Raw genomic sequence first — 72089 nt, forward strand, 5'->3', positions numbered from 1 at the left:
TCTTAGAATGTTTTTTTAGCCATAAGGCCACCAACTAGTTTTTTCCTTCATAAGGCCACTAGATTAAAAAAGATGTTCTATTTTGGATATTAAAAACCAATATATTTACATAACTGCCACTGGAGTACAAAATCAACATTTATTCTCTCTCTCTCCTCTCCAGCGAGGCCTCCGGTCAACTCCGGCGGGTCTCCGGCCGACCTCCGGCGACCACAAAAGCTACTGTCACTGACATCAAAAGCTACTGTCGCCAGCAACAAAAGCTACTCTTGTGAGATTTCCGGCAATCTCCGGCGAGGTCAAAAAAGCTACTGTTGCTAACAACAAAAGCTACTATTACCAACAAAATCTACTATCACTAGCAACAAAAGCTACTCCGGTGAGATTTCCCGCGATGTCACAAAAGCTACTGTCACCAGTAACAAAAACTACTGTCACCAACAAAAGCTACACTCTCCAAAACCAAAAGCTACTATCACCAACACCAAAAGCTACGCTCATCAACAATAAACGCTACCGTCACCAACACCAGAAAGCTACACTCACCAGTAAGAAAATCTACTCTCGCATCACCAAAACTTACTCTCACCAAAACTCTGCAAGAACAAAGATACAATAAAATATTAGTATTTGAAATAAAAACTAAAAACAACAATGTATCGCTGCGCCGCAAACGTGGCACTCTTTATTAACTAGATAATGATAATGATAATAATAATAATAATAAGCAATCTAAAAAGCTACTGTCATAAATACAGAATGTTACTATAACATACATACAAAGTTACTTTGATCAGTAATAAAAGGCTACTAACACAGATACAGAAGGCTACTATAAAACATGTATAAAGCTACTGGACCATTAATAAAAAACAACTAACATAGGTATATAAAGCTACTATAACACGTACAAAACTACTGAACCAGTAATAAAAAACTACATAGGTACTGCAATTTCAAGCTACTGGACCATCAATCAATACGTGATGCAATTTCAAGCTATTGGACCATCAATCAATACGTTATGCAATTTCAAGCTACTGGACCATCAATCAATACGTTCTGCAATTTCAAGCATTTAACAACTTCTAACACCATAAACAACATCAAGTTCGTTCATAGCCCAGGGAGTTTCAACCATTTCAAAAACAGTAGCAATATATGATTCAAACCACAAATCTATAAGAAAATCAAAAAATTAGCACAACGAACCATAGAACAATCAATTCCGGTGAGCTATATTCCGGCGACGTTGTCCTCGCGCGCGGAGACGGTGAGAATCTACTCCGGCTTGTCTCCGTTTGGTTCGGCTTCGACTGAGAAAGGTGATGGAGATGGAATCGACAACAGCATAGGCTATGGCGTTGAGGAAGGGTGCTGCCGGAGCCGAGGCTGAGATCCATCTTGCATCTGAGATCAATTTCGTGCGTCCGAGAACTAGTCGCGAAACGGCTAGTCTGTCGGGATTCAGTTCCAGTCGCCGACGTGATGGTGGAGAGGAGTGTTTCGCCGGAGAGAGAGAGAGGCAGAGGAGAGAATCGGAGATCTGGTTCCAATCCGCGTCGTGCATCAGAGATCCAGTTCGTGCGTCGGAGATCCTGTCGTGAAACGGAGGAGAGAGAGAGAGCACCGTGCAGGAGGTTTGCCGGAATCGGAGGCGGAGACCAAGCCGTGAAGATTTGTGATCGACGAGGGAGAGAGGGGGAGCAGAGAGAGAGAAAATGTGACCGTGGAGAGAGAGAGCGATCACATATCGATAAAATTGGGTCTGTTAGGTAGGAAGGGTAAAATTGTCAAGAAAGAAATAGTTTAGGGATGCTGGTGGCCTTATTTGTACAATAAAATTTAGATGGCCTTATAACTAATTAAAGTTTCAAATTGACACTTGTATGTAATTTTCTATAGATGAAAATGGGTGTAAGGATGGTGGCAATCCAATGGTTCTTTTATAATTATATATAAATAATTAAAAATATATATTTATTCGGCGAATTCTTCCCATTTAATAAAAGAAATAAATATATATTTCTTCACGTCATCAATAATCTCTATCGGCTTTTATTAAAATTTATTTCTTCACGTCATCAATAATCTCTATAGGAATATAGGTCAAGCTTTTATGTTTATTCTGCCCTTTATTCTTTTATTAAATGTTAATATTTCTTTTATTATTATTTTTTAATTTTTTAATTTTTTTGAGATAATGGTAATTCAATTGATAATAGCGCATGCCAAGAAGGTCATTACATACCCACCGGCTGACACATAACAATGGTCAGAACAAGGACTCGTGGAGTAGTCATAGTGGTACATAGGATAGACCAACTATGTTTGAACTTATCGCTCACTTCAAAGTGAGTCTATAAGCTATGAAAAAAACATAGCGAATAGACAAGCCAAACTACACTCGTTAGGTTCCTAATACAAGGAAATTTATTATAATTAGACAAAAAACTAAAAACATAGTGTTGGACCAAGGGCCAAAGCCCTAGTCCAAGTTAAAGGCCCAGCAGCTCAAAAAGAAAAGCCGAAAACTCTAGGCCCAGCAGGACAGCTGTCCGAGCCCACACTCCAGCCTACCGTATATGATATGTGTAGCACCCTCCTCCATTGCAGCTAGTCGCACCGCTTTTCCCGTCGATCTACACCCTAAAACTCGCCGACCAGGTCCAGCAGACACCATTGCCGTGCAAACACTCCAGCCAACAAGCCGCTGCCGGATCCCACAGACTTCGCCGCCGCATAGCTCCTCAGAACCATACCGGCTCGGACCATCAGACCATCGCCGCCGCTAATCAATAGAGTCCATGCCGACACCAATCATCCCTGTACGACACACACCACTACGCATAGGCCATCGTACGAAGCTTAGAACCTAGCCATCCGACCGCACCTTGAGCGAAGGACTGCTATCTAGTACCACCCGAGCAACAGAGCATTCAAAACCTGTCCAGTAGCGAACCAGAGCTGCAAGGCGAACCCAGACCGATCATCGAGCCGCTGCCGTACGAGCAGAAGTTTGCCAAACCCTAGACCAAGAGGTTCCGGGTTTTATGGAGCTCCACAATTTCTTTTATTATTTAAAAGCTCTATGTCCAAAGAAAACGCCTTTTTGGGTGCCACATCTTTTAGACTTATTTTATCAATTAATATTATATCTTTTTAAAGTATTGGGCTCAGTGGGTACATGGCACATCTCTTTAATTTAAGTTGAAAATGATTGGTTGTGGGGGCATATATGCTATATTTAGACCAAAACTTTGTCTTCTAGATTATACATCATCACTGAATAACACTGTGAATAAAAAGCCAGTGAGCATGTCAGCCCCCAGTTGTCCTATGCTGGGTCCGCCAATACTCCGGTCAGGTGAATGGAGGACCGACGAACTCAGGTTTTCACGAGCGTTTGTTAACAGCAGAAATAGATAAAGTATATCACCATGGTCATCTATGATAATACCACAATGGAAGAATTGAATATAATTATCAATGGAAATGTTCGCGTTTAGAATGAAGATGAATGGGTTTTTACGAAGAGGCTTCGCACATGAAATAGGACTAATGAAGATCCTTTGTCGTAAAGTAATCCCCGTGAAGCTTTCAGGTAATCCAACTTAACCAAACTAACAACTCTAGTTTATAATAACGCTAGCCAAATCTCACAATAAGAGGTGAGATTAATTATACCTGATTGCTATCAAAGAATAGCTCCATGGATCTCATTATTAAACCTGTAAATTGACCGAATTTGGATCGGATCAACCTAAATCCAAACCCGTTTACTTAAAAAAAATTTGATCCAAACCCGCTCTGTTAACCCGGCGGATCATTGATACCCGATCAGCTAATCCGACCCGTTTATAATTTCAAATATTTTAAAATTTTAAATAGTAATATTAAATTTATATCATGATACCTCATAGAGATATTAATAAAATATTAAAACAACATGAAAAGTATCACCAAAAGTAGAATTACATTATCAAAATTCTTAATGCTTCTTGGAATCTTGGGTGATGGATTGTCCCTTAGATTTCTACAAAAAAATTGTATTAGAAATTCTTCATATTTTATATTTTATATTTTAAAAAAATAATTTTATATTAATAAAAAATAATATTTTATTATTACAAAAAACGGGCCGAATCATTAACGGATCGGATTGACCTAAATCCGTATTTGATCCGTTAAATAAACGGGTTAACAGATTCGGATAATTAACGGATCAACGGATCAAAATTTTCGATCCAAACCCGTCCAATAGCCACGGATCTGGAGCGGGTCCAGATCAAAATCCGGTCCATTTACAGGTCTACTCATTATCACTCTTTGCGGGCTGAAAAATTTGATAGACCTAACAAGAACATGATCACGCTCTATAGGAATAGATTCCTTTCACTAGTTATGGTGTTAACCTAAAGGAAAGCTAGAATGTGCAAATGTAAATTCATAAACCTAGTCTCACAAGGAGGCCTAGACTCATGGTGGATATGTGCAATTAATATGAAGGTAGTAACATGGTTGTTTGTTCGAGTGGTGAACCGAATTAAAGTAAATGCTTTCAAAGTAATCTAAGTTATAGTAATGGTTCGTAATAGCACCAATTTGTATACTTCTAACACAACTTCTTAATACAATAGAATCTATGACGTAAACTAAACAAACCAGTAGAAGCAATACAAGCTATACTACAATAAACTAACCACACAAATATAGAAACCAAGTTTCAAAACGTTACAATAGTAAAGTTTAATTCAGATTATATCTCTCCATTAATAAGCAAATAAGAAATAGTATTCTTGCTATAGATCAGATTAATGAAAGCAAACTCAGAATGAGGGGAAAACTCTATACCTAGGTATAGAGTTTGTAGGTATATTAGAAGATTAATGGAAATTCAGAATGAGGGGAAGACTTAAGTAAATTCAGACTGAGGAGAAGACTTCATACCTAGTGCAATAGAGTCCAAATGAAGCTTTGTTTCCTGAAGAAGATGAACAAGACTGAGATCTAGATTTAAAGAGAAGAATGAATTGATGAATATAGTTTTTGAGAAAAAAAATTGAAGCCATACCACGCTCTAATCCTGTGCTTCATTATTTTACAGAAAAAAATAATCCCGCTCTTCTCTTTCTCGCAAAATCAGCATCCCGCGTTTTCACAAATTCAGGATTCTGTTTTCAAAGAATAGAGGATGTGTACGTTGATACCTCGTTTTGGAAAAGATAGACTAAAATTGATTCCGTATTTAAGATGGAGTTTTCATTGAATTAGCAATTCAATGCACCGGACGCAATCTACGGCTGTTTCAAAACTTGAAATACAGAAAACAATTTTTGGAAACAATGCCAAATGCCCTCTAAGCTATTCAATTTTCTAGCGATGTCCCAAACTCCTTGATGTGAGAAAAAAGAAAGATATATAATTAGTATTTACCGTATTGATGAGTCGAAATTAATAGCAATTAATTCCACAATAAATAAATAAAATATATTAAAGAACGTATTAAATGGATACTTCTAATACATGCATAACCCTTTTTTCTTTTCTCATTTTTTCTCATTAATTTAATGAAGAGGGACATAGATGAAAATCTGATTAAAATGTGAGACAAAAAAAATATAGGGAGCATGCATTAAGTTATTAATTAGGGGAGTGTATATATACACTTTCTCCTAAATGAAACAAATTTATTGACACTACATTGCAGTAACCTTATTACTATATCACAAGAAAAAGACCATTTGAGATTTTGACTAAATAAGATTTTTTTTCTTTGAGCAAATTGGCCTGGTTAGAATCTTTCCCAACTTTTACAGATAAAAATTTTAATTCAAGTTTCACAAATAATTTTCCTAATTTCTCTATTTTTTTTTATCTTTTATTTATTTATTTATGTCTTAACTCTTAAGAGATTATCTGATACAAAATTGGGCCATATTTCATCCGGATGTATTCTTTACCTTTCAAGTGCTAAAACAAATCATTAACAAATTTTCCATTCCACGTCCCACGAAAATGAATCATCTTGTTTTGGCAAAATTTAATTAATATTGAAACTTTATCTAAGGAGACATCTTAATTACAAACGTTGGGTTGTCTTCCATGCACTAATATGGCAAAACAATGAGGGATATTTAATTGGGTGCTACTCAGCAGGGTTGATTTGACAAATATAGAAGAGCAATCAGAGCAACACTGTTATAAATACTTATTTAGGTTTCACTCATAGCGTCCCAATCCCATCTATATTATCTTGGATTTGGGTATTAATTCCCATTAGATTTTGCATATCATTATCTTTAGCCGCATGGATGTCTCCAGGTCGACGGAGGTATCTAATGCCTACGGCCAATCAAACCTAACAAACAAACGATTGTTGCGCCGCAAATTGACGGCTCTATCCCAACAAATCAGAGAGATGAAAGAGGTGACGGGAAGAAAAGCGACCCTCTTTTTTAAGACTGAGGACAACAAGTTCTTGCGTGTCAGTGGCGATCCCGACAACCCTATCTGTGAAGTCGAGGCATCCAATCAAGAGTTATTGGATTGGATGAAGCAAGCAAGAGAGGTCAAGAAGTTAGAGAAGCAGGTCGAAGCCGTTGGAAAGAAAAAACGTGAACAATTTGAGGAGCTGAAGAGTGATTTGGAGAAGCATTTTCTACAAATAGAGGAGGCTGCTTCTGATTCTGTCACCACCAGTAACAGTGAGTACTGTACTCGGCAAAGTAGAGATGGTAGCGCTACTGCTAGTGTTTCTTCTTCGGCTTGTTGTTCTGGATTAGGACGTCGACGTAAATGATGATCTAAACAAGGAAGAAGAAACAACCTTTATCTTCTTTGACCAAAAGAATAAAACAGAAATCTATGTCTGATTAATGCATGAGTATCTTTTTATTAATTTTTCGTTTTTGGGTAGCTCTATCATATTCTCATCTTCGTAATTTGAGACCCAAGAAGAGTCGCAAGATTTCTAGCTGTTGAACTTGCCCTGTGGAGTGATTTCTCTTTCCCCCTAGTTCTTTTATCATACAGCAGTCTCTTTAATTGATAATCTATTTCTGATTTTCTTCTCAATAATTATAGACATTGGGCTCCTTTTCAATAACAAAAGTGCAATTTTCTATGCATACAATTAGTGTATAATTTGTCTTACGGGATATCATGCGAACAGTAGAAGAAGATTAGATTGAGCCCTAAAATGGTGATTTATACGTCACTACTACACCAAGTGAATCAGACAACAGTCAAAAGCCTGTTGTCTGAATGAAAATGGAGATGTTGTAAACTGGCATGCCGTCTGATCCCCCCTATCAGACAACATTCTTTTTTAATTGTCTCTTTGGTCATTCACACAACATGTGTACCTAAATATGTGTTGTCTAAATTTACCAAATTTCGATTCATGATGGTAGTCTGTTGTCGGGTATGAACTCAGACAACAGCTTATTGTCGGGGTGTTAAGTGAAATTCACCGAGCACAACAATCTTTCCAAGCCTTTGTTGTCTGCTAAATATCTTCAACGGCAATATTGTATGAGACCTGATGTGTGAAGTAAACATCACACAAGCATTTTTGATTACCAAATGTTGTGTGAAATGCATTACAAATATCAATTTGCTCGATATGGTGTTGTCTCGGATGAACCTCAGACTACATCTTCAATTACCGTATGTTGTCTGAATATCTCTAAGATAACAATTATCTAGATTCCAATGTTGTCTGAAATTCAATTAATATGACAATATTAATTAAGCATGTGTTGTACCGGATGAATTTCAGACCACACATTTTATTTTTCTTGTTGTCTGAATTAACAGTTATATAACAAGTTTGATGATACTGATGTTGTCTAAATGTAATTTAAGATAACATTAATGTTGATGAATTTGTTGTCTTGAATGAACCTCAGACCACAATATTTTTTCCTTCTTGTTGTCGGTGTTCCTTTAAGATGACAAATTGCTGGATGCCATTGTTGTCTACACTAGCTTAAGATGACAAGTTGGTAGATGTCAATGTTGTCTAAATATCTTTGAGATGACAAGTTAGTAGATGTCTATGTTGTCTGAATGGCTTAAGATGACAAGTTGGTATATAAAGGTGTTGTCTGAATTCTCTTCAGATACGTAGCTTTATTTGGACCTTTCTTTTGTGTTGTGTGATAGTTTGCACTACAACAATTACATTCATATATATGTTGTTGGAATTGAGTTTGCACAATTGATATGGAAATAGGCAGATATGAAATTCAAAGTGTCATTTACTTCATCATTCTCATACATCATTCTCGTAAATCTCACATTATCAATTCAAAGTACAAGCATCAACTCATGTCCAACCAAATCCATAGAACAAAGTTTCAACTGAACTAAAAAAGAAGATATAGCTCCATAAGTACCAAGCACAATGCTTACATATATGTCTTCACCATAAACTTTGCCCACTCATTTCTGACCACATCAATATATTCCTGGGTATATGCTGCTTTGCCTCTTCTCTCCCACTGAAATAAATTGGTTTGTAGTTAGTAATGGACAAAATTGCAAAAAGAATCTATTGTTGTACGTCATTGAGCATTATGTATTCTGGACAACCTTGACAAAGTTTTGTAATCTGAGCATATATGCCACTTAGTAATTGACGTCATTGAGCAACCAACAGCAAATGCAGTTATTATATATATGACATATTCACCAAAACACATTCAAAACAACATCAACCAAAATTTAAGGGATTTTGGACTTTCCTGACATATCCAAGCAATCGACATTAACCAAAAAATTACATATACATGTCATTGTTCAACAAAAGACATGTAAAACAACAGCAACCAAAATTTCAAGCATTCTGGACAACCTTGACATAATCCAAGCAACCAACACCAACCAAAAGTCATATTCACCCAAACACATGAAACACAACAGCAACCAAAATTTCAGTAACTATATTCCAAGCAACCTCAACTAGTTTTAGTCTTGGTGAAAAAATCTAAGCTCTTATCTTCCACTATTTTCTTCATATATCTCATTACATAATATCCACAGTCTTTGTCCGTCTTTTGCTCCGGAATACCCTAAAAAAAGTATATTAAATACCAACAATGGGCAAAACTCATTCGTGAATAACCAACTTCTCGGAACAAAAATTATAAAAACTGTTTCATCATCGTACCGCACAGTTTTTCCAAGTAGTTGCCTTTCTGCCTTGCCTCTTGAGTTGAGCATTATGTATTTTGATGCCACTTTAAAATTAGCAGAAAATTTGTGTTAATATGCAGCTGAAACATCAGTTTAAATTAAGTCCATTACTACTAAAAACATCCACTTACTTATCAACAATATTCTTCCACTCTCCTGTGCAGAGTCTCCTCTTTAATGGATCCATGAAGTAGACAATGTCTTCTTCAGGACTGAGTACAGTCAGCATCCAATGACATCTTCAAAGCAGAAAAAAAAAAACTCACATTTCAAGACAATGGACATCAAATCACAATATATTCAGGACCGTATCAATTTCAGAATGCATGTATCCAATGTATGAAGATTACATACCCAGAGTTATATGGCACCAAAATAATCTGACCACGCTTTGTTCGTTTTAGCCTATCGGCGAGAGCACGGGAACGCTCAATTGGACTGCCACACCCAATGGCACCAACATCTGTATTGTCCATAAATCCAACCATATCTACCATTTTTGTTTTTTTTCAACACACAATATAGGTAGCTACAAATGAAAGAATGCAACATTAAACCATAAGTTTTAGGACACATATATGTAAATTCCAACTAATGCGAGTAGGTTACCGAATATAGATGCCTATGCAGCTACCCGATACTTCCTTCATGGTAACAAAGTTATTAATATCATGTTTGCAGATAAAAGTTTTGGATGGATGTCTGAAAATCTTTTCATCGAACTCGCAGATAATTGTTTGCGCATTTCTCATTCTTTTTTGGCCCAATTGCATACCGCAATAAGAGATGCAGGAGTAGTTGGTGGCAGTGATGCAGTGTCTATATCTTCCTCTTCATCATCATCTTCATCTGCATTTTTTCTCTTCTTCAATCCTTTACTCTTTGCTGCCGTCTGCTTGTGTAACAGAAAATGGTATCAGTAGGGACAAGTCATCAAAGCAAGAATTAACTTTAAGGTACATTTAAATGAAGTTATAAGTAGTATTTCTTACCTTAGACTCGCATTGAAAAATTATAAGGTTTTCAGGCCAGGCCACATAAGTCCCGATAGCATCTCGAACAGTCATTATTTCATCTTTGATCGGAAATGGAAGCTTAGCTTCATCCACTAGAGAAGTGACAATTGACACACGCCTTTTTCCCTTGCCCAATGGAACACCATGGATAAGCTGGCTATTGTTTTCACCATTGACTTCTGTAATTGTTGCAATTGCTACAACATTATCGATTGAACCTGTAGCCAATCGGCACTCTTTCCCAATTGTTTGTGCCTAAAAATGATAAAGTGTTATAATGAGACACTATATAAGATAGTTGATCAAATAATGTAACATGGCAGCATAACACATCATCTAACTTAACGATGTAATGGTTTAATGTAGAACACATTTACAATTACCTGAATTGAACCCTTCTGGATTTCCAGATCAACAACCACCTGACTATTTTTGACATCTTTCGCAGTAGCATTCAACTTCACTCCACTAATGGGATTCACATCTTTTACTGGCTCCTGAAGAGGAAGTTTTAATTCCAAAGATTCTTTTGATGGCTCCTGAAGATGTTCTAAATCCAAAGACTTCTTAACAGTGGTAGAAGTCAGTTTTTCAGTTCCCACAGCAGCCTTCTCTTGCAAATTTGAACAACTTCCTTGTCCAGAACCCACTTGCTTGTCAAGGGTGGAAACTTTGGGGGACTCAGTTTGCAAAGCACTCGCACAAACCTTCTCTTCTAACCTCCTAAATCTCTCCTCCCAAATTGCTCGTTCTTCTGCTAATATCTTCTCCCTTTCTTGTTTCATTATCTTCTGAACACTTAACCTAACAGTCTGTTCAACACTTTGCTTTCGACGTTTTGGGAGGTTAAAATATGTAGATTTCCTCACACTACCTCCCACTCCTCTTACTACTCCAGTATTTTCAGGATTTCCTAATGCTAAGGTTAACACATCATTTGCACCCGAAGTGCTTAACTCTCCCTCAACCTCCTTTTTCTTCAAAGCAGCCTGAAAATACAAGTGTTTGAGGGTGAGATATATATATATATATATATATATACACACACACACACACACACGAAAGTATTGATGGTGTAACATTACATTCAAATGGCTGATCTCAAACCAAATTGAAAAGACTTACAATTTTTTTGGCCTTCTCCTCTACCAAAGGATCTTTAAACCCACCATTCTTGTCCTGACGTGCCTTAATCCACATCGTTGCACGATCAAGTTTAGAGTCTCTCATACGTCCAGACTATATAAATTGATCAAGTCAATATTTATATCATTGTATAATAAATCAGTATGTACAAACCATGAAACATGCAACTGATTACTAACCAGTTCTTCCTCCAATCCAGCGTATCATTTACGTGACATCCGATGAGGATACTTATTTAAGGCCTTTTTTTTTTTTTTTTTTTTTTTTTTTTTTTTTTTTTCTGTTTCTCATGCAGTTCCTACATAACAAGGTCATGCTAGAGTACACATCCAGAGGGTTGCATTGTTGAGTCCTATATTGCTGAAGAAGCCGTGGAATTTTGCTCAGAACGTGCACTTTCTGAAGATACAGTTGGCATCCCATCAGTAGGCATATTTGATGTAACTTGCAGCAAACCCTTATCTGGTGCTAATATTGGCATATTTGAATGCTATAGGCCTAAAGTGAGCTTCTTCAGTAGGGTTTTGAATTTTAGGAATCAAACACATGTGCGTAAAATTTGAGTCAGGCTAGGCTTCACCTTTCTCCAAACACATTTTGATAGCAACACAAACATCTGTACCCATAATATGCCAATATTTTTGAAAGAAGAACGGAGACATACCATCAGATCCTGGGCTTTTTGAAGGGTGCATATGAAACAATGCATCTTTGATCTCATCTTCAGTGTATGGTTGAAGAAGGGCTTCATTCATCTCCGTAGTAACCTTTGGAGTAGTGGTCGAAATCACCTCATTAATGGCCTCCAAATTGGCATCGCTGCTAGTGAATACATTCTTGTAGTAATTCAATAATAGCCTCTGTACAATGACAGGGTCGGTTTGCCACTCACCTTGATTATCCTTCAAGCTCTTAATAGCATATGAAAGAAGGTTGAATTACGATCTCCATCCTGGAGCCACATAGCTCTACTACATTGTCTCCAATATTTTTCTTGCTGAGCCAGTTTGACATGGAGGATTCTTTGTTCCTCATATTGTTCAGGAGAATATGGTGTTTTCATTATGTCATTGAGCTTTTCTTTCACAACACGCAATTCAACCTTTTGCTTCTCAAACTCCACACTATGCCATTCAAATAACCTCTCACCAGTATATTGAATTTTTAGTCCCAACTGTTGAAGAGCATTATCAGTGAGAGACATGACCAATTTTGCTTGATGATGTCCATACATTGATCGTTGCCATGCCACATCTCCTCAAAATGAAAGCGTTTGGGTGCCCGTTCGGAGTTCTTTTTCTCTTCCCTCACCTCAACTAGAGGCGGACAGTGGTTTGAGTCAGAGGGATTCAAGGTAATAACCCTGCTGTATGGGAACCTCCTTCTCCATTAATTGCTCACATTGGAAACCCCGATCCAACCTTTCCTTAGTGAACATATTTGACCAAGTGAATCTACTTCCCACAAAACCCATGTCTATCAGACCACAATTGGCCATTGTTTGCCTAAACATCAGCATAGGAGCAGCAGCTCTAGGCACACCCCCAGACTTGTCTGCATTGCTTAAAATCTCGTTGAAATCTAGCTAACACCCCTGAGCAGCAAGGGTTTCAATTAGGTCCAAGTTTGACGTCGTTCTGTTCTAGCTGCGACCCCATATATGCCTGTAAATCTCCATATTGCAGGTGCACCCACATTTTTAGAAATATCAGCATCAATATGATTGGGTGAGCATGTGCGTAGACTAACATGTAAATCTGCATTCCAAAGTAAGGCAATACCTTGCGACCCATCTTCCTGAGGAAAACATAAGTTACCTTGGAAACCTAATCTGCCTTGGAGAGAATCAATGATGTCCTGCTGAGCAAGGGTCTCAGCAAGAAAGATCAAACTCGGCCTTTTGGCTCACACCAGATCAATGAGAGCATGCTGCATTTCACGATTAACCACACCTCTGCAATTCCACACTAGAATATTTCCATGTATCATGACTAGAGAAGATGATTTAGGTCGTCACAATGGTACGTATTACTGCAGCGCACACTGGCTGGCGACCAACGACGTTGGTCACTACTGATGACGGCGCTTAGGGTTTTCAATTTTTTTTTATCTTGTTCACCATTTCGCTCCACCTTTATGAACAATGGATATGAAAATAATAGAGTAAGACTAGATTCAACCTCAGTAAAGACTGTTGTATTGTAATTTATAGTTCTAATGTTGATGGTGACCCCATTTTGATTCTAATACAAAGGTTTTCTGCCCCATAAGTCATCATGGGTCAGTTTTACACCTCTATCGACAATAAACATTGTAGATTCCACCCCTCTTAATAGGGGTAATTTTAGCCGGGTTTTCAGAGATAGAAAACAGATACTATAAAGTGAAAAGAAAGGAGGTATACAGAGAAAACTGAATAGGGTAAAATTGAAAACTATGGAGAAAAACATTCAGTGGAGGTCTAAATAATACTTTAGGAGATATGAATAGATCACTCGAGTTATAATTAACCTAGGTATGGGGCTTTTGAAAAGGTCTTTTATCTTTACTTTTGGCTGATGTGCTTTTCATGTGGTGTGATTTCTCTCTTTCCTTCTAGTAGTTTATTTCTTTTACTAAATAGTTTAGTTTTCTCTTCAATAATTTTGTATTAATTACTTGAGTATCACATAACTCATTTCCAATATACGCAAAAAAAGAAAAAGGAATGGGCTTAGAGTCTAATGGCCAAATGATGACCCCTAGTTCAAGACTTTTCTTGTTTCGACTTGGGCCTATATGGTTACGAATCCGATTTGAGTTCCATCTAATTTTTGTAAAAAACTATGCATGTCTAGGATTCTGTCAATGTATTATGCTCAAATTTGTACCTAGTTTTTAACTCTCTCATGAGCTTCACCTAATAAGTGATGTAGCATTGCTTAAGTGAGGGAATAAGAAAAGCCTTCACCTATGGAGAAGTCTCTATAAGAACAATCTCAGAGACATGGAACAACAGTTTAGGAGAATGTAGAAGCACCACTTCTCCCACTATCACCATGAAGTGAGGGTGAAGAAACATGGACTAAGGGCTAACTCTAAGCCTAGTGATTGGAGGACAACAACGTTATTACGTATTTGTCTAATGTTTTTTTATTATTCTTTTATCAAATAGGCACTGACTTGAGTGTCAGAGTGCTTTTGTTATGCAGTTCCTCTTTAAGCTATTCAATTATATGTTCGTGCTTCTCAAGAATTCAATGGAAAGAAGCTTTTCTGTTGATGGATCCCTCTTTAGATATTTTGTGCATCAAAATAGCGTGTAACTGTCAGCCAAATAACTACCCTCAAATATAAGGGGTATAAATAATAGTTTAGGAATTTAAGAAAGATTGTCGAACTCACGAGAATTAGATTTTCTTTTACTAGTTAGGGTGTAAACCTAAGGAGAGCTCAAGAATATGCAAACTGTACAATCTCAAACCTAAATTTACAAGGAAATCTAGACTCATAGTGAGTATCACTACCAGAAAAAAAAAAAGTATTTTACAGCCCACAATGTGTGCCGTAAATGACCTTTTATGGCTCACAAATGTAGGCCGTAAATGGACATGTTGTAAAAGACAACTATAATTTACGGCGCGCATAAAGTGTGCTGTAAATGAGACACAACATGCATTGTAAATGAGTTAAAAGTGTGTCGTAAAAGAGGAGTGCATTTACCGCACACATACCATGTACGCCGTAAATGATGTTTCAGAAATTTAAAAAAAAAAAAATTCTGAAAGTTCACAATTTCTATATTTTTGTTAGTAAATAAACTTCATTTATATTATATATTTATTGTACATCAAATAAAATTTACTTACAAGCAAAGAAAAATCCATAGCAAGAAAAAACAAACCTACACCACTACTTTACATTCATTTCTCTCATCCACCCTACAAGATAAGCATCTACTACACCAGCTGAAAGACAGACTTATTTGAACCATCTTCTTGTGTCTGAGCTGCTTAACAACTCTTTATGATTATATGCAACACAAAATCAACATTCAAGTGTTCATCGCACAGCAAAATCATCCTAACCAGAGAACATCCTTAATACATAAAAAGCTACTAGCTTAGATAACCTGCCTTTTTATAAAAAAAAACATCCAAACTACTAAGCTATACAAATCCTAGTCAACTACTGTAAATTATAGCTCATTATCTCACCTATTTTCACCCCAAGTTTCTATAAACTTACATCCTTGATCTACCTATGTCTTCTTATGCATTCTAGTTTTTTTTTTTTTTTTTTTTTTTTTTTTTTTCAGGGTTGTAAATCAAGGTCTATAAGTTCAGAAACTCTAAACATGGATTGTTGTGCGATGCTAACACATGATGTATGAAACATCTATAAAAAGGCATAAATAATATAGAAATTCAAAGACCATGACAATAATAGAATGTCTTCACGAGAATTTGCTCTTCCAAGAAGACCGCAAGTGTTAACAAGCTGCACTCTAATTTACAAATTGGTCAAGTGTCTTGAACAGAAAGAGCAATTCAGGGATCCACGATCTAGACCATGAGAAATTCCCAAAGTCTTGCAAGCAGTATAGTAACCATAGCTAGCAATCACTAGTAATATAACCACTACACCCATTTTTCTGAATCTAAATATGAAGGATGCAATGAAGGGAAGGCATACCCATCACTATTATCAGTTTGTGCACTACCGAGTCTTTTGATGATTTCCATTCCACTGCACACTCTTCCACATATTGGGTGTTTTCCTGAATAGAAACAGAAGCTTTAGGTGATTTCAATAGTATTCTACATACTGATGCCTCATGCAAATTATTCTTAAAAACAAAAATGGGGCAAAGCCATTACAGGAAAACGTGCAATCACTATGTATCCAAGTTATACAATAAAGCACAAATGTCTATTAATCCAACTAACAAAACAAAGTCCAAACTTTATTTTAATAAAGCCACACTCATCATCCAGCGGAGGCATATGAAGAATGGGCAAAACGACTTCATCGTCGTGGTGGCGGTGCTTATTGCTGCATGAGTTTGAATCTTTTGAGAGGGAGGTAGGCCATGGTCACTTGAGCCTTCCGATTTAGTCTTCAAAGAGTTCTGGTGTGGGAAAAAGAGAAAAAGAAAAAGTGGGAAGTTCAATGATTTCATCCCGAAAATTTGGGCGCTTTATGAAACGTCATTTATTGCGCACTACTAGATAGGCCATAAAATACTCTAGACAAGACAATCACAACATGCAAAATATGCGTGCCTTCAAAGCAACATTTGCGGCGTATAATAAATGTTGGCCGTGAATGATTGTAAATTATTCTATGCATCGACGGTGTAAATGACCCAACACTTATAAGATGATCTCAACCTTTGATATTTATAATTAATATTTTTATTAATAACCTAAGAGTGTATTTAATATAATATGGAATGAAAGGAAATCAGCTGTCCCCAAATCCTCTATCCCAACTTTGTCTCACCAATAACATTTTGACACATAACCCTTACTATAACACCCCACTAACTCTGTTAAGTCTGTATTAAAAAAAAACTATTTTTCTTTTTCTTGGTTTTAGATCGATCGAGCCCAGAAGAAAGGAATCATCTAATTCAATGTCATTCCCACTTTATAATGATTTGTATGGATCAAGACGGATATGAAATGGGCTTATTCCCTTCCAAGTTCCTCTTCTTCTTTTATCAAAGGACTTTCCAGTTAGATTGAACCAAGGGGACTCATCTCCCTTGCTAGGTTTGGAGATCTACAAATCCCCAATCCAAATGGGACGTATTCCCAATTTTTCAATCTGCTACAAGGTCAGTTTTTTTTTTTGTTGGTCAAGATTTGTTAGATTAGTTGGGTTCCTTCAAATGTAAAGATAACAATGAATTCTTTTCTGGGTTTTTCCAATCGCTCAATCTGGGTTTAACATCATATGTTTGTCCTCCACTTTTGTAGTTCGCTAAAACCAGATAGTAATTGAAATCTTTATCTAGCCAATCTGCAATTTGGTTGTCAGATTTCTTAGTCGAATAAAAGCAGATTTTTACAACTGATGGGGAAGGGTTGGAGCATTGAAAATCTATCATGGGCTTGATGAGGACGAAAACAAGGGACCAAACTCTGTTTGGATTCCTTGGAAAGCGATGATTAAAGCCTCAAAATTTTCCTTTTCTATGAAGAACTAGATGAGAAGTTGGCAACAAAGAAATGCAGGAGTTTGCAAGACACAGTATTCCAAATATTGCTTTTAATTATATGTTATTTTTAATATAAAAATAATATACGTTAACAGTGTTAAGTTTCTGTTAGTGAAGAAACATGTGTCAAAATGTTAGTGGGGGACAGAGTTGGATAGAGGATTTGGGAACAGCTGATTTCCTTCCGAAATAAGATATTTTTTAACGCGCATATCAAAGTGCGCCGTTAATGATTGCCAATTACGGAGTGCATCTAATGTATTCCGTAAATTGTGCGTCGTGAAAGAGTAGTTTTCTGGTAGTGTATGTGCAAGATGAAGTAGTGATTTGATTTGATTTTTTAATATAGTTTTGAATTAAAAACAACTAGAGGCTCAAATGTAAACTAAGTCACTCTAAATTAAACTAGTGATCAAATGGATAAAAAGTTGATTACTTTGATGATTATTGGTTAGATGAGACACCTGTGATTATCCAGGATGTTCTCTATGAGGATGCTTGTACTAGTACTCGAGGTTTAGGTAATATGTCCCTCTCGCTATACAATTATCCATTCATTATTAATAATAATTCCGAGCGTGGGGCTGAGCCTCCTAATTAGGCTGGGTTCCAAACTCCGTTTCAAAAAAAATAAAATAAAAAAACTAAACTAAACTAGTGCTCAAATGGATAAAATGTAAGATTATCTACCCCTAGCTAACCTCCCTTCCAAGCATTGATATATTTCAATATGAATGATGCTAAATTAACTAACCAATTTCTCTCCTTGCATCCCTATCAAGTCTGACAAGAGACATGCTCCTTTTGTGATATCAAGCAACCCCTCTCTGGTGTAATATTTAACTACTTAAGTCATGCATTTCAATCTGGTTAGATATTTAGTGCATTACCATAAGTGCATAAAGTTTGGAGTTGAAGAAATCACATAAACCAACCAAGCTTATCTCTAAGTGATTGTAATTCACAACCCCTATATGCATACCTACTGTGCTTTCATGCTTTAACATTCAAAAGTTAGCAAGCTCTAAACATTATACCATGACATGGCAAATACACATACTCAAAGTAGTAAAGTTTAAGCATATGCATTCAACTCTTGAACTTGCATGTAGGCATGTTAGAGAAAATTGCATCACATCATAACATAGCATCAATCCATACAAGATTGGCTATAGCTTTCAACCCTAACCCCAACAAAATAATTACTCACTCATATTCATACAAATGAACACCAAATCTAATATACATCAAGGAAAATTAAGGATTTTAAGGAAAGAGTGAACTAGTTTAAGCTTGACAAATTAATGGCTAGCTCCTCTATGGTTTTTCTCATTCAATGCTCCTTGAATCTTCTTTGATGTTGGCATGGATGGATGTTGGACTTCTTGTTGATGATGAATGAAATGGAGATGAAGATATGGTACTCCTTTGAGTGGTAGTGATGGAGTAGTGGTGATGGTGAAAGATGGTAGCTGTGGGGGTAATGATGGAGGAGATGGAGCGGATTAGGTATTGAGTTTGGATTTTGGGAGGTGGAGATGGAGATTTTGTGGTGGAGACGAAGATTGAAATAAGATGTAATGGGGTGGTATGAGTGATGGTCTTGCTTGTAGGGAGAAAAGTGTTAGCCAAATAGCCACCCTCAAGTATAAGTGTAGGGATTATGAGTAGGGGATATCGTACCCAAGGGATTGGAAAACCCACTCTAGCTAAATAAAATCTAAAGGATGTTAGATGAATATGCAAATGTACAAATTACAAACAAGGGCTCACAAGTGAACAAAAGTTCATGGTGATTATATGCAAGATGGGGAAGTGTTTTGATTAATTTTAGTTTTGGAGATGATTTGATTCGGAAATAGCTAAATGAATACTTGAAATGTAAACTAGCCTAAGCTAAATTAGATGTAACAAAATGGATGAGAGTTAGGACTTAAGATTTTCACCTCTAGCCTTTCTTGCAAACAATGATGCTTCTATAATGAATGATGTCATTTTAATTAGCCAATTTCTCTCCTTGCATCCCTCTCGGTATGACAAGGGACATGCTTCTTTGATGATATCAAGCAACCCCTCTCGGGTGTAGTACATACGTAACTACTTAAGCCATGCATTTCAATCCGGTTAGGTATCTAATGCATTTACCTAAGTGCATAAAGCTTGGAGATGAAGAAATTATGCAAACCAACTAAGCTTATCTCTAAGTGATTCTAGTTCACAACCCTAACATGTACATATGATATGCTATCATGCTTCAAACAACCAAGGTTAATCAAGCCTTAATTATTTCTCATGTCATGGCAAATACTCATACCTAAATTGATTAAGTTTAAGCATAAACATTCAACTCTTGAACTAACATGTTAAGGTGCTAAGAAAAGTACATCAAACATAATATTCACATCAAAGTCATACAAAATTGGCTAGGGCTTTCAACCCTAGCCCCATGATTACACGCATTTATTTCCTCATGTCAATTAATATGTAATTAATCTATTTTTATTTATTTTGCAGAAAATAAGCGGAGTTGTGGAAATCATGGAAAAATGACTCGAAAATAGTGCAATTCGAAGTTTTTATCAAAATGACGAAATTACAGAAAATCTTAATTTAGCAATTAAGTTTAATTGATTACATATGCAATTAAGCTTAATTGGTTAATTAAGCTGTAGCAGCACTGCAGCATGCAAGGAAAGATGGGCTAATGCTTAATTATCCTCTTGACACATGGCAGAAATGATGCCATGCTTAATTGACCATTCCAAGCAGCCCATCACCCTTCCTTCACGTGCGTGGACAGCAATTAAGGCAATTAAACTTAATTGCTTCAGCCATTTAAATGCTGCCACGTGGCAGTCTCATCTTTTCCTCCTCTCACACGAACAGCCGCCCTAGGCTATACTAGAAAGTAAGCCCGCGCTTTGCTGCGGGAATCATTGATATATGATAGTTAAAGTTGTAATACAATTGATCTTTTAATGTTACGTAGTAGGCGTGGTAGTATGTTTATGTTAAACCCAAAGAGCAAAAGTAGGTTTCACTCCAAAATCAGTGGCAACTGTAACTACAATCCTGTGAGGTGTGAACATTGATACAGAACTATTACAGATCATTAATTGTGTTGATGTACTCTTGAAACATATAGAACTGCTTCCAATCTCTGTAGATCTTGTAGGAATTTTATGGTCATTGCAGAAGCTATCGAAAAATGTTGAAGCTGGTAATATATAGAAACATATAGAGAATTATTTGACTTGTTACCAAAAGTTTATAAAGTGAGGTGCCAAAGTTGGAAATTAGAGAGACAATTACCTGAGTTGCTGAAGTGCACCATCCACTTATTTATCCACTAAAAAATGCTTTAGGCTTGCTAATTCATAAGAAGCAACCAGCCATAGCCCCTGTAATCAAAACTCAAATACATTCACCTACTAAGAAGCAATCCAAAATATATGAAGTATAGAATAAAAAGACGCATCTTGCAAAGTTGCAGAATTGCATAATAAATTTGTACCATGCAAAATGGCTTTCTCGGCTGCTTTCTCAATCAACTGCAGCACCACAGAATCCAATTAGCCTCGAACAGATTGCAGGAATGCAGTAAGTAAGATATCAAGAAAATTGATCCGTTATCTACTAATGTGCATGCGGAAGACAGTTGCATCATTCCTGCATGAGACTTACTACTCTAATCAAATCTTACTACCTATTAATTTTCATCAAATCATGATTATTTCAATATAAGGTGTTAACTGCCTAGTATATACATGAAATCAAACCGAGTAAACAAACCAACTCAAATGGTAATGCAACTCACCAGGGGCGGAACTACTTTGAAGGCTTTATGGGCTGAAGCCTAGACAACATTTTAGACTAAAAACCCTTAAGTATATATACTTCAGCCCATACCAGCCCAAAGAAGAAAAAAAAAATTAGAGGTTTGATTCGCGTCATTGCGTGTATCCCAGCTCCCAGCCCACAGCAGCAGCAGCAGACAGCCTCTGAGTCTCACGCATCCAAAGACCAAAGTCCTCACTTTCTCTACTCTCTAATGTTTCGATGGAGGCATGGAGGTTATCCGGACTCCGGTTAGGCTAAATCGATTGAAACAACTCAAGTCTCAAACAAAGGTATGAAGCTCTAAACCTATCGATCTCCCCTGTTTTGAATTTGTGAATTGTGATACATCTCTGTTCAGCCTGGTCGGTCACTTCTTCTTCTTCATATGCTTTTCCCAGTTGCCGATTCTGTTTGTGGTAACTGAAATCCCAGAAATCCCAGATCTTCTGAGTTGGGCTTTTGTGTTATTGTGTATTAGTGTATAAATTGAGGTTTGGGGGAGACTAGAGAGAGGGACTGAGGGAGATAGAGAAAGAGAGACTGAGAGACTGAGAGAGAGAGAGAGAACCCGGTGCCCGGTGGTTAGCTGAGGAGTAAGGCCTGAGGATCTTGATTCTTGATCTGTTAATCATGGTCGGATTGGTCGCCTGGTCGGTCATGGTGGATGGATCACAGTCAGTCACTCAGTCGGTGCCTTGGTGGATGGATAGACCGATAGAGTGATGCACTGATGTGGTGATGTTTTTGATGTTAGAATTACCGACTGATGTGGTAATGTTTTTGATGTTAGAATTACAAACTGGCGTGAGGATGAGCCTCTCACTGGGTTCCAAACCTCAAAAAAAAAAAAAAAATTGTGCCCTTCTAATTAGCCTAGATAGGAATTTGATCCTGGTTCCGCCACTGCAACTCACATGTATGCAAATCCTTCTTAGCATATTCTGCAGCTAATCAACCTCCATGCTCATCATGAATTGCAAAATCTGCACACCTTAACATTCAAATTTCGAAACTTTACGAAACACCTCCCAACAATACTACATCAGATGTAAACAGTGAGCATAATAAACAAAACCAATTATCATGATGTGCCTTGACCCCTTATCCTCTGCTGCTTCAGCTTCAATTTTAAAACTCATACTTCCTTCACATCTGAATTTGGCTCAAACACCATGAATAGGGTTTACATTATTTTTCTTTCAAACACCATGAAATATCGCTTGCAGTACATGATACATACTTCTCTACTCGATGATCGATTGATTATAAAAAGAAAGGAGAAAGACAATTACTATATGTTACTGTAACAGAACGTCCCTTCAGCTATGAATGAAATTCTATTCTAGACCTCAAAGCCAATGCTTCTTTTGGCTACTGACATATGTGTTATAAAGAATAAGCACCGTTGCCAAAGATAGATCAAATCTATGGAGATGAAATTTTGAGATGGGAGTTGTTTAATTTTCTCTTGCCCATTTCCCATGTTAGTCAAAGTCATATATAACGACTCAAACTAATTAGGAGAAACAAAACCTATGAAGCCATCAAAACACGCAAGGCAAGATTGGATCTTTATGGTCAACAGATGATCACACATATTCGGAAGTAGGAATCAAAGACAATTTTCAGCTAATCAATTAAACAAAAATAACTACAATCAAATACCACACCTACTCTATTTGTTTTCAAACCAATCTTCCCGTCATAAACTCAAACCACTCAAAACGCAAAGCACTGAATACAAAACAAAAGGAAACAACATCGATTATAATAGCTACAAAACTGAAACAAAAAAAATAAATAAATAACCAATTCAAGAAAATCAGTTAAGAGTGTGTTGTTGGTACCTAATTAAAATCCCACCAGGGTTGACGTCGATGGCAAAACTTGATCACACAGAACAGCGAAGATGAAGCTCGATTCGCCTATATACTGAAAGGATATAGCAGCTAGCGCAGGTCTTCTTCTTCCTCACAGCAAAAGACCCAATCAAAAACCCATAAAAATTCAAAACCGCCGACAACAAAAGACCCAATCAAAAGCCAAACCACACAAAAACTAACAAACGCAAATGCAGCAGAAAGGAGAAAACTTACGAACTTGCACCCACTCAAGCTACAAAGTCGATCTTATCAAAACAAAACCAGACACCCTTCTCTCGCTTTCTGCTCAAACATGACAATCACTTCTTTCTTTTTCTTCGTTTTGTTTTTGGTCCGACCACAACTCTTCTATCATGCGGGAAACAAAAAAAAAATCCCTGCAATATCCAACTGATAAGCCCAAATTGTTTTAGGTCTAACCACCGCCCTTTAAAAAAAGACAGATCTTCAATGGCAAGTCGTAAATTACAGGAAAAAAGGGGCAAAACCGTCGTTGCAATCAAACAGTGCTATCTCTAGGGGCTTTAGTATATGTATAATATATTCTTCTCCTCTCAGCAGCGCCACACAACACATTTGGGCAGCCTTTGGGCTGCTGCCCTCTCCTTTCCACCCTTCCATTTCTCTTATTTTCTTTACTTTTCTTGTAGGTATTTGGAGGATTTCTCACTCAAGCTTCAAAGAATCATCATCAATAGCACTACACCTCTATTTTGGGTAGTTGGGTGAATAAATTACTTGGTTCATACTAGCTCATAACTAGAAGTGACCAAGCTAACTCTCCCCTCTCTTCCTTATTATCTATTCCATAATTTTATTTGCTATTGATGATGTATTTGACTATGGATAGTGAGTAGTTCAATTTTGGGAGTTAGGGTTGTGAAGCTCTAACTCATCTTGTATAAATATTGATGCTTTACTTTTAATAAATGCAATTTCCATTGTGTATGCTTTAAATCCGAATTTATTGGTCCTTAGAAGCATGTTTCTAGGCTTTGTCAACGTGATGAATAGATTGATAAATTGACAACTTATTAGTCTTGTGGCATCTAGGATTTAAGTGTGGTGACCATTAGCTTGCTTAATTGTAGCTAAGCTTACTTGGGTCTCTATTATCTTGGTCTCTAGGCCTTTAATTTTGGATATTGCGGCCTTAACCGGCGTAATGCCCAAATTAGAGAGTTGATTGTGGCCTTAACCGGCATAGTCAATACAGAAAGGATAATTGGTAGTAGCCTTAACCGGTACTAGATACGGGACTCGACACATATAGGAAATGCATGGAAGGTTCTCTTCTCTCTCTAGCTAAGGCGAGGAGAGTTAGGGTTTCAGCCTCGTTGGAGTGGGGCGCTCATGTCCTTGTGGACGGCGGTTTGTTTATCCGAATGTCCTGGTTCCCTCCCATAGTTACAAAAGGGTGGGACCTTATTACACAAAAACTTTGCATGATGGAGGAGATGATTGGAGGTTTTGGTCGGAAGCTTGCGCTTAGGGAGGAGGACGCGGTGGAGGTAGTTCTCCCCCAAAAGTGGCTAAAGCAACAGCCAAATCGGTTTTTTCTTGTGGGTGAATTGTTAACTGACAAGCAATACCGAATGGATTCATTGATCAGCACCTTGCGCAATCTTTGGATTCCAGATTCGTCCCCCTCAGATTGTTCCAGATTGGTAGTTTGTCAACTTGAGGGGAGTCGTAGACTTCTGTTTTCTTTCGCTTATGCGTCTGATCTGCATTGGGTAGTTACTAGAGCACCGTGGTCCTATGAGCGGGCTCTGTTTGCGGTGCCGGTGGCTGATGGTACGGTGGATCCTCTTAGGGTTTCTCTACAAACTCAATACTTCTGGATCCAGATTCGTGGGATTCCACCACTCTACATGGACGATGTTACTGGACAAGGAATTGGTGAAGCAGTGGGTGGCTATGTTCGAACATGGAAGGATAGAAACGGCAGTTGTTTGGGCAGATTCCTTCGTGTTCGAGTCGGCATTGATGTCGAGAAACCTTTGAGCAAAGGGGTAAGTATCTCGGGGACAGCATGGTCAGGAACTAAGCTTTTTGAGTTAGAATATGAAAGATTACCACATTTCTGTCTGTTCTGTGGGTTACTCTCTCATACTGGGTTTAGCTGCTCGCACCGGTTGTCGGGAGAGATTCCAGAACCGACTTACGACGTACTCCTGAATGCCGAAAGAAAGGAGGCCTGGCTGGCAAGGAAAGAACGAGAGGAGGCGAAGAAGCAGGCAGGGTGCTGTGGTAGTGGTGATACAAGATTCGGCCTCCACCCGGCTAAACATACTGGATGGTCTATGGCGGCACCGGATTTTTCGACGATCGGGTTGACTAGAAACCGGGAGGAGTGGGAGGAGGAATCCGGCCAACCGGCACCTCGAGATGAGAATGACATGGAGATAGTAGTAGAGAGTACAGAGGAGGGGCGCATTGGTGAGCCAAACCAAAAAAGGAGGAGGCTAGAGGTGGGGCGGGGGCCGACGACGGCGGAGGGGCTCACAGAGGTTCCTATTATGGAATGTTCTTCTTTTGGGGAGGCAGTAATGTCGAGCTCGGTGATTGCGCAATCATCACTTAAGTTCCCAGTTGAGGATAATCATCCATTGATTGTGGATCAAGATTTAATTCCACAAAAGTCACAGTTGGCGGATCCTCTAATCAAGGAGTTAAGTAAGAAAGGGAGTAAGGGTGCAACTGGAAAGTCAAAGGAAGTGGGGTCGGGTAATTCTCAATCCATGCAAAAGCCCATGAAGGATGGAACCATGGTGGATGACCATACTGAAGTCCAAAATGGGATTCGCCCAAGTGGGGGCCAGAGAAGGGCCAACCTGTCCCCATCAATGAAGAGGCCTACTGAGAAGATTCTAGAATGTTCCAAGAATTCCAAGAAGGCTAGTAAGAATGGTTTCTTGGTGCGGAAACACCCTAGCTCTCCAAGTCAGAAATTACCTTTGAGTCCTGGACGTACTCTAAAACGTTCCTCCGTGATGGGTCCGACACCGACCCATCACGAGAAATGAATCTGCTATGTTGGAACTGCCAAGGAATTAGGAATCCTTGGACAGTTAGAGGACTTAAAGGGCTTGTGTCCCTAATTCATCCCAATTTAATTTTCTTGTCGGAGACTAAGTGTTCTGTAGCTGAAATGGTTGAGGTTCGGGTTCAACTTGGTTAGCGTAACGCGTTTGTTGTGCCTTGTAAATTTAAACAGAAAAAAAATGGGAAAGGTGTGAGTAGATCTGGAGGGTTGTGTATTCTTTGGAATGATGATGTTCCGGTTTCTCTTCAGAGTTATTCTGATAATCATATTGATGTCCAGATTGGCAAGGCCTCTGACCCTAAGCGATGGAGATTTACTGGGATCTATGGCCACCCCAAAGTGGAAGACCGCCATCGTACTTGGGCGCTACTAAAAACTCTTGCGTTGCAGTGTAGTTTGCCTTGGGTTATTGGTGGAGACTTTAATGAGATTCTGTTCCATAGTGAGAAAGAAGGTGGTCCAGTTAGATGTGAACGACAAATGGACGGCTTCAGGAATTTTGTTGAGATTTTTTCGCTCAAGGAGTTATCCTTTACGGGTCCGAGCTTTACTTGGAGAGGGAAGCGTTGTGGTGAATGGATTAAGGTCTGGCTCAATCGATTTCTTATTACTAATGGGTGGTCTGATTTGTTCCCAGTTTCTAGGGTGATTCACCAATCCCCTAATAAATCTGACCACCTTCCAATTTTGTTGGAAGTTAGGGAGTGCCGACCACGAAGGAAAAAGAAGCAGAAGAAAAGGTTCCGTTTCGAAGAACTGTGGCTCCGAGATGAGGAATGCATTAGAGTTGTTGAGAGGGGCTGGAGTTGGTCTGGTGGGAGTGATGTTGTTTCTAGGGTTTGTGGGAAAATCAATGAAACCCGCCATGTGTTACAAGAGTGGAGGGACGTGAAATTTGGTTCTTTGGGTAAGAGTATTAATGAGGTTAGAGAGCAGTTAGCTACTTTCTATGACTCTTCTTTTTCTTCCCCACCGGATGACACAAGGGTTGCTCTTGAAAAGAAGCTGGATGAACTTTTAAAGCTTGAACAAGATTTCTGGAATCAAAGAGCAAAGGTTTTCTGGTTAGCGGAGGGTGATCTGAATACCCGTTTTTTCCACCAAAGGGCTAGTAACAGACGGAAAAAAAACCGGTTGAAAGGGCTATTTAATGATTCTGGGGCTTGGTGCATGAAAGATGGTGAGATTGAGGAGATTGTCTTGTCTTATTTTCGATCATTATTTACAACTTCTCAGCCTCAGGGTTGTGCTGAGGTAGCATCTTGTCCGCCTCCTTATATTACTGATGAGATGAACAAGATGCTTTCAGGTATTATTACAAGTGAAGAGGTGTATCGAGTTCTCAAGCAAATGCACCCGGGAAAGGCACCTGGCCCTGATGGATTTGCACCGTGCTTTTATCAGCGGTTTTGGCATGTTGTTGGGAGCGATGTAACTGAGGTTGTACGGTGTTTCGTGAATTCGGAGGAGCTGATGTGGCAAGTTGACCATACACATGTCACCCTTGTACCGAAAGTGAAGGAAGTTGAATACATGAACCAACTTCGTCCCATCAGTTTGTGTAATGTTCTTTATAAGTTGGGTTCGAAGGTTCTCTCCAATAGGTTGAAGCCGCTATTGCAAGCTCTTATTTCGCCTAATCAGAGTGCGTTTGTGCCCGGATGATTAATTTCCGATAATTCTCTTGCTGCTTTTGAGATCTCACACTTTCTAAAAAGCGTAGAAGAGGACATGTCGGCTATGGGGCTCTCAAGCTCGATATGAGCAAGGCCTATGACCGTGTAGAATGGGTGTTTTTGGAACAGGTTCTAAAACAGCTAGGGTTTAGTCCCACTTGGATTGATTGGGTTATGCAATGTGTTCGGACAGTATCTTACTCCTTTATTGTAAATGGTGATCCAAGAGGCCATATTGTGCCTACGAGGGGACTCAGGCAAGGAGATTCAATATCCCCATACCTATTCCTGTTGTGTGCGGAAGCATTATCCAGAATGCTTATTCGAGCTGAGGAGTCTAGCTCTTTGCATGGGGTTAAAATATGCTCAGGGGCGCCTACTATCTCTCATCTCTTCTTTGCTGATGATTCTTTTATCTTCTTCAAGTCCGAATTAGAGGAATGTTATGTGCTTAAAGAGATCTTTAAGTCCTATGAAAGAGCTTCTGGCCAACTCATCAATTATCAAAAGAGTAGTGTGTCTTTCAGCAAAAACGTGAAACGGGACAAACAAAACGATCTTGCTGCAGCTTTGGAGGTGGTACGGGTTGATAAACATGACAAATATCTGGGATTACCCACTGAGTTGAGCTATTCCAAGACTGAGGCTTTTAGCTTCCTTACTGAACGGGTCCGGAAAAGAACACAGGGATGGAGAGAAAAGACATTGAGCGCCGCTGGTAAGGAAGTTATGTTAAAGGCAGTGGTGCAATCCATTACGACCTATGTAATGAGCTGTTTTGAACTTTCTAAACACCTTTGTTATGACTTATGAGATGCACCGGCTTATGGATAGGTTTTGGTGGGGGGACAAGATTGATGAGAAAAAAATCCATTGGTTGGCTTGGGAGAGATTGTGTGTTCCCAAAACAGAAGGCGGTCTTGGATTTCGAAACATGGTTCATTTCAACCAAGCTTTGCTAGCGAAGCAAGGATGGAGAATTCTTCAGTCACCGGATTCATTGATAGCTAGGTTATACAAAGCTCGCTATTTCCCGCGGTGTGACTTTTTGGATGCTGTAGTGACAAAAGGGGCCTCGTATGCATGGCGTAGTATCGTGCATGACAAAAATCTGTTACGTAGAGGGGTGAGATATAGGGTTGGCAATGAAGCTCATATTTCTGCATGGCGGGACCCGTGGGTTCCACTACCTATACATTTCAAACCATTTTCCTCTCTAGCTTTGGGCTATGAAGAATTGAGAGTAGGTGACTTAATGGTGGAGAACGATTATGAGTGGAATATTCCACTTTTGGAATCTTTATTTACACCACTGGAAGTTGGCATAATTGCAAGTATCCCTTTAAGCCTTAGAGGAGCAGATGACAGCTTGATATAGCACTATGATAAGAGAGGAAACTATGGAGTGAAAAGTGGATACCATGTGGCCCGCCTTGATGATGGTAGATCTGATCGGGCTTCTAGCTCAGATGGGTCTTATGGAATTAATGCCACTTACTGGAAGATAATTTGGGGGGCCAACATCCCACCTAAAGTGCGTGTGTTTATTTGGAGACTACTCAGAGGCATTTTACCTACAAGAAGAGCTCTCTCCCATAAGGTTAGTCTTCTTGATAGTAATTGTCTTTTTTGTAATCATGCATTAGAAGATGATTTACACCTGTTCAGAGATTGTGATGTTACCACATGCTTTTGGATGTGTACCAAATTGGGCCTTTTGGCCAAGAAGGTGGCTGCTTCATGTGTGGAGGATTGGGTGTTGAACGTCATTGATAAATTGGATGGTAACCAACGTTGTGCTTTTTTCATGGCACTCTGGGTCATATGGTCTGAAAGAAATAATGTCTTATGGAACGGGAATTTTTTCTGTGCATCTAATGCTGCCCAATGGGCTAGTAAATTTCTTGAGGAATATCAGCAACTTCATGTGCATGGAAATGCAAAAGGTAGACGGGAAAAGACCAAATGGCAGAACCCTCCTAGTGGGTGTCTGAAAGTGAATGTGGATGGGAGTTACCGGGCTGATTATGGTGATGGTGGAGCAGGAGTTGTGATACGTGATGAAAATGGGATGTGCTTGTTAGCTCTGGCTAGGTATTTCCCACATGCTTCATCTACTTTACATATGGAGGCTGAAGCATGTAGGGCTGGGCTTTTATTGGCGATCCATCAGGACATGACCGTTATTGATATTGAGAGTGATTGTTCCCTTGTTGTCACTGCTCTACAACGTGAGGTGGAAGATAGATCTGACATTGGGCGTATTATCGATGATTGTAAGTCATATTTGACATCTTTTCACTCAAATCAGGTTAGTCACATCTTCCGTGAAGTAAACGGTGTAGCCAACAGGTTAGCGCACCTTGCTAGTTTTAGTTATATTTCTAATGTATGGTTAGATGAGACTCCTGTTATTATTCGGGATGTTCTCTATGAGGATATTTGTAATCTTTCTAATGTAGCACGGGGTTCAGGCACTATGTCCCCCACGTTGCAAAGTATTAATTCAATAAATGGAATCGGGTGTGGGGCTGAGCCTCCCAGCTAGGCTGGGTTCCAAACCCCTTTCAAAAAAAAAAAAAAAGGAAATGCATGCATTTGTGAAATTGGCATCGATATTTGCAAGAGAGTTAGTGTGAATCACCCGACACTCCCATGTTCCCATTAATTTGAAAACCCAAATTTAATTTTCTAGTTCGTTAATTAGTTGTTTAGTTTACTTTTCAGTTGCATTTAGTTTAGTTAATTCACAATTCAAAACTTCGTACAATTTTCGACTCATTTGTTTATATCCATCACTAGGCTCTTAGTTTTGATTAGGCTTTGGTGAAAACTAAAGCCGAGCATTGCTAAGGCTTGGTGCCTTAGAATAGCATTTTTATTTATTTTCTTTTTCTTTTTCCTTTATTTGCATAGTGACTCTAGTTCTGACTATCCAAGGATTGTGGGTTAGCCACTAATCCCCGTGGTACGATAATTTTGGGCTTAATACTTCCCTATCTTGACAATGATACGTACGCTTGCGTAAATATGTATCAAGTCACCCCAACAAACTAACTACTCACTCATAATCAAATACATAAGCTTCAACATGTTTATGAACATCAAACTAAAAAGTAGGGATAGAGAAGTGACTAGTGATGATCAAATTGAGGATGGTGTAGATGAACTCATGGAAGTTTTGTCATGGTGATGATGATTCTCCAAGTGATGCTAGACTCCTCTCCTTCTTCTTCAAAGATTGATGATGAAATATGAGATGTAGAAATAATCAAGTGGTGAAATGGTGGAATTGTGAAGCTTTATGTATATGAAATAGAATGGGTAGATGGAATAGATGATGACTTTGGTGGTGGTGATGGTAATAGATGTTATGGATTGATGGTGGTGGTGATGGAGGTTTTGGATTGATGGTGGTGGTGATGGAGGTTTTTTGGAGGAGATGATAGTGGATTGTAGAGAATATAAAGAGAAAAAGATGTAATGGAGTGGTATATGGGTGATGCCTTAAGAGTTTGATGAAGGGATGCTTATATAGAGAAGAGAGAGAGGAGTAAAATAATGAATGGAAATAAAAGGAGAAGCTCAAGAATTGTAAGAAGCATGAAGGTGAAGTATAAGAGTGGTAATAGATCCTAAAAACAAGGAGAAAGGGTATGGAAGAGATGGCGTAAAAAGAGGGAAGTAATGATGAACTATTAGAGTGTAGAGTAGAAAAAGATGACTTAGGAGAAGAGAGGAGCAGCTAGCTCTCTTTATTGTGCATGGGAATCATGAATTTCAAGAGTGTTGGGGTAGTTTTGGGTCACCAAAGTCAATGACAAAGATGGAGAGAACCCTATGCACCATGCTTATTATCCAAATGATAATATGATGGATTAATCTTGTCATAATCTTGTAAGATTCTTATAGAACTCTCCTTGAGAATTGTAGCAGCATAACCCTTCTAAAAATGCACAACAAATCTGTCCAAAATGGATTCTCGGCCAAGTTACCCTTATTCGATCAACTAGGATTCATTTTCTGCTTCCAAAATTTTGTTCGATTGAATCTTCACCGAGACTTCAAAACTGGCCTTTGAGTTCTTCATACAAAATGTTCCTTGATAAGTGTAGATCATGATGTTAAAATTTCTGAACTTAGTTCACTGTAGTTTTTCTGGAAATTCTGTCGGAATCCTTATAGGTCCGGTGTTGCCGTTTTCATCTTTTAGTCAGAAACATGGACCAATCTTTTGAAGGTCTTCCACTTCGAAATAACTCTTCAACTCTTCATAAGAAATGATCCTTAGGATGTCTAGAATGGATCTAAAAAGTTTCAACTCATTTGGAGTTTGTTTGATCAGGTTGCCGACCCTCCTTCCTTGTCTAGCTCTCTTTCTCCTAGCCGGAGTAAGAAAATGTGCTAAGGTTGACTTTTTAATTCATTTCCGTGCTTTTCCATCATTTCCTAGCATGATAAGGAAAACATAATAAATATACATAAATAAACACAAAGGTTAAGTAAAAATACAAGATTATGGGAATAATGGAATTGGATTAGTCTACATTAAATTGGACTTTAAAACAAGTAATTTCTATGTTTAGGGCACAAATATGTACATAAATTATGATCCAACAAAAAGGTGCATAAATAGGGAAAGAGAGAGGTGTGAAAATGGGAGATAAAGCAAAAGGGAGCAGCTAGCTTCTTGTAAGAGGCAAAGAGGAATAGTGTTTGAGTGGTAATAAATCCCAAAATCAAGGGAAAAAGGTAAGAAGGGGTGCTGTAGATTAGGGTAGGTAATGATGGAGAAGAGATGGTGATTACACCCTAAAACATGGCAGATTTTTTTGTGATGATGAGAGTGGACTTTTGGATAATATGAAGAGTTGCAATGGTGTGGAAAAGAGAGAAAATTGATGGAGTTGATTTTGAACCAAAAGGTTTGGGATTTGGTTGTGATAGAACGATGATGAATGGATGTAATGGAATAGGTGCAATGTTACTCATCCTCCATGAATATGGGCGGAAAATACATAGCACCACCATGAGCTGTGGTGGGCCGCCATATGTGTTGCCATTTACGGTGGTTCGCCGGAATTTGAAATTTTACTTTTTGCTCCACATTTTACCGTCATTTTTCCTAGTCTCGTTTTTCAAAGCCCAAAATGGATGTTTCCTTCACTCTTGCAATATTCCTATAAATAAAAAAATAATTTATTGAAAATTTAAAATTGATTCAAAAAAAAGTTTAATTCAATATTTAGGGGAATGCATATATATGTAAATTATGGTCTAACAGTAACAATATCTCTCACTATGTACACTATACTTACATGAGCATTTGCCTAAGCATAGATTAGCTACAATGAGCCAGGCTCATACTGCCGTCAGCGGCACCAACAACTATCAAGGGTGTGACCTACTGAAACACCGCCAAACAGGCTATCACCTGAGCTTCAGCTTAGCACGAGATCACCTCTAACGCGTAGCCACGCGCCGCGCAAAGATTACCTCACTGAAGCATCAGAAGCTGGGAATTGAAGCACATTAGTCCCACATCGAAAACAAAGAAGAGATCTCTATGACATTAGCCATCATGAACACCCTAAAACCCAAATTGTCAGTTCCAAACGGATCTAAACTACCCCACTGTTAGATTTTATCCAAGAACACCAAGAACACAACACAAAAAAACTCATCAACCAATAAAACAAACCCATATTCGACAATCTAGCAAATTACCCACAAAAATCCTCGCCCCAGCCACCAAATAACCAAAACCAGTTCCTTAATCACCTAACAATCTCAAACACATGCTTGTATATCATTTCAAACTATAAGCACAAAATCTACATAGAACTAGAAACACAAAAACACAAACCACAAGGCAAGAATTGAAAATAAGAGATTACCAACCTTGAATGCGTGAAGGGCAGGATTTTCTTGTTTTCGTACTTGCAAGGCTATAGTTTGGCTGTCTTCAGTCTCTATCCTCCCCAACTCAAGATCCTCACTCTGATCTTAAGTCTCTCTGTTGCAGTCTCTGGAAGGAGGAAGAAGTTTAAAGACGATAAAAATTCAAAGTATAGGTTAAGGGGAGACCTTTTGAGTTTCCTTCTCTTTTATTTCAACATCCGCCAAATCCTATCCGTCCATCGCGAATAAGCTTCTGGCCAGATGACGACACGTGCCCCACTACCTCACTAACTGCTTGGGTTAACCAAGGCGTCACCTCGGTTATGAAATAAAAAAACTCACAATTATGGTGAAAACGACGGGCATGCTAAAGATGCATACGCCTACACACCAAGCCAACCAGCAGCTGACACGCGGCGTGGCTCTGTCAGACACAACGCTTATCCATTCCAACAGTCAAAACCAAAATTTTTAAGGGAGAAAATCTCCACTATGCAAAACACCGCTAGCAGAACTTCTCACTTTCAAATTTTCAAGGGAGAAAGTCTCCACTTAGCTAAACACCACTAGCGGAACTTCTCACTTTCAAATTTCCAAGGGAGAAAGTATCTGCTAAGCAAAACACCGCTAGCGAAACTTCTCACTTTCAAACTTTTCAAGGGAGAAAGTCTCCGCTAAGCAAAATACCACTAGCTGAACTTCTCACTTTCAAATTTTCAAGGGAGAAAGTCTCCGCTTAGAGAAACACTGCTAGCAGAACTTCTCACTTTAAAAATTTTCAAGGGAGAAAGTCTCCGCATAGCGAAACACTGCTAGCAGAACTTCTCACTTTTAAATTTCTAAGGGAGAAAGTCTCTGCCAAGCTCAATTCCGCTGAAAGCTCCACCAGCAGAATCTCTCACAAAGCAACGCCTCATAATGTCAATGACCGCTACACGGCATTGCAGTCAAGCATTTCTCCCCCATGAAAGAGTAAAGGGACAGGTCAGCACCGTCTACGACGGCCCTGATCAGGCGATTGACCCCCGATGCTTAGGTATCAAAGATTAGGCTCGCTACCTAACACCCTCTGCTCTATGCAGCTCCCCTCATCAAACAATTATCCGACCAAATGGAGGCCTATCTTAGCAAGGGAATGGGGGACTCCCTGGGGGGCCTAGCAGGGGCTTACACGAAAGGGTATAAAGTGTTTGCTCAGAACAAGTCCATGGTTGACGACGCAATGATTCTAATTATGCTTGGCAAGACTAGTAGAAGTAATGCTTTAAACCGCTAGGCAACTCCCAATCAAGATAGCCCTCCTTGACTAGGGACTTGAGGGACTTGTACTTACATGACCATTTGTCTAAGCATAGATTAGCTACAATAAGCCACGCTCATACTGCTGCCAGTGGCACCAACAACTATCAAGAGTGTGACCTACGGAAACACCGCCAAACAAGCTGTCACCTGAGCTCCGACTCAGCCCAAGATCACCCTGACGCGCCGTGCCAAGGTCACCTCACTGAAGCATCAGAAGCTGGGAATTGAAGTACATCAGTCCCACATCGAAAACAAGGAAGATATCAGTCTTTCCCTCACCTATAAAAGGTCCACTCCTCTCTTATCATTAACTACGCATTTATTACTTACCTAACATTATTTTGTCAACATAAATACATTGACTGACTTAGGCATCAGAGTATAGAAAACCACCAACCGCGGTCTCCCTCTGACGCCCTTTGTATTTTACTTGACATGTAGCGGTAGCACTACTCCTTAGTAGCGGTCTAGTATTGGACCAGCGTTAACAAGATTTAGGTACCCTTGAATCTCAGACATTAACATACACCATGACAACAAATCATCATGTAAATTACTTTTACTTACTCTAGAGCTACCATATCTTTCCTCTTAAAAGAAAAAATACATTACAGAGAAGTAAAGTTGGAGAGTAGTATATATGTTACCATGCTTATAGTGTTTTTTCAACAAAATATCAAGGACATTGCAAAGCGCAAACTCGAGCTCGGTCTTCCCGTCTTTAAATTTGGAGCTATTTTCGCATAGATGTGGTTGGGACATATAAAACTATAACTTGAAATGAGTAATTAGTTGTTATTTAATTATCATCTAATCATGTTTGCATCATTGTTCAAGGTGTAAGCTCTCTTTACCGTATAGAGTTCAGCCTCCGCTGTGAAGAACGCCATGGATCTCTAAATGAAGATTCTGATTAATTTCTAAATGTATGTGGGAATATTAAAGGTCCTATATTATCTCTATAGCATATCCAATCTGTCTGACGTATGCAATTTGATGAATTTTTCAGAAATTAATCTCCACTGATGGTACTGGTTTAATATAAACCCTTGGCTTTTAGGATAAGTATAGGGAGACATTAAGACAAGATCTGAGGACCTTGATATATTTTGGGTATATATATTAGCATATCAGTATAGAGTTTCATTGCTCCGCATAAACAGCGGTGTTCTAGGGTTATGAAAACACTGGTTTAATTTCTTTGCATGTCTAGTGGCGCCCCTACATCCAAGATAATCTCTAGTCTCACCAACATTCGGAGGATGCGGCCAGACTGGCGTGGTCATTATTGTGGTTGGACGATGGTCAGCGATGGTGTCTACAACATGAATTTCTCTTTCATCTTATGATGGTGGCAATGGTGGCTTCATGGTTCACGTATTGGTGGTCAGTCGTATGTGAGGCGCTGGATGGTCAGTCTAGGTTGCAGCGATGGGGCCTGATCATGCGGAAGTCTAGTTTGCGGAGGGTTGTTGTGCAGTGGTTGGGGAAGTGAGGTCTGGTTTGTTCGATTGATGTGCACGGTCAAAGCGGGTCTGGTTGGATTGGGGTTGGCGTCACTCGACGGGTCACTAGAATTTGGTTTGATTTTGGATGGGGACATCAAGTTTGGAGGGGATTAGTAAAGTGGCTGGTGAGTACATGGTTTTGTGGTCGACTTTTGGGTAATCTGGATTTGATGTCCGGCGGGTATAAGCGTCAGATTCTTGGTGGCTTAATTGATTTCAAGATCTTTCCCAAGGGTTGGTGGTGGAGGTTTGGTCTTTGGCTAGAGCTTACCAGAACTGTGCACCCTGACTCTATTGTTGCTCAATTCGAGTAGCTGGAGTTAGCGTCATGGATGAGGAAAGTTGATGGCTACAATCCACTTTTTTGTTTATTAGGTTTTTATTTTCTGGTTTTTTGTTTGGTCTAGTAAGTCCTTCCTCACTTGAGTGAGGGTTTGGTTGTCTTGGCTTTGTGGCTGTGCAATTGTTATGGTGTCATGTCCAGGAACTAATTGTTTCAATTTCGATGTTTTCTTGTTGTCAATGTAATTGGGAGATGTCTCTACACGTATATTGTAGTTTTGGTATATGGTGTTGGATGGGGTTAGTTTCTTGATAGGAGCATATTTATGTGATATTAATAATGTTAATCTCTATACTTTCTTTGTTAGTTTAGTGTATTTTCTAGTTATTTACGTTGTTTATTTGTTTTATATAGGTATCTTGGAGCAAAGAAGGAGAAAAGAAGCAAAAGAGGGATTGAAAGGAAAAATCGGCAAATCTGCCTATGTAGATCAGTCAACTTCGGCAGATCACTGAGACCAGCTCACAACGATCCAGAGAATTATCTTTATATTGATGGAAAGCCTCGGATGTCTAGTTTCCATATATTTTTATGGCTTGTCAATATCATTTTTTTAGAAGAAGTTATGGCCGATTTAGTACAAGAAGGTCAGGCTGCGCATGAATCTGAGGTTGGACGGGAATTTATGTTTCGAGGCCCAAATCACACCGAAAAGCCCGGGGACGAGTTTGTGCATCATATTCTGACTAAATGGCATGATGTGAATAGTTGGAATAAGTCATCAAGTTCAAGAGCCAATAGGAAAACTTCACTTAAGCACGTGAATCCTAATTCTTTTAGGTTTTGGATTTCCTACACAACAAGAAAGATGAAGGCAACCTCTGAGCATATAAAAGGATATCAATCTGCAGCAGCTCTCTCTCTCTCTCTTTCTCTCTCTCTCTTCCTCCCTTTTCTTTAGTTAGTTTGTTTCTTCTATGTTTAACTAGTTTTTATTAGTTAGGGGCCTGCTTGAAGCCCCTAGACATGAACTACAAGATGATTTGACCTTTGATGTTATTTTCTTTTAATCCAAGATGAGGCTTTTGTTTACTACTTTTTCATTGATGAATGCTTGCTTGTTTGCTTTGAGTGCACGCTTAGTATGCATGTTAGGATTCTACCGCTTAGTTTGTTTGATGACTGTGTTAATAGTTGGACTCCTCAAACCTTCTAGAGAAGCAATATATTGTTAGTTTTCACTATCAAGTAAACTAAGTCCTAGGTTTAGCAAAGCGCTAAGTTTATTGTGATGTCTAGTGATGTCTCAAACTCTTTTAGACCTTAATGATCTCTACATGTTTAATCTAATAAGCATACCTTTAGGTTGCATTGTTAGGGAATAGTCTAGGTGTAGAGCACTTCCTGCCTAGCGTACGAAGTAAGAAAGGGTAATAGGTTGTGTTCAAGCGTACCGAGCCAACTTGAGCATCTTCATCTAGATTAATTGAATTAGGATTGAACAAATTATCTTGTGTGTGATTGTCCGGGGTGGATGCATCTTCCCTAACTATCTTCATCATATTGTTTTCAAACCATCTTAAAACCAGTTTTTGTTATTTTCAGCTTCTGTACTCTATATTTTCGTATTTGTTTAGAATAGTAAATCAATTCCGAATAATCCCAAATTTTCTGTGCTAAACGCCCTGTGTGTCTAGTACATCTCTGTAAATTTTCATAATTTTCTGAATAGTTTAGGTTAGGTTTTTAATTAAGTTTTCGACTGCTGTTCGCTAGGAACAGTGGTCACTTTTGTGACATTGTTTTGAGTAGTTATAACCTTAGTCCTCTGTGGGAAAGACCTTTGTTTACCCTTGCTACAATTGACAATCTTAAGTGTGAATAAGAAAAATCAATAGCTTATAAATTTAGCTATCATTTCTTCTTGAGCTTGGCTGTAAGGATGTATCGGGACTTCTGGGATATGTTGATTGTTTGTAGCCCGGAAGAGAGGGTGATTCATGTGGTTATAGTTGAGCCCCTATCAGCTTATGGTATATGTAACCGCTGGTTCTACATTAGGGATATGAGTAGGTCCTCTTTTCTAGTTGGAGTAGTTGGGCTTTTATGGAGTTATCCCCGTTGTTGTAATCTCTTGAATTAATGAATTTTTTAATTCTATATAAAAAATAAAAAAAATAGACGATCTGAGGACCTTGCATGGAGAAGAAATTCTCTTAAGAAAATTTACTGTTGTTATTATAGTCAGTGATTAACTAAGGAGATTAACGAATAGAGCTAGGGCTGTTCTCTAGTTCTCTCCCAAGGAACAGTCGTCATCCCCTTTTTCCTCCATTAATTCGACGGCGCGTCGCCTTGATGTCGTCGTCGGACGGGTCTCCTTGTTCTTCAAGTTAATTCACTTCCCTTTCGAGGTGGGAGGTGAGCGTAGGCCGGGGGCGAATAAGCACCCTGGATCGAGTCTAATCTGGTGCATCTTGCAGCTTGAGATGATAAATGTGGTCATGCACGCTAAGGTCGAGCGATGGAGGAGGTGGTTGTCGAACATGGCTGGGTTTATGGTGGTCTTCTCATTGTCATGAGACCGCTGTTTTTTTTTTTTTTTTCTGGTTTGGCTGGCAGACAAAGGATCATGGTTTCTTCCTTCGCTTTTAGTCTAGATCGAGGTGATGGATGAATATAGCGATGGTGGACGACGTGAGGCCTTCAGGTGGGTTTAGCAAGGATACTGGTCTGTGGCTGATGTGCTGGGCCTGCCTTGTTGGGCTCAGTCTATTTTTAGGTTTTTTTAATCTAGATTTGTTTAGATTTTAAGCTAGCATTTTTATTTATTTATTATTATTATTATTTTTTTGAAATAGGGCCAGTACGGCTGCCCTTAAACCTTGATCATTAATGAAACCTCAGAATACATGAGGGGGACATGATACCTGAACCCAAAATTACAATAAGCATAAAGAGAACATCTCGAGATAATAACGAGAGTCTCTACAGAAAATATGTATTCTATCATGCACCAATTAGCAAAGAGTGCATCATTGGCTACTCTATTCGCTTTACAAAGGTGGTGACATACCGGAAATATATTGCTCACGCGGAACCATAATTTACTATTATTATCAGCTTTCCCACTATGTTGCCACCGGAAAACAAGTCCGGTGACACTTAGTTTCATCCTGCCACTGGGAGGTTGCGACTATTTGATGAAGCAAGGAACTCGCCGCCTAGCCAGAGCAGACAAGGCACACAAGGTGTGCAGTCTGGGACAAAGCCCACGTCGCCCTACCACAATTCGGTAGGGACTTATAACCGGCATAAACCCACATCCTACTAAAATTAAACACCAAAATAAATAAAGTAAAGTAAAATCACCATCAGCCCAATATGGGCCCAAAGTCTGAGACCAAGTCCACAATCCATCCAACCTAATGTCGAGAGAACATTCCACTGGCCCGGCCCATCCATGGTTATCGTTGCTGCCGCCACCACAGGTCTCCACCACCATTGGCGAATAACCACCGCCAGCCTACCACCACCATCGCCCACGCAACCTGATCTGAAATCTCCCTCTCCAACCATCCCTAAACCAGATCGAAACAGTAGACAAATCCAAAAGCGGCGGCCATGGTAGATCGAAACCTGCCCAAACCATTGGTAACGCTGCTGCCGTCACCGCTGCCGCCGTAATCGAACGCCCACCGAACCCAATCTGGAGCCTCCCCCTCCAAAGGTCACCGCTGGTGCTTTTCCATCTTCAAACCCGATCGAATCGGCAACCAGATCCCACTCCGGCAGTTGAGATAATCCGATCTGATCCCATACTCCTCTCCAGCCTTCGACCTACGTACCACCATCTCCCACAACGACATAACCTCTCCAAGCCGCCATCGGAGCCCTCAACACCATGAATTGATTGCTGAACCTAGCACAGAGACCCCATGCACCACAAGAGGCCAAGAAAGCGTACTGACAGCAGCCCGTCCGACGACGACATCCAAAGGACGCGCTGCCGGACGAGGGAAGGGGAGAAGTTGGTTTCCTCAGGCGCGTGTAGGACGAGTGAAGGGGAGAATCTTCATTTTTATTTTTTTTCTTTGAGCCTCTGATTCAAGAATAATATATATTGGGGTAGACTCTTGACTGTGCTCGAAGGTTTCCTTGGTAGTGTCAAGGTTACTTGATACATGTTACATGGAGCTTAATCCCATGGTTACATTACGTTTGATTAGTCAAGGATTTTGCTTTAGATTTTTCATTCGTGGTTCATTTATGTCGTAGCTTGGTTATCGGGTGTGTCATAGTTGTAATGTTTCCTCCTATTCACTTTTAGTGGATTGACACCCCCTTTGATCAGGCAAAAAAATAAAAATAAAAAGCAAGAAAATTGTGTTTAATTTTGAATTTATACTCAAAAGTGAAGAGCAAAACAAATCAATTTAAAAATAATTCTTTCCACAGTTGGATTTACATCCAAAGATGGTTCAACATACTTTTTATGATCAATTACTAATTAGGTGAACATTAAAACCGTAGATTCATTAAAAAATACTGTATGAAGGGTACATCGAGTCATTGCAAGACCCCTGGGAATCAAAAAGTAATTTTAAGCAGATTCCATTGAAATTGATATAAAACAAAATCAATTTTGTACATACAATTCAACATTATTTTTCCAGCAGCACTCGATCCAAACTGTTTTTCTCTTTTGGCCATAATCGATACAAATCAAAATTCATTTTCATTCCATTATTTGCATAGTGTTCTGGCAATTCTGTTGATTTGTCAAAGATGGCAAGCCGTCCTTGCTCATCTCCCTTTCTTATCTTCTTTTGCTTGTTTTTCTTGTACAGCTTGAGCAACTCTTATCACATCAAAATAAGCATCACGGACAAACATATTAACCTCATCTGCTTGACAATTATTCAACTCTTTGAAAAAGGACAACCATTAGTCCATTTATATTTCAATTAGTGAATCTGTGGATGGAATATTGCAAATTGATTGAGATCTAATTTAGACCTATATGCATTTGTTTTGTGTTAACTATGAAGTCATGAATTGACAATTTAATTATCGATTATCGATGTTGTTGATAAGTTACCTTTGCGTCTAGATTCAAAATTGGGTACAAATAAACTCGAATCTAAAAATATTATTTTCTACCCTGGAATTAAGATCTAACGGTGACTACCAACGTTTTCTTGGCTAGTTACTTGTACCTTGCAATGGCTTTGCTAGGTCCCAAATCAACAGATAATTAGAGTCGCACTAACTCTATGATCGATCTGGTAACACTTTGATATATAATTAGTAGCAGGCAGGTTTGTGCCCAAATGGATCTTTATTATGAAGAATAGTTGCAAGTTGTTCGATCAGTTACCCCAAAAATCCGTTGACGTATTTCTGTATGGAACTATGTGAAGTTCCCTTCGGCAGAAGCAATGTAAAAAATCATCCACGAAAGTAATGCCAAACATAAATGTTCGTCCCATCACGTATACAATTATTGAATTACATATAGAATGCAGTCCATATCCCAGCCATTTTCAAGTATGAAAAATATCGAAGGACAGAAGCTCCACGCTGACAGTAGTGCCAACCTCCATTCTCAATGATTGTATTGTATCAGAAACCAAATCCAGTTACGTATGTAAAGTTTGTTTTTTTTTTTTTTGAAACGTTTTGTTTGTTTTTTTTATGAAGGTAGTTTTCTCTCTCGTCATTTTCAATAAACCGTTTAAAAAAAAATAAGGATTGAGTCTGTTGGAATTTGCATATTTGACGTGATGATCACTCTTGGTTGTTGAAATTGCTGACCGAAAAGTTGAGAGCAGTTTAACAATTACAGTTACTGATATCTCTCCGGGTATAACTGATTCATTCATTCATGCATGGGAACTTGGTGGATAGGATTGAAATTGAACTGCCACTAGCTTCTGCAATAATTAATAAATGAAATCGATCGATCCCCGCAACTAAATGGTGATATGTATGTAGTTGTTTAACCTTTTGGGTGGCGCCGGTTCTTTCACGTGGGCAAATCAATTATAAATAGAATACAAGGCATACTTGTACTATTGGCACTGTACAATAGTTGCATGTTCTCTCAAGTCTTAGTCCCATTGGCATGTTCCTACAGAAATTAATGATTGTTGAGGTTAATTACTAATTGCCTGTCTTAATGATGATAGCTCATCCAAAATTACTGTTTTCAATTGGAGTTGTACTTAATTATCTTTTCAACGTGAATATTTAACTGAGAAGTATAATGTATGTGACGATGTAAAAATATCAAAAAGGTAAATAGTAAGAAACATAGCAAGATGTATAGCCGTATCTATCATGCCGGTAACCCAAAGCACCCGCCATCAAGAAACCACTAGAGACCTGTTTCCAGGATCAAGAGCACTCCTAGCTACGCCGAGTGATACTCATCGGCAAGCCAAAGAGAACAAGGTATAACAACTCACGGGTTGAAAGGAAGAGAGCCACGTACTTTAGGAGAACGCCGGACATGCAACACGAGATGGAGAGACCTGTGTGCAATCCAAGGAGATTGACGGACAAAATTCTAGATTTAGGGTTCACGTCACCAGAAATAAGAGAGAGAGAGAGAGAGAGAGAGAGAGAGAGAGAGAGAGAGATGTCACTCTCATTTTTTTTAAGTACAGAAGAGTTAAAATCTTGTTTTGTTTACCTGATGGAGTTGTGAGAAAATTATTTTTGAGGGTTGGAATTTACAAGATTCTTTTACAGTGTTTCCCTAAGAATACCATGATGTGCATATTTTCTATGATTAAGAGTGATTAGCGAGAGAGAGAGAGAGCTAGTAGGTATACCTACTAGAACCACATATTCTTTTTACTAACAAGACAACAAAGCAAACGGTCTATCAATTAATTTTCGAGTCTCATCCCAAATTAATTAAATTGTTATGGTCATTTCGAACACTGACAAAGTTTTAGATTGACAAGCTAATGGATCATGACCAAGAAAACTAACTAATGATAATAAATTTCTATAATAGTGAAGAATTCAAAGAATAAGTTTCCTTAGAAGCCGGACCTTCTAGCTATAAGCTATTGGGTTTGTAGCTTATTCCTCGTCAGGTTGGATCCATTCTCATTATATATATGAATTGCATGTGTGCTGTTAAATGAACCAAGCAGTCAAGCACTCCGAAACACTACTACATGGCATAACATGATTGTTCCATACTCCCTTCTCACCACAAAATGTCCCTATATAAAAATGAAGTGACCTCTCATACACTCTCGACCATTGGATTTTAAGTAGGAACCCCTCCACAATTCAAAACAATCATTCTTCGTTGGATTCCAAACCCCATAAAAGTCTAAGCCTCTCCATTTTCCTTCAAAAAGTACTAATTGCTTAGGATGAATATTCCCAAGCCTTTTTTGGTTCTTTTCTCTTCCTTTCTCATTCTTTCTTGCTTCTCCATAGCTCAAATCCATGGGAGCAAGCATTCACAAGCGCTTTCTCAGCTGTACAAGTCCAAGCTGAATTCCAAAAGCGCAGGCATCGACACGAAGCCATTCGAGGCGATTCTTCATGCGAACGCAACCAGCATTCATCCCCAAGAAGGGTTGAAGGAGAAAGATCGGATCAAAAGCTTGCCTGGACAACCCAAGGTGAAGTTCAGTCAGTATGGTGGGTATGTTACTGTGGATAAAAAAGCAGGTCGTGCACTTTTTTACTACTTTGCTGAAGCTGACAATCAGCAGGCCAAGGATTCTTTGCCTCTTCTTCTATGGCTTAATGGAGGTAATTTATCACATCCTACTTTCTAAATTTCCAATATGCGTGTCAATGTCACCAGCTCAACTAGTGCTGTTATAGTTTGTTTGAACTTGATATTTATCATGGTTACTTTTCTTCATTTTGTTTGTTCTTATCATTCTGTTCTATTTTGGTGAATCTATAATGAAATAAATGAAAATTTTGATCATTCTGGTGTCATGCTAGCTACTACTCTCTTTTTTGTAGTAGGAAACACATCTTTGCATGATGGTTCCAAAACTATATTAGGCTGGAGGTGATTATAGAAAGAAGATCGAATAGCAGTTTTGTGACAAATACTATATTTATTCATCAATTATTAATTGATGGCGCAAAACAACTAACTATTAGTTACTTCGTTGCTTGCTTTACAAACCTGCATCAATTATTATACAAGTGACTCTGATTTGGCATCCGAGAACTCTTACTGATGATGCCCGCAAGCGACTGTGAACTGTTGATGCTTGATCATATTATAAGATAAGCAACGATTGACAATCGGTTATATACGTAGATAGACATGTTTTTAATATTCACTGTATACACATTTGAACATATCATGCCTCTTTCCCAGATGGCTCCCTGCCACCTCGATCTTTTTTCGATATCCGGACTCATATCCCAGAATTTAATCTTGTACAGGATATCTCGGCGTTCATATTGTAGTTATAAATCTTTTTGTTGAAAACTCTAATTTAAAAACGAACGTTGAGAAAAGTTCTTTGATATATTGATAACATGCAACTCAAATCATTTACACGCACATGTTGTGGTCAAACAGTTAAACACATATTTAATCTACCCATAGGCCTAATTTACAATGGTTTTATTTGTTGCCTTCTCATTTCTATCATTACTATTATAATCTGTACCAAAAAAAAAAAAAAAAAAAATTCTGCTTTACAACAGTCTTAATATGTTCACGCTTCCTCACCACTTGAGTAAACCTCAAGAGCTTACTCTAGTCAACTAAATTCACAAAATTGAGAAATTTTGATATGGAGCAATACTCATTAATTGTTGATGATGTATATCTTACAGGACCTGGATGTTCCTCTCTTGCCTATGGAGCAATGCTTGAGCTCGGACCATTCCGTATCCATAGCGATGGCAAAACCCTTTACAGAAATAGATTTTCATGGAACTACGGTACTAACTGATCTAATGCAATTGATCACATTTTCGAACTAATTCATAGTTTTGAGACAACTAATCATAATTCTTTTTTCCTGTTCAGCTGCAAATGTTTTGTTCCTTGAGTCTCCTGCTGGTGTGGGTTTTTCATACTCTAACAGAACATCAGATTATGATAAAAGTGGGGACAGAAGAACAGCTGCAGATAATTATGTGTTCTTAGTGAATTGGTTGGAGAGGTTTCCTGAATATAAGGGGAGGGAGTTCTATATTGCTGGTGAAAGCTATGCAGGGCACTATGTACCTCAACTTGCACAGACTATCCTCCACCACAACAAGAAGGCTAATAGAACCATCATCAACCTCAAGGGCATAATTGTAAGTCCCTCTCTCTCTTTCTTTCTCTAAAATTGGATTCTCTTGGTAGTTAGAATTTAGACTTGATCTAGTGCCATGTTCTTGGATTCTTGGTAGTTAGTGAAAGGCATAAAGGCTATGGAGAGAAATAACTTGCTTTGGTCCCTCTAGGCAATTGGAATATCATGCTTTGGTCCCTCTAGGCAATTTTGCCCAACTGCCCATAACCCTTTTTCTCTTGGTCATCTGTCCCTTTTCATCATTTCTCTTTCTGGTTCCAATTACCGCACATGCTACGGGCTGGCCCTCTAGTTTTTTTTTTTGGGGCTGTCATGATGTGATCCCCATTTCCCTAAAGTCATAATCTCAGAGCCCAAGTGGCCTTTGGTTAATTGAGTTTGCCTTTAGACGGTGTGAGATCACTGGGATGTGCACATGCATTAGCAGCATTACTATTGTTTTTTATTTTGTTCAAGAGTAAAGCCTCGCCTTACAACATAGAATGTCATGAATTGTCATCCATTGCTAATTGGTTTTGACTTTTGAGTGTGATATTCTAATTTTCTGCATATCTTACATCTTTATGTGTGAGTTTTAATCTGAGGCTGTGTGCCGAGAACACAAAAATTTCTTATGCCTCACCAACACATGGTAAAGGCACTGGGTAAATAATATAAAATAATAGCCAAGTAGTTGATAATTCTAACTAATAAGTTACAACTGAATAGAGATCTCCATATTGCAGACACCAACTATCCCACTTCTTGCCTACAAATTTTCTTTGTTATATAATGCAGATTGGGAATGCAGTGATTAATGATGAAACTGATACAAGAGGAATGTATGACTACCTTGCTTCCCATGCTCTCATTTCCGATGAAATTGCAAATCAAGTCCGAAAATACTGTGATTTTTCACCCAATGCCACTATTCAACCCAAAGAGTGCGATGACGCTACTGTTGCTATTGAGAAGGCTACCTATTTCATTGATATCTATAACATCTATGCCCCCTCATGTGCCTCTTCCAATCTCACTGTCCAACCCAAAAAGGCTTCAGTAAGTTCAAACATCATAATCCAAGTATACGCAACACTTCCTATGTTAATTCTACCGGCTATTTATGAACTGTACGTGCTACTTTGTGGTGCAGATACTGAAATTTGATCCGTGCAGCGAGTACTATGCGGAAGCTTATTTGAATCGGCCTGATGTTCAAGAAGCTCTCCATGCTAATGTCACTAAACTCACACATGACTGGGAACCATGTAGTGATGTAATCAAACACTGGAGAGATAGCTCATCAACTATACTACCCCTTCTACATGAGTTTATGGATAATGGACTTCGAGTCTGGATTTTTAGGTAGACTTTCAACTTCTTCTCTTCCTCTTAATTCATCTAACAAACTGTTCTCTGTAGTTTCAGTATTTGCAAGAAATGTGACTGAATCATGTGAAATGTGACTTAATTCAGCTAATACCAATTCATATAAACATAACTATTGCAGTGGCGATATCGATGGAAGGGTTCCAGTCACTTCAACAAAGTATTCTCTTGAGAAGATGAATCTACCAATCAAGACCGAATGGCATGCTTGGTTCCTTAGCGGACAAGTAATTAACTTCTCTGTTGTGCAGCATTGTGTTAATACATATATCCCTTTAAAAACATCATTTGGTTCAGTTAATTTGAATATTGTACTGTGTTGTGCAACAGGTTGGTGGTTACACACAAGTGTATGAAGGAGACATAACACTTGCCACAGTGAGGGAGGCAGGGCATCAAGTCCCAAGCTACCAGCCTGCTAGGGCACTTTCACTCATCAAGCACTTCCTTGATGGCACACCTCTTCCTGATACTAAAAGATATAATTAAGAAAAACGAGAAAACAGTAGAATTCCATTTCTTAGCTTTCAGGATATCATTGCCTTGTTAATAATTTTTTTATCCACACAAGGTTATTCAGTGCTCATCTAAAATTTCATTCAGTAAAAAGTCTAAAGTGCCCATTGTCTTTTTAATATATGAGCATTGATCTTTTCATGGTGAATGTATCAAAAATTACGAAACCATCTATAAAGAGAATTACCGACTTTGCAAGTTTAGCAAACTCGATCTCGTTCCATTTCTTAAGGATTTGATCCCACACCATTCACATGATGTCTAAGCGAACTCAGAAGGAAAATTTGAAGATTTAAAGTTGAAAAAGGGAATGAAAATACTAAGATTTGTTTCAATTGTCATATTCACCATATAGAATTTACTTGGCATAAATTGTTTCAATTGTCATATTCACCATATAGAATTTACTTGGCATAAATTTGACAGCTTAAGTCGGGGTTTGTTGGCTTCGTGAGTCTGTCATTTTGGAGTTTCAGTGTGAAGTCCAGGGGCCATTTCTGTGTTTAAGATGATGCCAAAACTTATTGTATTCAGTTCATTATTAATGAAATTTCTTCTTGATAAAAAAAAAAAGTGGCCAATTGACATTTTATTAAATCATTTCTTCAATCGATAGGTCAAATGCTATATTAGTTTATTATATTTATGTTTTGATATTTTAATTTTACTTGGATGCAATTGGTTGTATGAGGTTTACATGGGTCCATATGAAATAAAATAATAGTCGATCACAAGAGATTTGGCTGATGTCAAATATGACAGATGAAAGCCATAAGTCTTTTACACATAAGCAAAAACCATTCTATTGGAGATGAAATTCTGTCAAATATAACAAGAGGAGATATCCACATGAATTTGCATGTATATTCCACTAAAAATGCTCTAAACGACATTGATAGACTTGACACTAAAGTGGATCGCATAATCAAAAGATAATAAATATGTAGGTACAAGTTTTGGTGTGTTGGCATTCCATACAAAACGGAAAAGTATCTTTGGGGTTTAAAGAGTTTAATATATTTTATTCATTTAAAGATATTTTTCTTTGTGCCAAATTGTATTATTGATTTCCTAAGTATTTTAAGATTTTGTGTCCTTAATTGTTTATATTTTCTTTAACACAAAAAGATTGGTTTTTTCCTTGTAGAAGAGGATTAGGGTATATAGCTGTGTTGGCTGGTTTGTTTGACTGCAGCTATTCATGTGGGTGAAAAACATACGGCAATAGAGAGAACTTGGAAGACAAGAAGAGTTGGTGGCCTCTTGCATGTTTGATAATTGAGTCTACATATGAGTCAAAACACTTGATCCATGTTGAAGTGTTCTTGATCATTGTTTCATATGCTTAACTTCTCTTGAGATCAATAGAGGAGCTGTTGACTTGGCTCATAAACTCTCGCAAGCTTACGAATCGTTCTCAAGTAAGGGAAGTATTAAAACCTTGATTATCGTACCTCGGGGATTAGGTGTTGGACCTAACCGAGGTAATTGGCGCTAGAATCACTCAAATGCATACAAGGAAAACTAAAATAAAATAAAATAATATTCACAAGGCACCAATCCTCGGCAATGCTGGGCTTAACTCACACTAAGCCTAATCAAAGCCACTAACTTGTAGCCCAAACGAGTTATGCACAATGGAAGGTAGAATTTTGTTTGGGAGTTTTGAATGGAGAATTAACTAAATTAATTGCAAACTAAAATAAAAGCAAACAACTAATTATCCAGCAAGAAATTAAATTCGGATTTCAAATTAATGGAAACATGGGAGTGTCGGGTGATTCACACTAACTATCTTGCAAACATCAATGCCAATTTCATAAATGAATGCATTTCCTATATGTGTCGAGTTCCGTATCTAGTACCGGTTAAGACTACTAAACCAATTATCCTTTCGGTGTATTGACTATGCCGGTTAAGGCCACAATCAACTCTCTAATTTGGGCATTACGCCTGTTAAGGCCGCAATATCCAAAATTAGAGGCCTAGAGAGCAAGATAATAGAGACTCAAGTAAGCTTAGCTGCAATTAAGCTAGCTAATGGTTACCACACTTAAATCCTAGATGCAACAAGACCAATAAGTTGTCAATTTATCAATCTACTCATCACAATTGCCCACAACATAATTTCAAAGGAATGACAAAGCCTAGAAACATGCTTCTAAGGACCAATAAATTTGGATTTAAAGCATACACAATGGAAATTGCATTTATTAAAATTAAAGCATCAATATTTATACAAGATAAGTTAGGGCTTCACAACCCTAACTCCCAAAATTAAACTACTCACTCATAATTAAAACAAGATTTAACATCAAAACCATGTACAATTAAAATAGATGAGAAGAGAGAGGATAAGCTTTGCTTAATTTCAACAATGCTAGAAAGCAAAGAAAACTAAGCTAGCTTGAATCCTCCTAACTACCCAAGATGAAATTAAGGTCTTGATGATCTTCCTTGATGAAATTTGAGAAGAGCCCAATAATTTAATGTGGAAGAGTGAGTGCAATGGAAGAGTGGGTGAGAGACTAAGAAGCACCGATACGGGTACGAGTATCTGGATGCGATACGATCGGATACGTGGATACGGCAAATATTAAATGTAATAGGATACGGTTACGTGAAGGATACGTTAATTTAAAAAAAAAAAAAATATATATATATATATAATAGCAAATTACTAGCACCGGCGTTATCATTCCAGCTCAAAGGCGTAGCTACACACGGGCTCCGTTGGGCTACAGCCCACCCTAGATTTTGAAAAAACATAAATTTGTAGCTTAATTATGGTTTAACAGATTAAATATTAAAAATTAGCCCACCTCAAATTTTCAAACTTATCCCATATGTTATTTTTTTAGTCATACACTAGTCTGCAATCACATGCTTTGCATGTGTACGAAATTTTTTTTAAATTTTTTTTTTTTAAATGTTGGTAGTTATTGCAGAAGAAGTAGATTCATTGGCAGTTATTACAGAGAAAAAATACTCAAATAGTGGGAGAGAAAAGTGGGGGTTGTGGAATCATTTCTTTTTATTTTCTTAATAAAAATTTATTTTATAATTGTCTTATTTATCCTTCTGATTTAATTTATTCTCAAATTTTTTTAATCTTTCAGGGTTAAATCTGTCAAAATTTTCAATTTTGGCTAATAAAGTCTATTCTCTTAATAATAGTATAGATATGTTATTTATTTGCTTGAAGTATTTGATTTTATTTTACTTTGTATTATGCTTTAAGAGGCATAGTCGCATAAAAAATTTGTGTTTTTTTTTTTTGGTAAATTAGGTCTAAAAAAGAGCCAACTGAGAATTATAATACATATTCAATAATTAAAGATGAATAGAATGGCTCAGGGTACAATTTGAGTAGGTGTGTTCTTTTGTCTTAAACTTTTGTTATCGAATTTCTATCACACGTTATAATGTTGATTTTTTGGGTCATTTAGCTATTTGATTATTTAATATGTATTTAATATATAATGTACGTAGTTTAATTTAAGAAAAGAATAAAACATATTACTTGTAAAACTTAAGAAAAAAAAAAATTTGAAAGCATTAGTAAACTTTAAAGAGTTTTTTTTTTTTAGCCCACCCTATTTTAAAATCCTAGCTCCGCCATTGTTCCAGCTGGCAGTCACACACTCCACCATGAATAAGAGTCTCCGGGTTGGAAATCAAAACGTTCGAAGTAACAAACAAATATGAAGCACAGGCCGTATAGAATATGTACCCGCTTCAACAAATGTGAGAACTAAGAGGAAACTCCAAGCAGCTAGAAACTGAAGAACAAATATGAGAAGAAGAGCAGAAGATGCAGAACAAACGTACAAACGTACCCATAGCAGCAACAAATTGAAGCTCCAACCGAATCGGCTGCAGAACGAAGTGAATTTCTGCAAAAGGTCGTCTCGATCTGGGTTGAGCAAGAAGGCTTGCGATTTACAAAGAAGACCAGAAGAAAAGAGACGCAAAGCATGAGAAAGAGAAGAAGTCTTGAGCAGAGAAGGTTGTCTCGATCTGGGTTGAGCAAGAAGAAGAGTAGAAGAAAAGAAACGCAGAGCTTGAAAAAATCTGAGATTAGGTTCATCTCGATCTGGGTTGGTTTTTTTGTTTTTCAGGGTAAAAAGTCAACATTACCCCTACGTATCCGATTTATTTACATACTTACATATCGGCTTAGGATACGGACGTATCCAAACCGTATCCAAATCCATATACGCGTATCAGAGCGTATCGTACCCGGATCCCGGATCGGTACGGGATACGAGGCCAAATTCACGTATCCGTGCTTCATAGGTGAGAGAGTTATGGATCTGTGGCTGCTGCAGCAGAATAGAGAGGATAGTAAATCATGGGGTGTGTTGCGGCTCTGTTGGAGAAGAGAGAGGATTGGCAATGGAAAATGGATCGTGGTCTTCTGTTTCTTGCGGCCTTCCGGTCTCTTAGGGTATATGTGAATATATATCCAGGTCTCTGTGTGGCTGGCAGCTAGACAAAGGGAGAGTAGATAAAGCTTGCACGTGCAGGGTGCATGAGGAAGAGAAAGAAATATCTTGTGATGGCTGCCACGTGTGACCTTGTAATTGGCTCAAAGCAATTAAGCAAAAATCATGTTGCACGTCATGGCTAGGGATTAATTAATCAAATCATGGGTTAATTAATTAAGCCAATGATTAATTAATTAGGCCACTAATTAATCAATTAATAGTTTCTTCTCTTCATTTTTTCTATTTTTCTTTCCTTCCCACTTTCCACAACTCGAATATTTCCACATATATTGTTAATGGTAGTCGGATTTTGCTCTCTAGCTTGCATTGACCATAGTTGACTGTGTTGACAATTCGTCCTTTTGTCGGAAACTCAAATCTTCACCATTTTTACATCATTCTATCTCGTTTCCACAACTTCACTTATTCTCTACACAATAAATAAAAATGGATTAATTACATAATAATTGACTTAAAGATTAGCTTAATTCTCGTGTTTTAGATACAATTACATGCATAGAAATGCGTGTAATCAGCTGTGAAGAAAGGAGAGCAATATTTGGTGATCGTTCAAGTGAAGAAAGAGTTCAAGACAGAAGATAAACTTCGTATTAGATTTTGTCTAATCATTGTAGTCGAGCTAGTGCTATTCAAGTTTGTAAAGAATACATCCTTCATCATAAGTTAATTCTTATTTTGGGTTCTCAAGAGTAAGAACCCCGTAGTGTTTTTAATCTCAGAAGTTGAGATTTTCACTGCGTAACTAAAAATCTGGTTTCTGTTGATTATTTTTAGTTTCTGCCCAATAGGGATTGATCAGTGCACTGCAATCCCCATTTTCCAGAAATTCATATTTTGTCCTTGTATTTTCACTTGGCATCAGAGCAGGTTCTAAAGCTTTTTTAGTTGATCTGTGGTCAAGGATGGAACGTGAATATAACAGAGCCTCTAGTTCTATAAATTGTCCGCCTTTGTTTGATGGTGAAGACTATTCACAATGGAAGATTATGATGAGGGTTTTTCTCTACTCTCAGGATGAAAACATATGGAATGTTGTTGAGAATGGATGGGAACACCCATCAAAGGCAGAAGAATCAAAGAAAGTGGAAGGGTCATCTGCAAGAGTACTTAAGCCTAGGAAGGAATGGACAGAAGAGGAGGTTTGGAATAGACGTTGTGATTTTAAGGCAAGGAATTCACTATTCACAGCTTTGTCCAAGAAGGAAAGGATGAGAATTAGCCACTGTGACACAGCCAAACAAGCTTGGGATCTACTTCAGGTTACTTATGAGGGAAACAAGAAGGTTAGAGGTCAGAAGCTTCAAAGACTCGTATTGGAATTTGAGAACATGACCATGGGGGAAGATGAATCAATTGATGATTTTCACGCTTGACTTCTCAATGTGACAAACCAATGCTGTAGCCTTGATGATCCATTTGAGGAGCACCGAATAGTCAAGAAATTTCTCAGGGCTCTTCCTTCAAAATTTCAAGCCAAGCAAATTGCCATAGAGGAGACTCAAGACCTGAACACCTATTCTCGTGACGAACTGATAGGTAATCTCAAAACCTTTGAGATGAGGATCAAGAATGAGAAAAAGGTAAAAAATATTGCTTTCTCTTCTGTTAAAAAGAAAGATGATGTTGACGTTGATGATGATTATGTGGATTTATCGTTGTTGACAAAAGAGTTCAAAAATTTTCTGAAAAACAAAAACTCCTTTGGAAACTCTTAAAAAAAAAATTCTAACAAACCTAAATGTTTTGAGTGTGGTGGAATTGGACATCTTGCTGCCAATTGTGGCAACAAGAAGTATAATTCACATGATAACAAGGCTTTAAAGACCACATGGAGTGATAGTGATGAAGAGGTAAATCTTGCTCTTACTTCCTCTTTTAATTCTGAGTTATCTGATGTTTCTAATTTAGAAGAAACAAATGAAAAATGCAAGCAATTGTATAATGCCTCAAGAATTGTTCTTAAGAAAAATAATAAACTTGAAGAGGAAATTGAATTCTTAAGGGGTGAGAAAGAGAAGATTGAGAAAACATTTGAAATATCTTTGAAAGAATGGGAAGATGAGCGTACTGACCTTGTTGCTAAGATAAATGTTTTGCAGGGTAAGGTCAAGTCTCAAAATTGGGACAAGGAGCATGATGAGATTACTAACAAAATCAAAGTTTTGCAGGTTGAAATTAAGGCTCAATCTTCCTTAAATGTGTCTCTAACTCTTGAGAATGAGAAATTGCAGGAAGAATTATTGAGGGTCAAGGAAAGCTTTAACAAATTCTCCATTGGATCTGAAAAAGTCTCTAAGATGATGGGAATTGGCAAAGCTCATGGCAATAAAGAAGGATTAGGATATAATGGTGAATCCTGCAAACCATTGGCTTTTGTAAAAAATAAGGGAGGTGATAGTTCTTCAAGTCAATCACAAAGTTCTTGTGAAAATGGGTCTGGTTCCAAGTTGCTTGCAAAATCAGAACCACGTGTGGCTCACCAAACACTTCAGAAAATCTCCTCGGTAAGTCCTGACAAACTTTGTCAACCCAGGTATATTCACAACCCCAAAAACTTCATTCCTACTTGTCATTGTTGTGGAAAATTAGGACACATACGTCCTAGGTGCAATATGCTTCGCAGGGTTACTCAAAATCAGAGGAAAATGTTGAGAATTAACTCACCTGCCTCGTTGCAAGCTAAGTTGAAAGAGGGTCTGAATCTGATCGCCAGGATTGCAAAGCTGGCTTCAATCCCCGTGGATCTGGAAACAAAAACAAAGCAGAAGCAAATCTGGATTAAAAAATGTTCAAATAATCATTTTTCTGCTCATACAGATAATCTTGATAATATGCTTGAGCTTGCTTTCGTTCCTACTGAACATAAATTGGCTAATTCTTTTTCTAAGCCATTAGACAGAACTCAATTTGAATCACTTAGAAGCACCATTGGTAGATGCTCTAAGTATTGATACTCTCACTTCATTTGATCCATTTTGCATGCATTCATGGGTATGTCTTCATGATAGTATAGGTGCATTTTCTTTACATTTCTGCATTGTTAGGTTTAGTTTTTGGAAATTTAGGATTGAAAAATAGTGGTTTGTATTCCCGAGTATCTGACAGATTATTTTGAACTTAGATTGACAAGGGCCATACTCTTTTCCTTAAATCTATGTGCAATGAGGTGCCTAGCATGTTTTCAATTTGCTCTTGCATCACTCTGTAATTATGAGCTTGAACAACATATTCTCTATCACTTTGAATCCTTACATGCACACATACTCTAGGTGGTGGTAAGTCATATTTGTTGGTTGGCCTGTTCTCAATTCGCATGTTCGAAATTATTCCTTATTTTTGCTGCTCCTTTAAAAAAAAAAAAAAAAAGGAGACTGATTTATGGAGCATGGCCAGGCTATTCCCAAAGTAAACAGGCCTCGGTCGTGACGAACGATATGAGGATTGGGAAGAAACGGGAATGGTTTGGTCACCCCGGTGGATTGTGAAACTATTGACTCTAGTAGATGTGCTCTTTGGGATGTCCTTGTGACATCTAGTACCCTAAAGTCATCTGACTTGGGAGTTGCTAGCATAATACTCGTTACATAAGTCGTAGTCTTCTTGAGCAAAAAAGTTACTTTGTGTGAAAGGACAAAAGAAAAATTCAAAATCATGCCCACACGGTGTTATAAGGGGGAGTAAAGTTTATGTGCTTAAATGTGTTTCATATGTGAGCCGCTTTTCAGGTTTCCACATATATTACATACCCCATCTTGAGATATGTTCACTCTTCACAACAAAAGGTATAGAATACTCGATCACCCTCTATCTTACCTTGTGATTGTCATAATAAATTCACTCGTGTGAACTTATTTTGTTGCACTCTTGTTTATGGTTAAGTGGTATTGCTCTTGTTGGAAAAGCTATGCGAATTAAATCTGTTCTTAGCATTTGGATACCAACCCCCTCATTGTGTGTTTGCATTTCATTCTTGCATCTTTCATAACATGATCACACTTAGGGGGAGTATTAATACTTGGACTATCTTCCTCCTTCTCCAGTCCATTGCTTCCGCTACGTAAGTTATCTTTGTCATTCCTATTCAAAAAGGGGGAGAAAACAGATTCTTAACTGTGATAACGTTATTCTATCTTATGCATTTTAACCAATGTGTGAGAACTGTTTCAGGAATGAATGGATGAAGAGTTGTGATATTCCTCCTGTACTTGTTGAGGGGGAGATTTTTTCCTAATTTATGTTTTGTATAGGAATGCCAAAGGGGGAGATTGTAGGTACAAGTTTTGGTATGTTGGCATTCCATACAAAACGGGAAAGTATCTTTGGGGTTTAAAGGGTTTAATATCTTTTATTCATTTAAAGATATTTTTCTTTGTGCCAAATTGTATTATTGATTTCCTAAGTATTTTAAGATTGTGTCCTTAATTGTTTAGATTTTCTTTAACACAAAAAGATTGGTTTTTTCCTTGTAGAAGGGGATTAGGGTATATAGCTGTGTTGGCTGGTTTGTTTGACTGCAGCTATTCATGTGGGTGAAAAACATACGGCAATAGAGAGAACTTGGAAGACAAGAAGAGTTGGTGGCCTCTTGCTTGTTTGATAATTGAGTCTACATATGAGTCAAAACACTTAATCCATGTTGAAGTGTTCTTGATCATTGTTTCATATGCTTAACTTCTCTTGAGATCAATAGAGGAGCTGTGAAGAAAGGAGAGCGATATTTGGTGATCGTTCAAGTGAAGAAGGAGTTCAAGACAGAAGACAAACTTCGTATTAGATTTTGTCTAACCATTGTAGCCGAGCTAGTGCTATTCAAGTTTGTAAAGAACATATCCTTCATCATAAGTTAATTCTTATTTTGGATTCTCAAGAATAAGAGACCCACAGTGTTTTTAATCTCAGAAGTTGAGATTTTCACTGCGTAACCAAAAATTTGGTTTCTGTTGATTATTTTTAGTTTCAGCCCAATAGGGATTGATCAGTGCACTGCAATCCCCATTTTCCAGAAATTCATATTCTGTTCTTGTATTTTCAGAATATCAACCCATGACAGCCCAATAATGACAATAATATTATGACCGGTTCCCTTGAGGAATCCCATTCTTTATGTATTCTTTTATTTTTTATGAGTCAGTTCGATCACTGATCCACATTCTTCATACCCTAGTGTGTCTCCAACCTTGGATTTATTGAAAGTCTGAAACCCTAATTCCCCTTCAAGGTAGGCCCTTTTTCTTTTCTTAGCTGAAACCCTTGTTCCTCTTTTTCTCTTATTTCGCAATTGTCTTAATTGTTTACTCTGCAGGGAACGCCGCCTATAAGCTCAGAGACGACACCCTTGGCCATCGTCTTGCAATAACAGGTCTCTATCCATACATTCAACTTCAACGTACGTGGTCTATCTCTGTCCTGTTCTTGAATAATTGAATTATAGGCACCGTCTTGTGTGAATTCAATCTTTTCCCCTTCTGCTAGGATGATCAGCTAGCTTGTTGAACAGTGAATATCAATTCTTTTACTGGAATTTGACATTCTCTTCATGTGCTTGAACTTATGGAATCATTATTTTGTTTTCTTTTCTACTTTTTTTGGCTGCATGAATCTGAAAAACTACAATTCTTGGAAATCGTAGTTGTGATGCATGCATATAAGGCTAGACAAGTTTGTTGCAGAAATTGGAGTTTATACGAATATATACTTAATCTACCTCACTCACATGTGTCCTATGTGCATACCTACACGTGTCATTTGCCTTGATATACTGTATCTTTTTTGGAAATAAGAAGCAAGGTCAGAGGTCAAGGCGAGTTTAGATTAGATGAAACCTATTCAGGTGAGATTAAATCATGTTCTAGTTAAGAAACAGGTCGGAGGAGAAGCAAGAAATGAAAAATAATGGGTTTCTAATCAAGAAATGGGCTGAAGGAGAAGCAGCCTTATCTGTTTGTGAGATTCTTCGAGGCGAAATCCCTCAAGATGGATCTAAGTGAGGTGAAATCTCCTCAAGGCCAGGTTAGATGAGGTGAAAAGAGATGACCCAATCTATTTAGGGAATTTCGAGAAGGTTGAATACCCTTGAGGTGAAATCCTCATGAGGTGGATCTGAATAAGGCGGAACCGGTCAACGGAATTAGTTAATTCGGCCGAATCCGTAGCGAGCGGGAAGCATTCTCTCACATTGTCTTGAGAGTAGCGTAATGGATCCACTAATATATGACTTTCGAACTTTGCACACCACTACGCGCACAAGTCAAGATATCCGCTCAAACTCACATATATATACTTTTTTTTATCAAATAAACAATTCAAATGCTACAACTAGTCTTTCGTGAGTAGAACCCACAACCTTCCACTTACGAATGAGAGACTATGTCGTTACCAAATGGTACTGAGCTACATATATATACTTAGTGAGGTGAACATTTGAGATAAGCAATCAACCCTATCTACACCTATTATTACTTAAACACTAAGGTAGCAGAGTATCTTTTGCACGTACCCCTCTTCAAACTTGACTTGCCAAATACTGATCCAAATTCCAGGAGCGCATAGACAACCTCTTGACCACGAAGCTTTCACTCTTAGTCTAATAAAAAAAAATAAAAAAAATAAAGGGTCATTGACCCAAAACACCAAAATTGGCCAAAATTATCTCACTTACCTCACTAACAGATTTTTATTTCCACTAACCCAATGTAAAGAGAAATGACAATGTTGCGCTTAATCTAATTAAGAAACCACATCATGCCACTCTATCTCTCTCCTCCCTCCAATCCAGTTTCTCTCTCTCCTCGATCTGCACAGACTAGTTCTCTCTCTCTCTCTCTCTCTCTCTCACAGTTAAGTCCGACGAGGTTTACCCGTGTTTTCCGGCGAGAAATTCTCTCTCTCTCATCACAGTCAAGTCTCCGACGAGCAGTTTTCTCTCTCTCATCATAGTCAAGTCTCCGGAGAGGTTTACCCGTGTTTTCTGACAAGCAGTTCTCTCTCTCTCATCCCAGTCAAGTCTCTGGCAAGGTCTAGCTCCTTTATATTCTGTCCTCCTCCTCCGAGCCCAACTTCGAAAATGAGCCTCCAGGCCGCGCCAGCAGCAGCTCTGCTCACTATTCCTCCAGGCCATATAGCCTTCCGCATGCTCTGCCATGCCTCCAGCATCGGTGGTGTCATCGGCAAGTCCGGCACCGTCATCAAGTAGCTCCAATAGGCCACCAACACAAAGATCAGAATTGAGGAGCCTCCTTAAGTCGACTCGTCAAACCGGGTCATTTTCGTCATTGCTCCAGTGCCAATCCGGTTAAAACCTTTGTGGCAGCAGAAGAGAGAGTCTATGGGTTTAGTTGGGCAGCAAAAGCAAGATCACAGATTCACAGTGAGAAATTAATTCCATAGATGGTACAGTTGTAATTTAAAACTCCCTCAAGTATTTGTATTCTTTTGCTTGGCTGATTCATCCTAGTGCTTAGACTTGTGGATTTAGTATCCATCTGATTACACATATTTTTATGCGTGTAATTATATCTAAAATACTAGAATTAAGCTAATCCTCAAGTTAATTAATATATAGTTAATCTATTTTTATTTATTTTTGTAGAAAATAAGCGGAGCTGTGGAAACTAGTGAGAATGACGCTGAAATGGTGAAGATTTGAGTTTTCGACAAAATGACGAAATTATGGATTTGTTAATTGCTTAATTAAGCTTAATTACTTAATTAAGTCTAATGAAATCCCTAAGCATGCATGCACGTGGAGTAATTGGTGAGCTTATGGCTTATCCAATAAGCCTATGACATGTGGCATTCTATTTTCATTTACTCTTGAAACTAGGGGTGGGTTCGGTACGGTACCGGATCTTGAAGCCCAATACCACATACCGTACCAAACTAAGTTGGTACACAAAAAAGCCTACCATTACCAGCCACAGAAGTCGGTATACCAACTTCTCGGTATACCGATATCTCGGTTCGGTTTCGGTTGGTTGGGCCTAGTACCAAGTTTAAAACTGGGCCAGATTTCAGCTAAGGCCCAACTAAAATTTTAAAAGCCCAAACCTGTCAACAAATGAAAAAAATGCAATCCTCATTCCTCACATCAATTCAAACTCATGCAGCTGATCGACCAAGTATCATTTCAGGATTGAACAACTAAGGTTAAATATATATGACCGCAGCAACAAGGAGAAAAACACCATTCTCATCAGCATTATCAATATAAATATAATTGAATTCATTAAGGTCGTCGAATTAAGGATAATCAATTACTATGACTGTTGACCCTTGGTAGAACACATTATCATTTTTCTTTAATTTGTTCGATCGATATACTACAGAGTACAGAAGTGAACTAAAATTAACACCAAATTCTAACCATGATTCAGAGAAGCTCAACCAAAAATCCAAAAGGGTATTCCAATTCACAACACCCACCAAGCAGAATCAAGAAAAACAAATCCTGAATCTAGAATTGAATCAAAAAGATCAAGTCTTTGGATATCAAACTGGTATAAAGGGGACAAAAAAACACAAAAAACCCAGAAAAAAGAAACGTACGAACTAGCATCTTCATGAGTCAAACAAAGCTCTGAGCAGCAAGATCGGCGGAGATTTCTGGGTTTCGACCCTTCGAAGGAGAGGGCGGAGAGGCGGAGCCTTCGAGGCCTCGAGGGAAAGAGAGATGGGCTGTGCAAGATCGGCGGAGATTGCTGGGTTTCGAGCCTTCGAAGGAGAGGGCGGAGAGGCGGAGCCTTCGAGGCCTCGAGCCCTCGAGGGAAAGAGAGATGGGCTGTGCAAGATCGGCGGAGATTTCTGGGTTTCGAGCCTTCGAAGGAGAGGGTGGAGAGGCGGAGCCTTCGAGGCCTCGAGGGAAAGGGAGATGGGCTGTGCAAGATCGGCGGAGATTGCTGGGTTTCGAGCCTTCGAAGGAGAGGGCGGAGAGGCGGAGCCTTCGAGGCCTCGAGCCCTCGAGGGAAAGAGAGATGGGCTGTGCAAGATCGGCGGAGATTTCTGGGTTTCGAGCCTTCGAAGGAGAGGGCGGAGAGGCGGAGCCTTCGAGGCCTCGAGGGAAAGAGTGGCTGAGAGTGGGAACTGGATTAGATATAAAATATATTTAAATAAATAAATAATATATATAATATACGGTACGGTACGGTATACCGTATTTATCTGAAAATCAATACCAGTACCGTACCATTATCACTAAATCGGTTCGGTACTACCGTACCAATGTCTCGGTAACCGACATAGTTGGTTACCAACATTGTTGGTTCGGGTGGTAATCGGTTGGTTGGTTTGGATTGGTAGAATTTGCCAGCCCTACTTGAAACCCATCAGAACAATGTCTCATGTGCTTTCTCTCATGTCAACCGCTGACCCAATTATCCCCTTATTCACTCATTCAACACGTGCCAGACCACACCTTACATTATCCCTTCTTTTCCTCCTGCTCACGAAACAGCAACCAACCATAATTATCCAACTCTCTTATTCATCCTCTGTACACACACCAGCCACATATATATATACATCCCTTACTTGCACACGGGAGAGAGGATACCACGTACCTACATCAGTAGCCGCACTGCACCAAAAACAGAGGCAGCCCTTTTGGGCTGCTCTCTCTCCTCTTCTCCACCATTTTTCCATATTTTCTTTAGTCTTATTTTAGAGATTTGAAGGATTTACTCACCAAAGCTTCAAAGAATTCATCAAGGGCTCAACCTCTACAAGATTCAAGATTTGGGTAATTGTGGGAGTTATAATTCAAGAGTAGTCATGTTGGCTTTCTAGCTAATTGTGGCTATCATTGTTTTCTCCTACACTTCTCTTTTCTTTTCTTTTTGAATTTTGTAGTTTTGATGTCTATAATTATGGGTTGTGAGTAATTTTCTTGTTGGGTTTTAGGGTTGTGTCCCTAACCCAAATTTTGTGTAAAAGATGTTTAATTTAATGTAATGATGCAATTTTCATATGATGGATGCTTATATATATTTTTGTTGGGTTAAAATGCATGTCTAGGAGCCTAGTCAACTCTAGGGTGTGTATTTTGAGCATGTCTAGGATGGAGTTAGGGGCTTGACCCCCTCTAATTCCTAAGCTAGAAACCTTCAATTTCGTATTCGAGGGGTTATAAGTGATACGCCCAAAATAGACGCTCAACTTAACCCTGCAAGATGTAGTCGTTAGCAATATAGAGTAAGCAGGGATCGTTCAAGCCGGGGATTGAGGGTAACTTTATAATTCACACAAAAGAAAACTAAACTAAACTAAACTAACACATAAAAAGAATAACAAAAATCTGAACTAAACTAAAGAAAATGTCAAACACTAGAAAAGAAGAAAGAAAGACGGAGGGTCAGAGAAGGGATAGAAGAGTGCGTTGCAATCCTAAGTTGAAACAGATTTGGGGTTTTTATGTTCCTACGAAAATAAAAGAGAAAACAAAAGGAAAACAAATTTGATTTTTGATTTTGAGAAAATAAGATGGAGAATATGTTAGAGACTCGGAAATCCACCACCAATTACTTTCGAACAATGTTAAGTTAACCTAGTTTCAATTACTAAGGTGTGAACAGAAATCAACCAAGAAACAAGTCGGAGCAGATCATGTCCCTTATTAATGTTTCCCTAATTACTTAGTCTACGTGAACGCACAATAGCTAAGCCTATCAAACATGCAATCAAGGTATAGAACGCTATCCTATCAACAACACATATAGTGTCAACATATTTGAAGCATTAAGATCTCATGGAAACGATTGATTATAGAGTTGCAGTCTAGTGTGGAACGCCTACCTAGCATGCTCTTCTAGTTGTTTAAAACATCAACTTTTGTTCAAAACCTTGCATACTTGTGGATTAGAAAACAAGACGATTAGGTGAATTATTTTCTAAACCTAGCTCCAATTACATGCATAAATCCTATGTTGGCCACCATAAAACAAACACATGCAAAAGTTTTCAATCAATCAGAGATAAACAACCAATCCACACCACAGATCAAGAAACTAAGTTTAAACAAACATATGTTCTACATAATTGGGGCTTCAAACCTCGCCCCTAACAAAAGATAACTAGCCACACATCGTCTTAAATTCAACAAATAAAAGCATGAGTATCAGATTACAAGATAATAAAAACCGTAAAAAGGGAGAGTATGAGAGCCACGAATTCACTTTTAGGCAGCCTTAGATGCAAGCACTCCTTCAAGATGGGTCACGGCAGAAGCTTGATGGAGATGGATGGTGATGTGCACGGTTTTCCTTCTTGAAGACTTGGGGAATTTTTGAGACTTTGTGTGCTAGGGTTTGGGGGCAGAAGATGGCGCTGTAGGATGGTTTCTTTCAACGTGTTCAGAGCCTCTATATATGTAGAACGCACAGCCTAAGTTTCCTTTTCCAATTCTGCTTTGAAAGCCTCCCCTAGTTGCTTGAGGATTACCCTACTTGGTGCATAATTAAATGATTTTCAAGCCTCAATAATCTTCCAAAAATCTTGATGAATCATTCTAGGACTCTCCTTCATATTTGCAGCAGCAATAACCTTCCAAAAATGCCCTGGAAATCCGTCCAAAGAAGAATTCTGCAAAACCGTCCTGTTTTGACTAGGATTCAATTTCTGACTCTGAAGCTTCCTTCTTGGACAAGGAACGACTTCGTCTTGACAAGTTTCTGGATGGTTCTTGACTCCCACGTGCTCTATGACATCATCTCATCTAGAATGATCAATAAACTTCTGGAAAAACTCCAAGAAAATCGCCGGAAAAGATCTCCCAAAAAGCTTCGTGAAAAGCTGACAGTTTCTGCCTTATCGGGAAGCATACTTCGACTTTGATTTCCTACTGTCTTGTTGATGCTTCTGACCAGTTATTTGGCTGTAGTTGAAGTATGATATCATATCTTCGAGGTTCGCTGGCCCTTTCTGCATAGATGCAGCTGGAATGATGCAAGAATTGCTCCTCAAAACCGTTCCCAGAAAGCTGATTCTGAAACTGCAGTTTTCTGCTTTACAGCAACTGTTTTGCACAAAGATTTCCGTGGACTTCGCTTGTAATTTCTGGCCAAATGGTTGATCAAAATTGGTCCTCTGCATCAGTACTTCATTATCCATGGCTCCATTGCTCCCTTTCAGCTCTTATTTCTCTTGAATCACTCCACGAACTACCTAAAAAGAAAACAAAGTTAAAACTGACTTTTTAAAGGAAATAGCTAAGAAAAGTGTAAGGGATTTCACACGTTATTCGTCACATTTATGCTCCTATCAAATTCCCCCACACTTAGCTTTTGCTAGTCCCTTAGCAAAATCAAAACAAAGAAAATAAAACAAAGACTTAAAAGACTCAAAACAAACTATGCCTTCAACATTGTTGTCTCATAAATCTCTTACTTTCATAACATCAAGATTAGCACGCAACCAAGAATCAATCATAAGTAATTCGAGAGTTAATTAAAATATATAATCCACATATAAGCATGTAAGATACGGGTGTGACAATGGTGATGGGTGGAGCTCAGCATGTATCCAACAAGTATGATTCAAACCTCACAGGATTTACCACTCATTCTTCTCTCAGATCAAGGTTAATGCTTCAAAGCTTTTTCACTCAAATATATGTGAGAGATGATAATATTTTCGACAAACAAAAAGCTCACATATAAAGAAAGAAAGGCTATGTCGAAATTTATATGTATTTTTTTTTTTACGATCTCATGAAGGGTACCAACTACTTGCCGGACGGACCGAACCATATGCTCAACTCTTGTAACCAATCTCCACAGATCAAAGGCTGCCCATCTTAAGGATCAAAGAGGTCTTAATTCAAGGTTGTAATGGGGCCAAGGTTTAGGGGTTTAAAGAAACGAAGGGGTAAGGGAAAACACAAAGTGTTCTAAAAACCTAGTGGAGCTTTCATTGAAGCATTGAGACGTCTTCCTTTAGTCACCAAGGCATCTTGCAACGTTGAACTTCTTGTGTGTCTTTATTAAGGGCTGGATGTCATTGTGTTGGACCCTTACTTCATTCTAACATTCCTTCGAACACTTGTGAAATAGGACAAAGACCAAATTCATCGTACTTAGGCCTTCACTTCAAAACAAACTCCTTATCCACAATGGGGGGACTAAAATCCACACATACTTGCACTCTTCTTTTTTCTTTTTTTTTTTTTATTGCCGTACACACTTTTTTTTCTTTTTCTTTTTCTTTTTCTTCGGCATACATATTTTTCTTCTTTCTCATGGACAAGTCTTTCCCCCACACTTATTCTTTCTCATCATCTCTTTTGTAGTGCCTTCAAAATCTTGTCTGTCTCATGAATTAGCTCCACTAAATCCTTAGAACAAGGGTAGGGATATAACTATACTAAGGTTCAAGGGTTAGGATTTTGAGGGTGATGAAAGAAAAAGGTTTAAATGTAGGCTCAAAGGGGTTAACTAGAGGAGTCCCACGACGGGCACAAATATGGACACAGGCTATTTTTGGCTTTGGTGGAATTTCCTAGGTGCCTTTATCCTTTCCAGAATCAGGGACATGTATTGATAAAAGTTTTGACCAGCACAAGAGCAAGTTCTAGTAATCTCTAGAGTCCGTCAAACTTAATCTGTGGCAAGCAGTCAATCAAAGAGAAAGATAATGAGATCACTAAGCATCGCCAAGAAAATAGGAGTATAATTTTTCAATAAACACTCACAAAGAATAGCTAATAGGCTCAAGTTCTCACAAGGGTTATTATGAATCACACTCATCATCAACATGCTCATAATTCTGTACCAAGGTCAACAAAAACCACATCTACTACACAATCATATGCTTTATATATATCGTAATTAACCAAAGAATTATTTTAACATCATCTCAATATTGTGATCCTCTCTTATCCATAATTTCAGAGATTAAGTTCATCCTAGACAGTTGAAAGCAACCTAAGACTCGAACAACAAACAAAAACTGAAAACAAGAATTAAAGACTCCAAAAGAAAGAAAAATAACTAACGTAATTAATTAATTTATTTATTTATTTTATTTTTTTGAAATTTTTCAATTTTTTTGTTTTTTGTTTTTTAATAAGACTCAAATTAGATTCCCTTCCCCCACACTGGAATCATACATTGCCCTCAATGTATGGCAAATTTTATCAAACAATGCATAATAGAAGTGTAAAGAGAGGAGATCAAAGAAATTAAAAGAAGAAAGGTGAGAAGGTTGATAGAAAAGCTCCCCCTTGTAGACCTTCCAATGCTCACGACCTTTGGAGATGACAACAAAAGACCCCAACCTCAAGACCATAAGGTCTTGACTTCCTAACGTAAGCTCCATGCGAAGTCTTGTTGCATCCTTGGAAACCATAAGTTTGTGTCGGCAGCCCATGTTCCAGGTCCCATAACTTCTCTATACAGCTTCAGATGACTATGATACCACTTGGAGGTGAAAGTGGACATTGCGAGCTCTCTGTGCATATGTGGAACACCTTCTAATTCCAAGCGGTTTGAAAGTTATAGCCCTGCAAAGTTAGAGAAAAAGCAGAAATTGGAACAGAAAACCTGGCAAAATGACCGTTACCCATTCAAACCTTTATTTCGGGAGCATCACTGGTTAAATGGAGGAGATTTTTGGCCTGAAGGTAGTATACATATAGAGCTTTGAGTACATGTAAAGAACTCCTCATTTGAACCACGGAAATACGCCCAGTTTTTTTCTTTTCTGTGACACAACTGCACAGTTTTCTGTTTCCCTGGACTGACCTTACTGCATTCAAACTGGAACTGGGAACGCATATGAACTCCGAATCCAGTTCTGTAAAAACCCACAGAAACTAGACTCAAAGATCTTTCGATTAATATATGGCACGTCTTCTGGTTCCTTCTGAGCGAAAAACGGCAGCCATCTAAAGTAGACTGACTGTATGGTCAGCACTCTGTTTTTACAGAAGGGACACTTTTCACACTTCTTTACAACCTTATGACCTGCACACAAACTAAAAACATAAAAAGGAACTAAATAGAAAACCAAGAAAGCAAAGAAAGAAACATTTGGGTTGCCTCCCAAAAAGCGCTTGGTTTAAAGTCTTTCAGCCTGACATAGCAGCTCTTCATCTAAAGTAATCAGGAGGTTTAGGCCGCGGTTCGATCAAATGTTTAAGCCTCTTCAAAGATGTTTCATGATCCCTTGATAGCAACTTGGGTAACTTGGGAGAAACGGAAAGATAGGATTTGATGCTTCTCTTTTTCTTTCTCTTCTTCCATTGTCTTCTTCTTTTCTTAAGTTTAACAATCACGGCAAGAATTATCTCCTTATCTGATTTGAGATATTCACTTATGACCATCTCCACATGATCAACAAACTCAACCATTGTGTGGATAGGAAGAACATGTGTAGAGGTTGAATGAGGCGTTGTAGGATCAGATGGTCTTCCATGTGCTAACAATAAAGGCCCAAATGTAGGAGCTTTGATGGACTCCTCTTTTAAGCAATCCTCCATTGTGTAACCTCTTGGATCTTGATGACGTAGCATGATTGGTTCAGGCACTTGGGACGCACTTGCATGAAGATCATCCATACTTCCTTCGTGATAGGGTTCCTCGTCATCAAAAGGATCTTCCATTTCCCACTTTTCAAGCTCGGTCATGTAGTGATCCTCACAAATCTCAACGTTGAGTGGTTCTTTATATGACTTCTCAAAATCCATTACTTCATCCTCATCAAATGTTGAATCATGGACTGCATCATGAGGTTGACACAAAGTCGTAGTTGTCGGGAGCTCCCCTAAAGTTGCCATCGGTTTAGAAGGGTGCTCCTGAGATATAAAGGTCTCCCAACGCCTTTGAGTTTCTGCCCAAGCATCATCACCCTCACAAGCTTGCTGAATAGAAGCATTCAAAGCTTGTTGTCCCTGAATCACAGCTTGAGTAGCAGCATTTAGTTCCTTAATAATCTCATCATAATTATTAGACATACCTGAGTTTTGAGGAGGTGGAGCTTGTGGCCAGTAGTCATGGTATGAATATGGAGAAGCTTCGAACTCATTGAAAGATCCTTGTTGCACGTTTGGATCGTCATTCCACGAAAAGTAAGGAGGATTATCCCATGCCGGATTGTATGGAGGAGAATAGTAATTATTCCAATGCCGTTGGTTGTCTTGAAATCCTCTAAGCATGGTATTTTGATTGTAGTATCCTTGATATTGGATGCTTGGACATGTCTCCTTAGAATGACCAACTATGGAGCATATGGAACACACCTTGTAAGATTGATGCCACATTGAAAAACAAAACAGAAATTTAAGTTAGTAATATATACAAAAAGAATGTGTAAAATCCTAAAAATCAAAATATAAACAAAAATAAACCAAACAATGTGAATGTGAAAAATAAGTATTTTTCAATCCCCGGCAACGGCGCCAAAAATTGATACGCCCAAAATAGACGCTCAACTTAACCCTGCAAGATGTAGTCGTTAGCAATATAGAGTAAGCAGGGATCGTTCAAGCCGGGGATTGAGGGTAACTTTATAATTCACACAAAAGAAAACTAAACTAAACTAAACTAACACATAAAAAAGAATAACAAAAATCTGAACTAAACTAAAGAAAATGTCAAACACTAGAAAAGAAGAAAGAAAGACGGAGGGTCAGAGAAGGGATAGAAGAGTGCGTTGCAATCCTAAGTTGAAACAGATTTGGGGTTTTTATGTTCCTACGAAAATAAAAGAGAAAACAAAAGGAAAACAAATTTGATTTTTGATTTTGAGAAAATAAGATGGAGAATATGTTAGAGACTCGGAAATCCACCACCAATTACTTTCGAACAATGTTAAGTTAACCTAGTTTCAATTACTAAGGTGTGAACAGAAATCAACCAAGAAACAAGTCGGAGCAGATCATGTCCCTTATTAATGTTTCCCTAATTACTTAGTCTACGTGAACGCACAATAGCTAAGCCTATCAAACATGCAATCAAGGTATAGAACGCTATCCTATCAACAACACATATAGTGTCAACATATTTGAAGCATTAAGATCTCATGGAAACGATTGATTATAGAGTTGCAGTCTAGTGTGGAACGCCTACCTAGCATGCTCTTCTAGTTGTTTAAAACATCAACTTTTGTTCAAAACCTTGCATACTTGTGGATTAGAAAACAAGACGATTAGGTGAATTATTTTCTAAACCTAGCTCCAATTACATGCATAAATCCTATGTTGGCCACCATAAAACAAACACATGCAAAAGTTTTCAATCAATCAGAGATAAACAACCAATCCACACCACAGATCAAGAAACTAAGTTTAAACAAACATATGTTCTACATAATTGGGGCTTCAAACCTCGCCCCTAACAAAAGATAACTAGCCACACATCGTCTTAAATTCAACAAATAAAAGCATGAGTATCAGATTACAAGATAATAAAAACCGTAAAAAGGGAGAGTATGAGAGCCACGAATTCACTTTTAGGCAGCCTTAGATGCAAGCACTCCTTCAAGATGGGTCACGGCAGAAGCTTGATGGAGATGGATGGTGATGTGCACGGTTTTCCTTCTTGAAGACTTGGGGAATTTTTGAGACTTTGTGTGCTAGGGTTTGGGGCAGAAGATGGCGCTGTAGGATGGTTTCTTTCAACATGTTCAGAGCCTCTATATATGTAGAACGCACAGCCTAAGTTTCCTTTTCCAATTCTGCTTTGAAAGCCTCCCCTAGTTGCTTGAGGATTACCCTACTTGGTGCATAATTAAATGATTTTCAAGCCTCAATAATCTTCCAAAAATCTTGATGAATCATTCTAGGACTCTCCTTCATATTTGCAGCAGCAATAACCTTCCAAAAATGCCCTGGAAATCCGTCCAAAGAAGAATTCTGCAAAACCGTCCTGTTTTGACTAGGATTCAATTTCTGACTCTGAAGCTTCCTTCTTGGACAAGGAACGACTTCGTCTTGACAAGTTTCTGGATGGTTCTTGACTCCCACGTGCTCTATGACATCATCTCATCTAGAATGATCAATAAACTTCTGGAAAAACTCCAAGAAATCGCCGGAAAAGATCTCCCAAAAAGCTTCGTGAAAAGCTGACAGTTTCTGCCTTATCGGGAAGCATACTTCGACTTTGATTTCCTACTGTCTTGTTGATGCTTCTGACCAGTTATTTGGCTGTAGTTGAAGTATGATATCATATCTTCGAGGTTCGCTGGCCCTTTCTGCATAGATGCAGCTGGAATGATGCAAGAATTGCTCCTCAAAACCGTTCCCAGAAAGCTGATTCTGAAACTGCAGTTTTCTGCTTTACAGCAACTGTTTTGCACAAAGATTTCCGTGGACTTCGCTTGTAATTTCTGGCCAAATGGTTGATCAAAATTGGTCCTCTGCATCAGTACTTCATTATCCATGGCTCCATTGCTCCCTTTCAGCTCTTATTTCTCTTGAATCACTCCACGAACTACCTAAAAAGAAAACAAAGTTAAAACTGACTTTTTAAAGGAAATAGCTAAGAAAAGTGTAAGGGATTTCACACGTTATTCGTCACATTTATGCTCCTATCAATAAGCATGGTGATTTACACCCGTTGAGTGATTGCGCAGGCGGGTCGCTTAGTAGTCTAATTCCTCGATCTCTACGCCTCTTGATGTGAATTAGTGACCCTTGAACCGGCTCTAATTCATGCCAAGTGAGTTCCTACGACCCTTGAACAGGAGTAGGAATACCATGAAAGGGAATTTCGGTCCTTGAGCCTTGAACCGCCTTGGATACGACTACCGCCAAAATAGGAAATATGCATCTATATTAGATTAGCTTCCGACACATGAGATTTGGGTGAAGGAACCTCCCTAACACCCGGCATTCTCATTTTTATTGTTTACATTTCATTTTTATTTTTATTGCTTTACATTTCATTATTATTTGTTAAGTTAAAATCAACCCCCAAACATTAAACTCTTCCACTCATTTGTGCATATTCATCACTAGCTATGATGCACGGAAACGCAAAAATGCCCGCGTATCCCGTATCGAAACGGGAAACGGGTACAAAACGCGTCGGAAACGCTCGGAAACGTCCGGAAACGCGTATCCTGATTTGGATACGGATTGGATACATACGTATCCGAATAGGATACTTGAGAATGTAAAAAAATTGGATACGTGGGGGTAATCCTGACTTTTTACCCCAAAAAAAAAAGAAAGAAAAAAAAGAATCCTAAACCAGATCGAGAGAGAGGGAAGACAAGTCGCAGACCAGATCAAGAGACAGAGAGAAGAAAATCGCAGCCCAGATCGAGAGAGAGAAAAACCTGAAGAATCATGAGCTGGCTTGATGATCAGCCTGAAGAATCTGTTGTGTTCTTATGCTTTGGTAGCTTGGGGAGCTTTAATGAAGCACAAGTGTAGGAGATAGCTC

General features: G+C 38.4%; 2 protein-coding genes and 1 long non-coding RNA gene across 4 annotated transcripts; 1 reads left to right on the top strand and 2 right to left on the bottom strand.

The window, feature by feature from the left end:
* Positions 1-8727: 8727 nt before the first annotated feature.
* On the bottom strand, positions 8728-11555 carry LOC121051108. The gene is made up of 8 exons (XM_040513098.1): positions 11343-11555; positions 10601-11206; positions 10194-10472; positions 9811-10093; positions 9556-9730; positions 9333-9440; positions 9176-9245; positions 8728-9077 (listed from the first exon to the last, which is right to left on the bottom strand). Exons 1-4 carry the CDS (start codon positions 11445-11447, stop codon positions 9950-9952), a joined length of 1134 nt encoding a protein of 377 aa, XP_040369032.1. The 5' UTR covers positions 11448-11555; the 3' UTR covers positions 8728-9077; positions 9176-9245; positions 9333-9440; positions 9556-9730; positions 9811-9949.
* Positions 11556-20715: 9160 nt separating this feature from the next.
* Positions 20716-23634, bottom strand: LOC112181784. Of its 2 annotated transcripts, none has more exons than XR_002929096.2 (4): positions 23256-23634; positions 22323-22391; positions 20881-21119; positions 20716-20785 (listed from the first exon to the last, which is right to left on the bottom strand). It is a non-coding gene; the product is annotated as an uncharacterized LOC112181784 (long non-coding RNA). The 2 variants fall into 2 exon arrangements; XR_002929097.2 differs by having other exon boundaries at positions 22323-22399.
* A 20642-nt stretch (positions 23635-44276) lies between these two features.
* On the top strand, positions 44277-48364 carry LOC112181602 (serine carboxypeptidase-like 40). The gene is made up of 7 exons (XM_024319974.2): positions 44277-44795; positions 45852-45959; positions 46048-46322; positions 47099-47359; positions 47454-47665; positions 47811-47916; positions 48020-48364. The coding sequence occupies exons 1-7, from the start codon at positions 44408-44410 to the stop codon at positions 48176-48178; spliced, it is 1509 nt and encodes a 502-aa protein (XP_024175742.1). The 5' UTR covers positions 44277-44407; the 3' UTR covers positions 48179-48364.
* Positions 48365-72089: the final 23725 nt, after the last annotated feature.

Source organism: Rosa chinensis, chromosome 1 (assembly GCF_002994745.2).
Source record: "Rosa chinensis cultivar Old Blush chromosome 1, RchiOBHm-V2, whole genome shotgun sequence".
Lineage (NCBI taxonomy): Eukaryota > Viridiplantae > Streptophyta > Magnoliopsida > Rosales > Rosaceae > Rosa > Rosa chinensis.

What these genes read in the sequence shown, in the direction of transcription:
- LOC121051108 (XM_040513098.1), bottom strand. Translation starts at nt 11,447, where the DNA reads ATGAGAGACTCTAAACTTGATCGTGCAACGATGTGGATTAAGGCACGT. An exon ending in AGGAGAAGGCCAAAAAAATT is followed by an intron (nt 11,207 to 11,342) that starts GTAAGTCTTTTC and finishes TTGTATTTTCAG; the next exon opens with GCTGCTTTGAAGAAAAAGGA. An exon ending in TCCAGAAGGGTTCAATTCAG is followed by an intron (nt 10,473 to 10,600) that starts GTAATTGTAAAT and finishes TATCATTTTTAG; the next exon opens with GCACAAACAATTGGGAAAGA.
- LOC112181602 (XM_024319974.2), top strand. Translation starts at nt 44,408, where the DNA reads ATGAATATTCCCAAGCCTTTTTTGGTTCTTTTCTCTTCCTTTCTCATT. An exon ending in TCAACCTCAAGGGCATAATT is followed by an intron (nt 46,323 to 47,098) that starts GTAAGTCCCTCT and finishes TATATAATGCAG; the next exon opens with ATTGGGAATGCAGTGATTAA. An exon ending in CTTGGTTCCTTAGCGGACAA is followed by an intron (nt 47,917 to 48,019) that starts GTAATTAACTTC and finishes GTTGTGCAACAG; the next exon opens with GTTGGTGGTTACACACAAGT.